This window comes from Semicossyphus pulcher, unplaced genomic scaffold (assembly GCF_022749685.1).
Source record: "Semicossyphus pulcher isolate SPU_LCO1_2020_fin unplaced genomic scaffold, fSemPul1.0.p SCAF_5, whole genome shotgun sequence".
NCBI classification, from domain to species: domain Eukaryota; kingdom Metazoa; phylum Chordata; class Actinopteri; order Labriformes; family Labridae; genus Semicossyphus; species Semicossyphus pulcher.
This window is the reverse complement of record NW_027211726.1, coordinates 24945574-25017662: the sequence shown is the minus strand read 5'-3', so window position 1 is coordinate 25017662 and position 72089 is coordinate 24945574.

The window sequence follows — 72089 nt, the reverse complement described above, 5'->3', positions numbered from 1 at the left end:
TTTTTTCAAAGTGTAGCCTTTTATCACAGTGTTGCCTTTTATCACAGTGTAGTTTTTATAATGGTGTAACCTTTTATCACAGTGTAGTCTTTCGTCACAGTGTAGCCTTTTTTCACAGTGTAACATTTTATCACAGTGTGGCCTTTTATAATGGTGTAACCTTTTATGACAGGGTAACCTTTTGTCACAGTGTAGCCTTTTATCATGTTGTAACCTTTTATCACAGTGTAACCTTTTTTCACAGTGTAACCTTTCATCACAGTGTGGCCTTTTATCAGAGTGTACTCTTTTATCAAAGTGTGGCTTTTTATCATGGTGTAGCCTATTATCACAGTGTAGCCTTTTATCATGTTGTTGCCTTTGATCATGTTGTTGCCTTTGATCACAGTATGGCCTTTTATCACAGTGTAACCTTTTTTCACAGTGTAACCTTTCATCACAGTGTGGGCTTTTATCACAGTGTACTCTTTTATCAAAGTATAGCCTTTCATCACGTTGTGGCCTTTTATCATGTTGAAACATTTAATCACATTGTAGTCTTTTATCACGTTGTAGCTTTTTATCACAGTGTAGCCTTTTATCATGTTGTAGCCTTTTATCACAGTGTAATCTTTTTTCACAGTGTAACCTTTCATCACAGTGTGGCCTTTTATCACAGTGTACTCTTTTATCAAAGTGTGGCTTTTTATCATGGTGTAGCCTATTATCACAGTGTAGCCTTTTATCATGTTGTAGCTTTTCATCACAGTGTAACCTTTTTTCACAGTGTAGCCTTTTATCATGTTGTAGCCTTTTATCACAGTGTAACCTTTTTTCACAGTGTAACCTTTCATCACAGTGTGGCCTTTTATCACAGTGTACTCTTTTATCAAAGTGTGGCTTTTTATCATGGTGTAGCCTATTATCACAGTGTAGCCTTTTATCACAGTGTAGCCTTTTATCATGTTGTTGCCTTTGATCATGTTGTTGCCTTTGATCACAGTGTAACCTTTTATCACAGTGTAACCTTTTATCATGTAGTATGTTTTTTTCAAAGTGTAGACTTTTATCACAGTGTGGCCTTTTATCACAGTGTAGTTTTTGTAATGGTGTAACCTTTTTTCACAGTGTAACCTTTCGTCACAGTGTTACCTTTTATCACAGTGTAGCCTTTTATCACTTTGTAGCCTTTTATCACAGTGTAACCTTTTGTCACAGTGTAGCCTTTTATCACAGTGTAACCTTTCATCACAGTGTGGCCTTTTATCACAGTGTAGTCTTTTATCAATGTGTAGCCTTTTATCACGGTTCAGCCTTTTATGACAGTCTACCTTTTATCACGGTGTGGCCTTTTATCACGTTGTAACATTTAATCACAGCATGGCCTTTTATCACAGTGTAACCTTTTATCACAGTGCAGTCTTTTATCAAAGTATAGCCTTTTATCACAGTGTAGCCTTTTATAATTTTGTTGCCTTTTATCACAGTGTAACCTTTTTTCACAGTGTAACCTTTCATCACAGTGTGGCCTTTGATCATGTTGTTGCCTTTGATCACAGTGTAACCTTTCGTCACAGTGCTGCCTTTTATCACAGTGTAACCTTTTATCACGTTGTAGCCTTTTATCACGGTTCAACCTTTTATCACAGTCTAACGTTTTATCACGGTGTGGCCTTTTATCACGTTCTAACATTTCATCATAGTGTAGTCTTTAATCACGTTGTAGCCTTTGATCACAGTGTAACCTTTCAACACAGTGTGGCCTTTTTTCACAGTGTAGTCTTTTATCAATGTGTAGCCTTTTATCATGGTTCAGCCTTTTATCACAGTGTAGCCTTTTATAATTTTGTAGCCTTTTATCACAGTGTAGTCATTTATCACAGTGTAGCCTTTTATGATGTTGTAGCCTTTTATCACAGTGTAATCTTTTTTCACAGTGTAATCTTTTATCATGTTGTTGCCTTTGATCACAGTATAACCTTTTATCACAGTGTAGCCTTTTATAATGTTGTAGCCTTTTATCACAGTGTAGTCATTCATCATTTGTAGCCTTTTATCACAGTTTAGCCTTTTATCATATTGTAGCCTTCATCACAGTGTAGCCTTTTATCACAGTGTAACCTTTCATCACTGTGTAACCTTTAATCACAGTGTAGCCTTTTTTCACAGTGTAACCTTTCATCACAGTGTGGCCTTTGATCATGTTGTTGCCTTTGATCACAGTATAACCTTTTATCACAGTGTAGCCTTTTATAATGTTGTAGCCTTTTATCACAGTGTAGCCTTTTATCATGTTGTAGCTTTTCATCACAGTGTAACCTTTTTTCACAGTGTAGCCTTTTATCATGTTGTAGCCTTTTATCACAGTGTAACCTTTTTTCACAGTGTAACCTTTCATCACAGTGTGGCCTTTTATCACAGTGTACTCTTTTATCAAAGTGTGGCTTTTTATCATGGTGTAGCCTATTATCACAGTGTAGCCTTTTATCACAGTGTAGCCTTTTATCATGTTGTTGCCTTTGATCATGTTGTTGCCTTTGATCACAGTGTAACCTTTTATCACAGTGTAACCTTTTATCATGTAGTATGTTTTTTTCAAAGTGTAGACTTTTATCACAGTGTGGCCTTTTATCACAGTGTAGTTTTTGTAATGGTGTAACCTTTTTTCACAGTGTAACCTTTCGTCACAGTGTTACCTTTTATCACAGTGTAGCCTTTTATCACTTTGTAGCCTTTTATCACAGTGTAACCTTTTGTCACAGTGTAGCCTTTTATCACAGTGTAACCTTTCATCACAGTGTGGCCTTTTATCACAGTGTAGTCTTTTATCAATGTGTAGCCTTTTATCACGGTTCAGCCTTTTATGACAGTCTACCTTTTATCACGGTGTGGCCTTTTATCACGTTGTAACATTTAATCACAGCATGGCCTTTTATCACAGTGTAACCTTTTATCACAGTGCAGTCTTTTATCAAAGTATAGCCTTTTATCACAGTGTAGCCTTTTATAATTTTGTTGCCTTTTATCACAGTGTAACCTTTTTTCACAGTGTAACCTTTCATCACAGTGTGGCCTTTGATCATGTTGTTGCCTTTGATCACAGTGTAACCTTTCGTCACAGTGCTGCCTTTTATCACAGTGTAACCTTTTATCACGTTGTAGCCTTTTATCACGGTTCAACCTTTTATCACAGTCTAACGTTTTATCACGGTGTGGCCTTTTATCACGTTCTAACATTTCATCATAGTGTAGTCTTTAATCACGTTGTAGCCTTTGATCACAGTGTAACCTTTCAACACAGTGTGGCCTTTTTTCACAGTGTAGTCTTTTATCAATGTGTAGCCTTTTATCATGGTTCAGCCTTTTATCACAGTGTAGCCTTTTATAATTTTGTAGCCTTTTATCACAGTGTAGTCATTTATCACAGTGTAGCCTTTTATGATGTTGTAGCCTTTTATCACAGTGTAATCTTTTTTCACAGTGTAATCTTTTATCATGTTGTTGCCTTTGATCACAGTATAACCTTTTATCACAGTGTAGCCTTTTATAATGTTGTAGCCTTTTATCACAGTGTAGTCATTCATCATTTGTAGCCTTTTATCACAGTTTAGCCTTTTATCATATTGTAGCCTTCATCACAGTGTAGCCTTTTATCACAGTGTAACCTTTCATCACTGTGAAACCTTTAATCACAGTGTAACCTTTCATCACTGTGTAACCTTTCATCACAGTGTAGCCTTTTTTCACAGTGTAACCTTTCATCACAGTGTGGCCTTTTATCACAGTGTACTCTTTTATCAAAGTGTGGCTTTTTATCATGGTGTAGCCTATTATCACAGTGTAGCCTTTTATCACAGTGTAGCCTTTTATCATGTTGTTGCCTTTGATCATGTTGTTGCCTTTGATCACAGTGTAACCTTTTATCACAGTGTAACCTTTTATCATGTAGTATGTTTTTTTCAAAGTGTAGACTTTTATCACAGTGTGGCCTTTTATCACAGTGTAGTTTTTGTAATGGTGTAACCTTTTTTCACAGTGTAACCTTTCGTCACAGTGTTACCTTTTATCACAGTGTAGCCTTTTATCACTTTGTAGCCTTTTATCACAGTGTAACCTTTTGTCACAGTGTAGCCTTTTATCACAGTGTAACCTTTCATCACAGTGTGGCCTTTTATCACAGTGTAGTCTTTTATCAATGTGTAGCCTTTTATCACGGTTCAGCCTTTTATGACAGTCTACCTTTTATCACGGTGTGGCCTTTTATCACGTTGTAACATTTAATCACAGCATGGCCTTTTATCACAGTGTAACCTTTTATCACAGTGCAGTCTTTTATCAAAGTATAGCCTTTTATCACAGTGTAGCCTTTTATAATTTTGTTGCCTTTTATCACAGTGTAACCTTTTTTCACAGTGTAACCTTTCATCACAGTGTGGCCTTTGATCATGTTGTTGCCTTTGATCACAGTGTAACCTTTCGTCACAGTGCTGCCTTTTATCACAGTGTAACCTTTTATCACGTTGTAGCCTTTTATCACGGTTCAACCTTTTATCACAGTCTAACGTTTTATCACGGTGTGGCCTTTTATCACGTTCTAACATTTCATCATAGTGTAGTCTTTAATCACGTTGTAGCCTTTGATCACAGTGTAACCTTTCAACACAGTGTGGCCTTTTTTCACAGTGTAGTCTTTTATCAATGTGTAGCCTTTTATCACGGTTCAGCCTTTTATCACAGTGTAGCCTTTTATAATTTTGTAGCCTTTTATCACAGTGTAGTCATTTATCACAGTGTAGCCTTTTATGATGTTGTAGCCTTTTATCACAGTGTAATCTTTTTTCACAGTGTAATCTTTTATCATGTTGTTGCCTTTGATCACAGTATAACCTTTTATCACAGTGTAGCCTTTTATAATGTTGTAGCCTTTTATCACAGTGTAGTCATTCATCATTTGTAGCCTTTTATCACAGTTTAGCCTTTTATCATATTGTAGCCTTCATCACAGTGTAGCCTTTTATCACAGTGTAACCTTTCATCACTGTGTAACCTTTAATCACAGTGTAGCCTTTTTTCACAGTGTAACCTTTCATCACAGTGTGGCCTTTGATCATGTTGTTGCCTTTGATCACAGTATAACCTTTTATCACAGTGTAGCCTTTTATAATGTTGTAGCCTTTTATCACAGTGTAGTCATTCATCATTTGTAGCCTTTTATCACAGTTTAGCCTTTTATCATATTGTAGCCTTCATCACAGTGTAGCCTTTTATCACAGTGTAACCTTTCATCACTGTGAAACCTTTAATCACAGTGTAACCTTTTATCACAGTGTAACCTTTTATCACGGTGAATTCTTTTATAAAAGTGTAGCCTTTTATCACAGTGTGGCCTTTTATCACAGTGTAGTTTTTATAATGGTGTAACCTTTTTTCACAGTCTAACCTTTTATCACAGTGTGGCCTTTTATAATGGTGTAACCTTTTATCACAGTGTAGCTTTTTATCATGTTGTAGCTTTTTATCACAGTGTAACCTTTTTTCACAGTGTAACCTTTCATCACAGTGTGGCCTTTTATCACAGTGTACTCTTTTATCAAAGTGTGGCTTTTTATCATGGTGTAGCCTATTATCACAGTGTAGCCTTTTATCACAGTGTAGCCTTTTATCATGTTGTTGCCTTTGACCATGTTGTTGCCTTTGATCACAGTGTAACCTTTTATCACAGTGTAACCTTTTATCATGTAGTATGTTTTTTTCAAAGTGTAGACTTTTATCACAGTGTGGCCTTTTATCAAAGTGTAGCCTTTTTTCACAGTCTAACCTTTTATCACAGTGTAACCTTTTATCACAGTGTAGCCTTTTATCATGTTGTAGCCTTGATGACAGTGTAGCCTTTTATCAGGTTGTAGCCTTTTATCACAGTGTATTCTTTTATCAAAGTGTGGCTTTTTATCACAGTGTAGCCTGTTATAATGTTGTTGCCTTTGATCACAGTGTAACTTTTTATCACAGTGTAGCCTTTTATCATGTTGTAGCCTTTTATCACAGTGTGGCCTTTTATCACAGTGTAGTCTGTTATCAAAGTGTAGCCTTTCATCACGGTTTAGCCTTTTATCACATTGTACCCTTTTATCAAAGTGTAACCTTTTATCACGGTGTGGCCTTTTATCACGTTGTAGCCTTTTATAATGTTGTAGCCTTTGTCACTGTGTAGCCTTTTATCACAGTGTAACCTTTTATCACAGTGGATTCTTTTATCAAAGTGTAGCCTTTTATCACAGTGTGGCCTTTTATCACCGTGTATTTTTTATAATGGTGTAACCTTTTATTACAGTGTAGTCTTTCGTCACAGTGTAACCTTTCATCACTGTGTAACCTTTCATCACAGTGTAACCTTTCATCACAGTGTGGCCTTTGATCATGTTGTTGCCTTTGATCACAGTGTAACCTTTTATCATGTATTAGGTTTTTATCACAGTGTAGCCGTTTATCATGTTGTAGCCTTTATCACAATGTAGCCTTTTATCATGTTGTTGCCTTTGATCATGTTGTTGCCTTTGATCACAGTGTAGCCTTTTATCATGTTGTAGCCTTTTATCACAGTGTAACCTTTTTTCACAGTGTAACCTTTCATCACAGTGTGGCCTTTTATCACAGTGTACTCTTTTATCAAAGTGTGGCTTTTTATCATGGTGTAGCCTATTATCACAGTGTAACCTTTTATCATGTTGTTGCCTTTGATCATGTTGTTGCCTTTGATCACAGTGTAACCTTTTATCACAGTGTAACCTTTTATCATGTAGTAGGTTTTTATCACAGTGTAGCCTTTTATCATGTTGTAGCCTTTATCACAGTGTAGCCTTTTATCACAGTGTAACCTTTCATCACGGTGTAGCCTTTTATATTGTTGTAGCCTTTTGTCACTGTGTAGCCTTTTCTCACAGTGTAGTCTTTTCTCACAGTGTAGTCTTTTATCAAAGTGTAACCTTTTTTCACAGTGTAACCTTTCATCACAGTGTGGCCTTTTATCACAGTGTAACCTTTTTTCACAGTGTAACCTTTTATCACAGTGTGGCCTTTTATCACAGTGTAGCCTTTTATCATGTTGTAGCCTTTTATCACAGTGTAACCTTTTTTCACAGTGTAACCTTTCATCACAGTGTGGCCTTTTATCACAGTGTACTCTTTTATCAAAGTGTGGCTTTTTATCATGGTGTAACCTTTTATCACAGTGTAGTCATTTATCACAGTGTAGCCTTTTATCATGTTGTTGCCTTTGATCATGTTGCCTTTGATCACAGTGTAACCTTTTATCACAGTGTAGCCTTTTATAATGTTGTAGCCTTTTATCACAGTGTAGTCATTCATCATGTTGTAGCCTTTTATCACAGTCTAACCTTTTATCACGGTGTGGCCTTTTATCACGTTGTAACATTTCATCACAGTGTAACCTTTCATCACAGTGTGGCCTTTTATCACAGTGTACTCTTTTATCAAAGTGTGGCTTTTTATCATGGTGTAGCCTTTTATCAAAGTGTAGCCTTTTATCACGGTGAATTCTTTTATCAAAGTGTAGCCTTTTATCACAGTGTGGCCTTTTATCACAGTGTAGTCTTTCGTCACAGTGTAGCCTTTTATCACAGTCTAACCTTTTATCACAGTGTGGCCTTTTATAATGGTGTAACCTTTTATCACAGTGTAACCTTTTATCACAGTGTAGCCTTTTGTCATGTTGTAGCCTTTTATCACAGTGTAGCCTTTTTTCACAGTCTAACCTTTGATCACAGTGTGGCCTTTTATAATGGTGTAACCTTTTATCACAGTGTAACCTTTTTTCACAGTGTAACCTTTCATCACAGTGTGGCCTTTGATCATGTTGTTGCCTTTGATCACAGTGTAACCTTTTATCACAGTGTAGCCTTTTATCATGTTGTAGCCTTTATCACAGTGTAGCCTTTTATCATGTTGTAGACTTTTATCACAGTGTAACCTTTCGTCACAGTGCTGCCTTTTATCACAGTGTAGCCTTTTATCACAGTGTAACCTTTCAACACAGTGTGGCCTTTATCACAGTGTAGTCTTTTATCAATGTGTAGCCTTTTATCACGGTTCAGCCTTTTATCACAGTGTAACCTTTCATCACAGTGTAGCCTGTTATCACAGTGTAGCCTTTTATAATGTTGTAGCCTTTTATAACAGTGTAGTCATTCATCATGTTGTAGCCTTTTATCACAGTGTAACCTTTTATCACGTTTCAGCCTTTTATCACAGTGTACCCTTTTATCACAGTGTAGCCTTTTATCACAGTGTGGCCTTTTATAATGGTGTAACCTTTTATCACAGTGTAACCTTTTATCACAGTGTAGCCTTTTATCATGTTGTAGCCTTTTATCACAGTGTAACCTTTTTTCACAGTGTAACCTTTCATCACAGTGTGGCCTTTTATCACAGTGTACTCTTTTATCAAAGTGTAGCATTTTATCACGTTGTGGCCTTTTATCATGTTGTAACATTTAATCACATTGTAGTCTTTTATCACGTTGTAGCTTTTTATCACAGTGTAGCCTTTTATCATGTTGTAGCCTTTTATCACAGTGTAATCTTTTTTCACAGTGTAACCTTTCATCACAGTGTGGCCTTTTATCACAGTGTACTCTTTTATCAAAGTGTGGCTTCTTATCATGGTGTAGCCTATTATCACAGTGTAGCCATTTATCAAAGTGTAGCCTTTTATCACGGTGAATTATTTTATCAAAGTGTAGCCTTTTATCACAGTGTAGCCTTTTATCACAGTGTAGCCTTTTATCATGTTGTTGCCTTTGATCATGTTGTTGCCTTTGATCACAGTGTAGACTTTTATCACAGTGTGGCCTTTTATCACAGTGTAGTTTTTGTAATGGTGTAACCTTTTATCACACTGTAGTCTTTCGTCACAGTGTAGCCTTTTTTCACAGTCTAACCTTTTATCACAGTGTGGCCTTTTATCATGTTGTAGCTTTTTATCACAGTGTAACCTTTCATCACAGTGTGGCCTTTTATCACAGTGTACTCTTTTATCAAAGTGTCGCTTTTTATCATGGTGTAGCCTATTATCACAGTGTAGCCTTTCATCACAGTGTAGCCTTTTATCATGTTGTTGCCTTTGATGATGTTGATGCCTTTTATCACAGTGTAACCTTTTTTCACATTGTAACCTTTCATCACAGTGAAGCCTTTTATCACAGTGTAACCTTTCATCACTGTGTAACCTTTCGTCACAGTGCTGCCTTTTATCACAGTGTAGCCTTTTATAATTTTGTAGCCTTTTATCACAGTGTAGTCATTTATCACAGTGTAGTCTTTTATCACAGTGTAGCCTTTTATCACAGTGTAACCTTTTATCACAGTGTAGCCTTTCATCACGTTGTAGCCTTTTATCACAGTCTAACCCATTGTCACAGTGTGGCCTTTTATAATGGTGTAACCTTTTATCACAGTGTAGTCATTTATCACAGTGTAGCCTTTTATCATGTTGTTGCCTTTGATCATGTTGCCTTTGATCACAGTGTAACCTTTTATCACAGTTTAGCCTTTTATAATGTTGTAGCCTTTTATCACAGTGTAGTCATTCATCATGTTGTAGACTTTTGTCACAGTTTAGCCTTTTTTAATGTTGTAGCCTTTATCACAGTGTAGCCTTTTATCACAGTGTAACCTTTCATCACTGTGTCACCTTTTATCACAGTGTAACCTTTTTTCACAATGTAACCTTTCATCACAGTGTGGCCTTTTATCACAGTGTACTCTTTTATCAAAGTGTCGCTTTTTATCACAGTTTGGCCTTTTAACACCGTGTATTTTTTATAATGGTGTAAGCTTTTATTACAGTGTAGTCTTTCGTCACAGTGTAGCCTTTTATCACAGTCTAATCTTTTATCACAGTGTAACCTTTTTTCACAGTGTAGCCTTTTATCATGTTGCAGCCTTTTATCACAGTGTAACCTTTTTTCACAATGTAACCTTTCATCACAGTGTGGCCTTTTATCACAGTGTACTCTTTTATCAAAGTGTGGCTTTTTATCATGGTGTAGCCTATTATCAAAGTGTAGTTTTTATAATGTTGTTGCCTTTGATCATGTTGTTGCCTTTGATCACAGTGTAACCTTTTATCACAGTGTAACCTTTTATCATGTAGTAGGTTTTTTTCAAAGTGTAGCCTTTTATCACAGTGTAGCCTTTTTTCACAGTCTAACCTTTTATCACAGTGTGGCCTTTTATAATGGTGTAACCTTTTATCACAGTGTAGCCTTTTATCATGTTGTAGCCTTGTATCACAGTGTAACCTTTTTTCACAGTGTAACCTTTCATCACAGTGTAGCCTTTTATCACAGTGTAGCCTTTTATAATTTTGTTGCCTTTTATCACAGTGTAACCTTTTTTAACAGTGTAACCTTTCATCACACTGTGGCCTTTGATCATGTTGTTGCCTTTGATCACAGTGTAGCCTTTTATAATTTTGTTGCCTTTTATCACAGTGTAACCTTTTTTAACAGTGTAACCTTTCATCACACTGTGGCCTTTGATCATGTTGTTGCCTTTGATCCCAGTGTAACCTTTTATCACAGTGTAGCCTTTTATCACGTTGTGGCCTTTTATCACGTTGTAACATTTAATCACATTGTAGTCTTTTATCCCGTTGTAGCTTTTTATCACAGTGTAGCCTTTTATCATGTTGTAGCCTTTTATCATGTTGTAGCCTTTTATCACAGTATAGCCTTTTATAATGTTGTAGCCTTTTATGACGGTGTAACTTTTTATCACAGTGTAACCTTTCATCACAGTGTGGCCTTTTATCACAGTGTACTCTTTTATCAAAGTGTGGCTTTTTATCATGGTGTAGCCTATTATCACAGTGTAGCCTTTTATCACAGTGTAGCCTTTTATCATGTTGTTGCCATTGATCATGTTGTTGCCTTTGATCACAGTGTAACCTTTTATCACAGTGTAACCTTTTATCATGTAGTAGGCTTTTTTCAAAGTGTAGCCTTTTATCACAGTGTAGTTTTTATAATGGTGTAACCTTTTATCACAGTGTAGTCTTTCGTCACAGTGTAGCCTTTTTTCACAGTCTAACCTTTTATCACAGTGTGGCCTTTTATAATGGTGTAACCTTTTATGACAGGGTAACCTTTTGTCACAGTGTAGCCTTTTATCATGTTGTAACCTTTTATCACAGTGTAACCTTTTTTCACAGTGTAACCTTTCATCACAGTGTGGCCTTTTATCACAGTGTACTCTTTTATCAAAGTGTGGCTTTTTATCATGGTGTAGCCTATTATCACAGTGTAGCCTTTTATCATGTTGTTGCCTTTGATCACAGTGTGGCCTTTTATCACAGTGTAGCCTTTTATGATGTTGTAGCCTTTTATCACAGTGTAACCTTTTTTCACAGTGTAACCTTTCATCACAGTGTGGCCTTTGATCATGTTGTTGCCTTTGATCACAGTATAACCTTTTATCACAGTGTAGCCTTTTATAATGTTGTAGCCTTTTATCACAATGTAGTCATTCATCATGTTGTAGCCTTTTATCACAGTTTAGCCTTTTTTCATGTTGTAGCCTTTATCACAGTGTAGCCTTTTATCACAGTGTAACCTGTCATCACTGTGTAACCTTTAATCACAGTGTAGCCTTTTATCACAGTGTGGCCTTTTATCACAGTGTAGTCTTTAATCAATGTGTAGCCTTTTATTACGGTTCAGCCTTTTATCACAGTCTAACCTTTTATCACGGTGTGGCCTTTTATCACGTAACATTTCATCACAGTGTAACCTTTCATCACAGTGTGGCCTTTTATCACAGTGTACTCTTTTATCAAAGTGTGGCTTTTTATCATAGTGTAGCCTTTATCACAGTGTGACCTTTTATCACAGTGTAACCTTTCATCACAGCGTAGCCTTTTATCACAGTGTAGCCTTTTATAATGTTGTAGCCTTTTATCACAGTGTAGGCTTTTATCATGTTGTTGCCTTTGATCATGTTGTTGCCTTTTATCACAGTGTAAACTTTTTTCACAGTGTAACCTTTCATCACAGTGTAGCCTTTTATCACAGTGTAACCTTTCATCACTGTGTAACCATTCATCACAGTGTGGCCTTTGATCATGTTGTAGCCTTTTATAACAGTGTAGTCATTCATCATGTTGTGGCCTTTTATCACAGTGTAACCTTTTATCACAGTGTTGCCTTTTATCAGAGAGTAGTCTGTTATCAAAGTGTAACCTTTTATCACGGTGTAACATTTTTTCACAGTGTAAACTTTCATCACAGTGTGGCCTTTTATCACAGTGTACTCTTTTATCAAAGTGTGGCTTTTTATCATGGTGTAGCCTATTATCACAATGTACCCTTTTATCACAGTGTAGCCATTTATCATGTTGTTGCCTTTTATAATGGTGTAACCTTTTATCACAGTGTAGTCATTTATCACAGTGTAGCCTTTTATCACGTTGTAGCCTTTTATCACAGTGTAACCTTTCAACACAGTGTGGCCTTTTATCACAGTGTAGTCTTTTATCAATGTGTAGCCTTTTATCACGGTTCAGCCTTTTATCACAGTGTAACCTTTTATCACAGTGTAGCCTTTCATCACGTTTTAGCCTTTTATCACAGTCTAACCCATTGTCACAGTGTGGCCTTTTATAATGGTGTAACCTTTTATCACAGTGTAGTCATTTATCACAGTGTAGCCTTTTATCATGTTGTAGCCTTTTATCAGAGTGTAACCTTCTTTCACAGTGTAGTCTTTTATCAAAGTGTAGCCTTTTATCACAGTGTAGCCTTTTCTCATGTTGTGGCCTTTGATCATGTTGCCTTTGATCACAGTGTAGCCTTTTATAATGTTGTAGCCTTTTATCACAGTCTAACCTTTCATCACGGTGTGGCCTTTTATCACAGTGTAGTCTTTTATCAATGTGTAGTCTTTTATCACGGTTCAGCCTTTTATCACAGTGTAACGTTTTATCACAGTGTAGCCTTTTATCACAGTCTAACCCATTGTCACAGTGTGGCCTTTTATCATGCAGTAGGTTTTTTTCAAAGTGTAGCCTTTTATCACAGTGTAGCCTTTTATCACAGTGTAGTTTTTATAATGGTGTAGCCTTTTATCACAGTGTAGTCTTTCGTCACAGTGTAGCCTTTTTTCAAAGTCTAACCTTTTATCACAGTGTGGCCTTTTATAATGGTGTAACCTTTTATCACAGTGTAGCCTTTTATCATGTTGTAGCCTTTTATCACAGTGTAACCTTTTTTCACAGTGTAACCTTTCATCACAGTGTGGCCTTTTATCACAGTGTTCTCTTTTATCAAAGTGTGGCTTTTTATCATGGTGTAGCCTATTATCACAGTGTACCCTTTTATCACAGTGTAGCCTTTTATCATGTTGTTGCCTTTGCTCATGTTGTTGCCTTTTATCACAGTGTAACCTTTTTTCACAGTGTAACCTTTCATCGCAGTGTAGCCTTTTATCACAGTGTAACCTTTCATCACTGTGTAACCTTTCATCACAGTGTAGCATTTTATCACAGTGTAGCCTTTTATAATTTTATTGCCTTTTATCACAGTTTAACCTTTTTTCACAGTGTAACCTTTCATCACAGTGTGGCTTTTGATCATGTTGTTGCCTTTGATCACAGTGTAACCTTTTATCATGTATTAGGTTTTTATCACAGTGTAACCTTTCATCACGGTGTAGCCTTTTATATTGTTGTAGCCTTTTGTCACTGTGTAGCCTTTTATCACAGTGTAGTCAATTATCACAGTGAAGCCTTTTATCATCTTGTAGCCTTATATCAGAGTGTAACCCTCTTTCACAGTGTAGTCTTTTATCACACTGAAGCCTTTTATAATGGTGTAACCTTTTATCACAGTGTAACCTTTTATCATGTTGTAGCCTGTTGTCACAGTGTAACCTTTTTTCACAGTGTAACCTTTCATCACAGTGTGGCCTTTTATCACAGTGTAGTTTTTATAATGGTGTAATCTTTAATCACAGTGTAACCTTTCATCACAGTGTGGCCTTTTATCACAGTGTACTCTTTTATCAAAGTGTGGCTTTTTATCATGGTGAATTCTTTTATCAAAGTGTAGCCTTTTATCACAGTGTGGCCTTTTATCACAGTGTAGTCTTTCGTCACAGTGTAGCCTTTTATCACAGTCTAACCTTTTATCACAGTGTGGCCTTTGATCACAGTGTAGCCTTTTATCACAGTGTAACCTTTTTTCACAGTGTAACCTTTCATCACAGTGAAGCATTTTATCACAGTGTAACCTTTCATCACTGTGTAACCTTTCATCACAGTGTAGCCTTTTATCACAGTGTAGCCTTTTATAATTTTGTTGCCTTTTATCACAGTGTAACCTTTTTTCACAGTGTTGCTTTTGATCATGTTGTTGCCTTTTATCACAGTGTAACCTTTTTTCACAGTGTAACCTTTTATCACAGTGTAACCTTTTATCATGTATTAGGTTTTTATCACAGTGTAGCCTTTTATCACGGTGAATTCTTTTATCAAAGTGTAGCCTTTTATCACAGTGTGGCCTTTTGTCACATTGTAGTCTTTCGTCACAGTGTAGCCTTTTATCACAATCTAACCTTTTATCACAGTGTGGCCTTTTATAATGGTGTAACCTTTTATCACAGTGTAACCTTTTATCACAGTGTAACCTTTCATCACAGTGTGGCCTTTTATCACAGTGTACTCTTTTATCAAAGTGTGGCTTTTTATCATGGTGTAGCCTATTATCACAGTGTAGCCTTTCATCACAGTGTAGCCTTTTATCATGTTGTTGCCTTTGATCATGTTGTTGCCTTTTATCACAGTGTAACCTTTTTCCACATTGTAACCTTTCATCACAGTGAAGCCTTTTATCACAGTGTAACCTTTCATCACTGTGTAACCTTTCATCACAGTGTAGCCTTTTATCACAGTGTAGCCTTTTATAATTTTGTTGCCTTTTATCACAGTGTAACCTTTTTTCACAGTGTAACCTTTCATCACAGTGTGGCCTTTGATCATGTTGTTGCCTTTGATCACAGTGTAACCTTTTATCACAGTGTAACCTTTTATCATGTATTAGGTTTTTATCACAGTGTAGACTTTTATCATGTTGTAGCCTTTATCACAGTGTAGCCTTTTATCATGTTGTAGACTTTTATCACAGTGTAGCCTTTTATCACAGTCTAACCCATTGTCACAGTGTGGCCTTTTATCATGTAGTAGGTTTTTTTCAAAGTGTAGCCTTTTATCACGGTGTGGCCTTTTATCACAGTGTAGTTTTTATAATGGTGTAACCTTTTATCACAGTGTAGCCTTTCATCACGTTGTAGCCTTTTATCACAGTCTAACCCATTGTCACAGTGTGGCCTTTTATAAAAGTGTAACCTTCTTCCACAGTGTAGTCTTTTATCACAGTGTAGCCTTTTATCACAGTGTGGCCTTTTATCACAGTGTAGCCTTTTATCATGTTGTTGCCTTTGATCACAGTGTAACCTTTTATCATGTATTAGGTTTTTATCACAGTGTAGCCTTTTATCATGTTGTAGCCTTTATCACAATGTAGCCTTTTATCATGTTGTTGCCTTTGATCATGTTGTTGCCTTTGATCACAGTGTAGCCTTTTATCATGTTGTAGCCTTTTTTCACAGTCTAACCTTTTTTCACAGTGTAACCTTTCATCACAGTGTGGCCTTTTATCACAGTGTACACTTTTATCAAAGTGTGGCTTTTTATCATGGTGTAGCCTATTATCACAGTGTAACCTTGTATCATGTTGTTGCCTTTGATCATGTTGTTGCCTTTGATCACAGTGTAACCTTTTATCACAGTGTAACCTTTGATCATGTAGTAGGTTTTTATCACAGTGTAGCCTTTTATCATATTGTAGCCTTTATCACAGTGTAGCCTTTTATCACAGTGTAACCTTTCATCACGGTGTAGCCTTTTATATTGTTGTAGCCTTTTGTCACTGTGTAGCCTTTTATCACAGCGTAGTCAATTATCACAGTGAAGCCTTTTATCATGTTGTAGCCTTTTATCAGAGTGTAACCTTCTTCCACAGTGTAGTCTTTTATCACAGTGTAGCCTTTTATCACAGTGTGGCCTTTTATCACAGTGTAGCCTTTTATCATGTTGTTGCCTTTGATCATGTTGCCTTTTATCACAGTGTAGTCTTTTATCAAAGTGTAGCCTATTATCACAGTGTAGCCTTTTATCACAGTGTAACCTTTCGTCACAGTGCTGCCTTTTATCACAGTGTAGCCTTTTATAATTTTGTAGCCTTTTATCACAGTGTAGTCATTTATCACAGTGTAGCCTTTTATCATGTTGTAGCCTTTTATCAGAATGTAATCTTCTTTCACAGTGTAGTCTTTTCTCACAGTGTAGGCTTTTATCACAGTGTGGCCTTTTATCACAGTGTACTCTTTTATCAAAGTGTGGCTTTTTATCATGGTGTAGCCTATTATCACAGTGTAGCCTTTTATCATGTTGTTGCCTTTGATCATGTTGTTGCCTTTGATCACAGTGTAACCTTTCATCACAGTGTAACCTTTCATCACGGTGTAACCTTTAATCACAGTGTAGCCTTTTATCACAGTGTAGCCTTTTATAATTTTGTAGCCTTTTATCACAGTGTAGTCATTTATCACAGTGTAGCCTTTTATGATGTTGTAGACTTTTATCACAGTGTAATCTTTTTTCACAGTGTAACCTTTCATCATGTTGTTGCCTTTGATCACAGTATAACCTTTTATCACAGTGCAGCCTTTTATAATGTTGTAGCCTTTTATCACAGTGTAGTCATTCATCATTTGTAGCCTTTTATCACAGTTTAGCCTTTTATCATATTGTAGCCTTCATCACAGTGTAGCCTTTTATCACAGTGTAACCTTTCATCACTGTGTAACCTTTAATCACAGTGTAGCCTTTTTTCACAGTGTAACCTTTCATCACAGTGTGGCCTTTGATCATGTTGTTGCCTTTGATCACAGTGTAACCTTTCAACACAGTGTGGCCTTTTATCACAGTGTAGTCTTTTATCAATGTGTAGCCTTTTATCACGGTTCAGCCTTTTATCACAGTGTAACCTTTTATCATGTATTAGGTTTTTATCACAGTGTAGCCTTTTATCATGTTGTAGCCTTTATCATAGTGTAGCCTTTTATCATGTTGTAGACTTTTATCACAGTGTAACCTTTCGTCACAGTGCTGCCTTTTATCACAGTGTAGCCTTTTATCACGTTGTAGCCTTTTATCACAGTGTAACCTTTCAACACAGTGTGGCCTTTTATCACAGTGTAGTCTTTTATCAATGTGTAGCCTTTTATCACGGTTCAGCCTTTTATCACAGTGTAACCTTTTATCACAGTGTAGTCTTTTATGAAAGTATAGCCTTTTATCACAGTGTAGCAATTTATCATGTTGTTGCCTTTTATCACAGTGTAGCCTTTTATCATGTTGTAGCCTTTATCACAGTGTAGCCTTTTATCACAGTGTAACCTTTCATCACGGTGTAGCCTTTTATAATGTTGTAGCCTTTTGTCACTGTGTAGCCTTTTATCACAGTGTAGCCTTTTATCACAGTGAAGTCATTTATCACAGTGTAGCCTTTTATCATGTTGTAGCCTTATATCAGAGTGTAACCCTCTTTCACAGTGTAGTCTTTTATCACAGTGTAGCCTTTTATCACAGTGTGGCCTTTTATCAGAGTGTACTCTTTTATCAAAGTGTGGCTTTTTATCATGGTGTAGCCTATTATCACAGTGTAGCCTTTTATCATGTTGTTGCCTTTGATCATGTTGTTGCCTTTGATCACAGTGTGGCCTTTTATCACAGTGTAACCTTTTATCATGTAGTAGGTTTTTATCACAGTGTAGCCTTTTATCATGTTGTTGCCTTTGATCATGTTGCCTTTGATCACAGTGTAACATTTTATCACAGTGTAGCCTTTTATAATGTTGTAGCCTTTTATCACAGTGTAGTCTTTTGTCACAGTGTAGCCTTTTATCACAGTCTAACCTTTTATCACAGTGTGGCCTTTTATAATGGTGTAACTTTTTATCACAGTGTAGCCTTTTATCATGTTGTAGCCTTTTATCACAGTGTAACCTTTTTTCACAGTGTAACCTTTCATCACAGTGTGGGCTTTTATCACAGTGTACTCTTTTATCAAAGTGTGGCTTTTTATCCTGGTGTAGCCTATTATCACAGTGTAGCCTTTTATCATGTTGTTGCCTTTTATCACAGTGTAACCTTTTTTCACAGTGTAAACTTTTATCACAGTGTAGCCTTTTATCACGTTGTAGCCTTTTATCACAGTGTAGCCTTTTATCACAGTGTAACCTTTAATCACAGTGTGGCCTTTTATCACGTTGTAGCCTTTTATCACAGTGTAACCTTTCAACACAGTGTGGCCTGTTATCACAGTGTAGTCTTTTATTAATGTGTAGCTTTTTATCACGGTTCAGCCTTTTATCACAGTGTAACCTTTTATCACAGTGTAGTCTTTTATCAAAGTATAGCCTTTTATCACAGTGTAGCAATTTATCATGTTGTTGCCTTTTATCACAGTGTAGCCTTTTATCATTTTGTAGCCTTTATCACAGTGTAGCCTTTTATCACAGTGTAACCTTTCATCACGGTGTAGCCTTTTATAATGTTGTAGCCTTTTGTCACTGTGTAGCCTTTTATCACAGTGTAGCCTTTTATCACAGTGTAGCCTTTTATCATGTTGTAGCCTTATATCAGAGTGTAACCCTCTTTCACAGTGTAGTCTTTTATCACAGTGTAGCCTTTTATCACAGTGTGGCCTTTTATCAGAGTGTACTCTTTTATCAAAGTGTGGCTTTTTATCACAGTGTAGCCTTTTATAATGTTGTAGCCTTTTATCACAGTTTAGCCTTTTATCATGTTGTAGCCTTTATCACATTGTAGCCTTTTATCACAGTGTACTCTTTTATCATGTTGTTGCCTTTGATCATGTTGTTGCCTTGGATCAAAGTGTAGCCTTTTTTCACAGTGTAACCTTTCATCACAGTGTGGCCTTTTATCACAGTGTACTCTTTTATCAAAGTGTGGCTTTTTATCATGGTGTAGCCTTTTATCACAGTGTGGCCTTTTATCACAGTGTACTCTTTTATCAAAGTGTGGCTTTTTCTCATGGTGTAGCCTATTATCACAGTGTAGCCTTTTATAATTTTGTAGCCTTTTATCACAGTGTAGTCATTTATCACAGTGTAGCCTTTTATGATGTTGTAGCCTTTTATCACAGTGTAACCTTTTTTCACAGTGTAACCTTTCATCACAGTGTGGCCTTTGATCATGTTGTTGCCTTTGATCACAGTATAACCTTTTATCACAGTGTAGCCTTTTATAATGTTGTAGCCTTTTATCACAGTGTAGTCATTCATCATTTGTAGACTTTTATCACAGTTTAGCCTTTTATCATATTGTAGCCTTCATCACAGTGTAGCCTTTTATCACAGTGTAACCTTTCATCACAGTGTAGCCTTTTATCACAGTGTGGCCTTTTATCACAGTGTAACCTTTCATCACGGTGTGGCCTTTTATCACGTTGTAACATTTCATCACAGTGTAGTCTTTTATCAAGTTGTAGCCTTTTATCACAGTATAACCTTTTATCACGGTGTGGCATTTTATCACATTGTAACATTTAATCACATTGTAGTCTTTTATCACGTTGTAGCTTTTTATCACAGTGTAGCCTTTTATCATGTTGTAGCCTTTATGACAGTGTAGCCTTTTATCATGTTGTAGCCTTTTATCACACTGTATTCTTTTATCAAAGTGTGGCTTTTTATCACAGTGTAGCCTTTTATAATGTTGTTGCCTTTGATCATGTTGTTGCCTTTGATCACAGTGTAACCTTTTATCACAGTGTAGCCTTTTATCATGTTGTAGCCTTTTATCGCAGTGCTGCCTTTTTTCACAGTGTGGCCTTTTATCACAGTGTAGTCTGTTATCAAAGTGTAGCCTTTCATCACGGTTTAGCCTTTTATCACAGTGTAACCTTTTTTCACAGTGTAACCTTTCATCACAGTGTAGCCTTTTATCACAGTGTAACCTTTCATCACTGTGTAACCTTTCATCACAGTGTAGCCTTTTATCACAGTGTAGCCTTTTATAATTTTGTTGCCTTTTATCACAGTGTAACCTTTTTTCACAGTGTAAACTTTCATCACAGTGTGGCCTTTGATCATGTTGTTGCCTTTGATCACAGTGTAGCCTGTTATCACAGTGTAGCCTTTTATAATGTTGTAGCCTTTTATAACAGTGTAGTCATTCATCATGTTGTAGCCTTTTATCACAGTGTAACCTTTTATCACAGTGTTGCCTTTTATCACAGTGTAGTCTGTTATCAAAGTGTAGCCTTTTATCACGGTTTAGCCTTTTATCACATTGTACCCTTTTATCACAGTGTAGCCTTTTATCACAGTGTAGCCTTTTATCATGTATTAGCCTTTTATCAGAATGTAATCTTCTTTCACAGTGTAGTCTTTTCTCACAGTGTAACCTTTCATCACAGTGTAGCCTTTTATCACACTGTAGCCTTTTATAATTTTGTAGCCTTTTATCACAGTGTAGTCATTTATCACAGTGTAGCCTTTTATGATGTTGTAGCCTTTTATCACAGTGTAACCTTTTATCACGGTGAATTCTTTTATCAAAGTGTAGCCTTTTATCACAGTGTGGCCTTTTATCACAGTGTAGTCTTTCGTCACAGTGTGGCTTTTTATCATGGTGTAGCCTATTATCACAGTGTAGCCTTTTATCATGTTGTTGCCTTTGACCATGTTGTAGCCTTTTTTCACAGTCTAACCTTTTATCACAGTGTAACCTTTCATCACTGTGTAACCTTTCATCACAGTGTAGCCTTTTATCACAGTGTATCCGTTTATAATTTTGTTGCCTTTTATCACAGTGTAACCTTTTTTCACAGTGTAGCCTTTTATCACAGTGTAGCCTTTTATCATGTTGTTGCCTTTGATCATGTTGTTGCCTTTTATCACAGTGTAACCTTTTTTCACAGTGTAACCTTTCATCACAGTGTAGCCTTTTATCACAGTGTAGCCTTTTATCACAGTGTAACCTTTCATCACTGTGTAACCTTTCATCACAGTGTAGCCTTTTATCATGTTTTTGCCTTTGATCATGTTGTTGCCTTTTATCACAGTGTAACCTTTTTTCACAGTGTAACCTTTCATCACAGTGTAGCCTTTTATCACAGTGTAACCTTTCATCACTGTGTAACCTTTTATCAAAGTGTAGCCTTTTATCACGGTGAATTCTTTTATCAAAGTGTAGCCTTTTATCACAGTGTGGCCTTTTATCACAGTGTAGTCTTTCGTCACAGTGTAGCCTTTTATCACAGTCTAACCTTTTATCACGGTGTGGCCTTTTATAATGGTGTAACCTTTTATCACAGTGTAACCTTTTATCACAGTGTAGCCTTTTATCATGTTGTAGCCTTTTATCACAGTGTAACCTTTTTTCACAGTGTAACCTTTCATCACAGTGTGGGCTTTTATCACAGTGTACTCTTTTATCAAAGTATAGCCTTTTATCACGTTGTGGCCTTTTATCATGTTGTAACATTTAATCACTTTGTAGTCTTTTATCACGTTGTAGCTTTTTATCACAGTGTAGCCTTTTATCATGTTGTAGCCTTTTATCACAGTGTAACCTTTTTTCACAGTGTAACCTATTATCACAGTGTAGCCTTTTATCATGTTGTTGCCTTTGATCATGTTGTTGCCTTTTATCACAGTGTAACCTTTTTTCACAGTGTAACCTTTCATCACAGTGTAGCCTTTTATCACAGTGTAGCCTTTTATAATTGTGTTGCCTTTTATCACAGTGTAACCTTTCATCACTGTGTAACCTTTCATCACAGTGTAGCCTTTTATCACAGTGTAGCCTTTTATAATTTTGTTGCCTTTTATCACAGTGTGGCCTTTTATAATTTTGTTGCCTTTTTTCACAGTGTAACCTTTCGTCACAGTGTAACCTTTTATCACAGTGTAGCCTTTTATCACTCTGTAGCCTTTTATCACAGTGTAACCTTTCAACACAGTGTGGCCTTTTATCACAGTGTAGTCTTTTATCAATGTGTAGCCTTTTATCACGGTTCAGCCTTTTATCACAGTGTAACCTTTTATCACAGTGTAGCCTTTCATCACGTTGTAGCCTTTTATCACAGTCTAACCCATTGTCACAGTGTGGCCTTTTATCACAGTGTAGCCTTTTATCACAGTGTAGTCAATTATCACAGTGAAGCCTTTTATCATGTTGTAGCCTTATATCAGAGTGTAACCCTCTTTCACAGTGTAGTCTTTTATCACACTGTAGCCTTTTATCATAGTGTGGCCTTTTATCAGAGTGTACTCTTTTATCAAAGTGTGGCTTTTTATCATGGTGTAGCCTATTATCACAGTGTAGCCTTTTATCACAGTGTAACCTTTCGTCACAGTGCTGCCTTTTATCACAGTGTAGCCTTTTATAATTTTGTAGCCTTTTATCACAGTGTGGTCATTTATCACAGTGTAGCCTTTTATAATTTTGTTGCCTTTTTTCACAGTGTAACCTTTTTTCACAGTGTTGCCTTTGATCATGTTGTTGCCTTTTATCACAGTGTAACCTTTTATCACAGTATAACCTTTTATCACGGTGTGGCATTTTATCACATTGTAACATTTAATCACATTGTAGTCTTTTATCACGTTGTAGCTTTTTATCACAGTGTAGCCTTTTATCATGTTGTAGCCTTTATGACAGTGTAGCCTTTTATCATGTTGTAGCCTTTTATCACACTGTATTCTTTTATCAAAGTGTGGCTTTTTATCACAGTGTAGCCTTTTATAATGTTGTTGCCTTTGATCATGTTGTTGCCTTTGATCACAGTGTAACCTTTTATCACAGTGTAGCCTTTTATCATGTTGTAGCCTTTTATCGCAGTGCTGCCTTTTTTCACAGTGTGGCCTTTTATCACAGTGTAGTCTGTTATCAAAGTGTAGCCTTTCATCACGGTTTAGCCTTTTATCACAGTGTAACCTTTTTTCACAGTGTAACCTTTCATCACAGTGTAGCCTTTTATCACAGTGTAACCTTTCATCACTGTGTAACCTTTCATCACAGTGTAGCCTTTTATCACAGTGTAGCCTTTTATAATTTTGTTGCCTTTTATCACAGTGTAACCTTTTTTCACAGTGTAAACTTTCATCACAGTGTGGCCTTTGATCATGTTGTTGCCTTTGATCACAGTGTAGCCTGTTATCACAGTGTAGCCTTTTATAATGTTGTAGCCTTTTATAACAGTGTAGTCATTCATCATGTTGTAGCCTTTTATCACAGTGTAACCTTTTATCACAGTGTTGCCTTTTATCACAGTGTAGTCTGTTATCAAAGTGTAGCCTTTTATCACGGTTTAGCCTTTTATCACATTGTACCCTTTTATCACAGTGTAGCCTTTTATCACAGTGTAGCCTTTTATCATGTATTAGCCTTTTATCAGAATGTAATCTTCTTTCACAGTGTAGTCTTTTCTCACAGTGTAACCTTTCATCACAGTGTAGCCTTTTATCACACTGTAGCCTTTTATAATTTTGTAGCCTTTTATCACAGTGTAGTCATTTATCACAGTGTAGCCTTTTATGATGTTGTAGCCTTTTATCACAGTGTAACCTTTTATCACGGTGAATTCTTTTATCAAAGTGTAGCCTTTTATCACAGTGTGGCCTTTTATCACAGTGTAGTCTTTCGTCACAGTGTGGCTTTTTATCATGGTGTAGCCTATTATCACAGTGTAGCCTTTTATCATGTTGTTGCCTTTGACCATGTTGTAGCCTTTTTTCACAGTCTAACCTTTTATCACAGTGTAACCTTTCATCACTGTGTAACCTTTCATCACAGTGTAGCCTTTTATCACAGTGTATCCGTTTATAATTTTGTTGCCTTTTATCACAGTGTAACCTTTTTTCACAGTGTAGCCTTTTATCACAGTGTAGCCTTTTATCATGTTGTTGCCTTTGATCATGTTGTTGCCTTTTATCACAGTGTAACCTTTTTTCACAGTGTAACCTTTCATCACAGTGTAGCCTTTTATCACAGTGTAGCCTTTTATCACAGTGTAACCTTTCATCACTGTGTAACCTTTCATCACAGTGTAGCCTTTTATCATGTTTTTGCCTTTGATCATGTTGTTGCCTTTTATCACAGTGTAACCTTTTTTCACAGTGTAACCTTTCATCACAGTGTAGCCTTTTATCACAGTGTAACCTTTCATCACTGTGTAACCTTTTATCAAAGTGTAGCCTTTTATCACGGTGAATTCTTTTATCAAAGTGTAGCCTTTTATCACAGTGTGGCCTTTTATCACAGTGTAGTCTTTCGTCACAGTGTAGCCTTTTATCACAGTCTAACCTTTTATCACGGTGTGGCCTTTTATAATGGTGTAACCTTTTATCACAGTGTAACCTTTTATCACAGTGTAGCCTTTTATCATGTTGTAGCCTTTTATCACAGTGTAACCTTTTTTCACAGTGTAACCTTTCATCACAGTGTGGGCTTTTATCACAGTGTACTCTTTTATCAAAGTATAGCCTTTTATCACGTTGTGGCCTTTTATCATGTTGTAACATTTAATCACTTTGTAGTCTTTTATCACGTTGTAGCTTTTTATCACAGTGTAGCCTTTTATCATGTTGTAGCCTTTTATCACAGTGTAACCTTTTTTCACAGTGTAACCTATTATCACAGTGTAGCCTTTTATCATGTTGTTGCCTTTGATCATGTTGTTGCCTTTTATCACAGTGTAACCTTTTTTCACAGTGTAACCTTTCATCACAGTGTAGCCTTTTATCACAGTGTAGCCTTTTATAATTGTGTTGCCTTTTATCACAGTGTAACCTTTCATCACTGTGTAACCTTTCATCACAGTGTAGCCTTTTATCACAGTGTAGCCTTTTATAATTTTGTTGCCTTTTATCACAGTGTGGCCTTTTATAATTTTGTTGCCTTTTTTCACAGTGTAACCTTTCGTCACAGTGTAACCTTTTATCACAGTGTAGCCTTTTATCACTCTGTAGCCTTTTATCACAGTGTAACCTTTCAACACAGTGTGGCCTTTTATCACAGTGTAGTCTTTTATCAATGTGTAGCCTTTTATCACGGTTCAGCCTTTTATCACAGTGTAACCTTTTATCACAGTGTAGCCTTTCATCACGTTGTAGCCTTTTATCACAGTCTAACCCATTGTCACAGTGTGGCCTTTTATCACAGTGTAGCCTTTTATCACAGTGTAGTCAATTATCACAGTGAAGCCTTTTATCATGTTGTAGCCTTATATCAGAGTGTAACCCTCTTTCACAGTGTAGTCTTTTATCACACTGTAGCCTTTTATCATAGTGTGGCCTTTTATCAGAGTGTACTCTTTTATCAAAGTGTGGCTTTTTATCATGGTGTAGCCTATTATCACAGTGTAGCCTTTTATCACAGTGTAACCTTTCGTCACAGTGCTGCCTTTTATCACAGTGTAGCCTTTTATAATTTTGTAGCCTTTTATCACAGTGTGGTCATTTATCACAGTGTAGCCTTTTATAATTTTGTTGCCTTTTTTCACAGTGTAACCTTTTTTCACAGTGTTGCCTTTGATCATGTTGTTGCCTTTTATCACAGTGTAACCTTTTTTCACAGTGTAACCTTTTATCATGTATTAGGTTTTTATCACAGTGTAGTCATTCATCATGTTGTAGCCTTTTATCACAGTTTAGCCTTTATCACAGTGTAGCCTTTTATAACGGTTCAGCCTTTTATCACAGTGTAGTCTTTTATCAAAGTGTAGCCTTTTATCACGGTGAATTCTTTTATCAAAGTGTAGCCTTTTATCAAAGTGTAGCCTTTTATCACAGTGAATTCTTTTATCAAATTGTAGCCTTTTATCACAGTGTGGCCTTTTATCACAGTGTAGTCTTTCGTCACAGTGTAGCCTTTCATCACGTTGTAGCCTTTTATCACAGTCTAACCCATTGTCACAGTGTGGCCTTTTATAATGTTGTAACCTTTTATCACAATGTAGTCATTTATCACAGTGTAGCCTTTTATCATGTTGTAGCCTTTTATCAGAGTGTAACCTTCTTTCACAGTGTAGTATTTTATCACAGTGTAGCCTTTTATCACAGTGTGACCTTTTATCACAGTGTAGCCTTTCATCACAGTGTAGCCTTTTATAATTTTGTTGCCTTTTATCACAGTGTAACCTTTTTTCACAGTGTAACCTTTCATCACAGTGTGGCCTTTGATCATGTTGTTTCCTTTGATCACAGTGTAACCTTTTATCATGTATTAGGTTTTTATCACAGTGTAACCTTTCAACACAGTGTGGCCTTTTATCACAATGTAGTCTTTTATCAATGTGTAGCCTTTTATCACGGTTCAGCCTTTTATCACAGTGTAACCTTTTATCATGTATTAGGTTTTTATCACAGTGTAGCCTTTTATCATGTTGTTGCCTTTGATCACGTTGCCTTTGATCACAGTGTAACCTTTTATCACAGTGTAGCATTTTATAATGTTGTAGCCTTTTATCACAGTGTAGTCATTCATCATGTTGTAGCCTTTTATCACAGTTTAGCCTTTTTTCATGTTGTAGCTTTTATCACAGTGTAGCCTTTTATCACAGTGTAACCTTTCATCACTGTGTAACCTTTCATCACAGTGTAGCCTTTTAACACCGTGTAGCCTTTTATAATTTTGTTGCCTTTTATCACAGTGTAACCTTTTTTCACAGTGTAACCTTTCATCACAGTGTGGCCTTTTATCACAGTGTGGCCTTTTATTACAGTGTAGCCTTTTATCATGTTGTTGCCTTTGATCATGTTGCCTTTGATCACAGTGTAACCTTTTATCACAGTGTAGCCTTTTATCACAGTGTAGCCTTTTATAATGTTGTAGCCTTTTATCACAGTGTAGTCATTCATCATGTTGTAGCCTTTTATCACAGTTTAGCCTTTATCACAGTGTAGCCTTTTATAACGGTTCAGCCTTTTATCACAGTGTAGTCTTTTATCAAAGTGTAGCCTTTTATCACGGTGAATTCTTTTATCAAAGTGTAGCCTTTTATCACAGTGTAGCCTTTTATCACAGTGTAGTCATTCATCATGTTGTAGGCTTTTATCACAGTTTAGCCTTTTTTCATGTTGTAGCCTTTATCACCGTGTAGCCTTTTATCACAGTGTAACCTTTTTTCACAGTGTAACCTTTCATCACAGTGTGGCTTTTTATCACAGTGTACTCTTTTATCAAAGTGTGGCTTTTTATCATGGTGTAGCCTTTTATCACAATGTAGCCTTTTATCATGTTGTTGCCTTTGATCATGTTGTTGCCTTTGATCACAGTGTAGCCTTTTATCATGTTGTAGCCTTTTATCACAGTGTAACCTTTTTTCACAGTGTAACCTTTCATCACAGTGTGGCCTTTTATCACAGTGTACTCTTTTATCAAAGTGTGGCTTTTTATCATGGTGTAGCCTATTATCACAGTGTAACCTTTTATCATGTTATTGCCTTTGATCATGTTGTTGCCTTTGATCATGTTGTTGCCTTTGATCACAGTGTAACCTTTTATCATGTATTAGGTTTTTTTCACAGTGTAGCCTTTTATCATGTTGTAGCCTTTATCACAATGTAGCCTTTTATCATGTTGTTGCCTTTGATCACAGTGTAGTCTTTTATCAGTGTGTAGCCTTTTATCACGGTTCAGCCTTTCATCACAGTGTAACCTTTTATCACAGTGTAGCCTTTCATCACGTTGTAGCCTTTTATCACAGTCTAACCCATTGTCACAGTGTGGCCTTTTATAATGGTGTAACCTTTTATCACAGTGTAGTCATTTATCACAGTGTAGCCTTTTATCATGTTGTAGCCTTTTATCAGAGTGTAACCTTCTTACACAGTGTAGTCTTTTATCACAGTGTAGCCTTTTATCACAGTGTGGCCTTTTATCACAGTGTAGCCTGTTATCATGTTGTTGCCTTTGATCATGTTGCCTTTGATCACAGTGTAACCTTTTATCACAGTGTAGCCTTTTATTATGTTGTAGCCTTTCATCACAGTGTGGCCTTTTATCACAGTGTAACCTTTCATCACAGTGTAGCCTTTTATCACAGTGTAGCCTTTTATCAAAGTGTGGCTTTTTATCATGGTGTAGCCTTTTATCACTGTGTAACCTTTCATCACAGTGTAGCCTTTTATCACAGTGTAGCCTTTTATCATGTTGTAGCCTTTATCACAGTGTAGCCTTTTATCATGTTGTAGACTTTTATCACAGTGTAACCTTTCGTCACAGTGCTGCCTTTTATCACAGTGTAGCCTTTTATCACGTTGTAGCCTTTTATCACAGTGTAACCTTTCAACACAGTGTGGCCTTTTATCACAGTGTAGTCTTTTGTTAATGTGTAGCCTTTTATCACGGTTCAGCCTTTTATCACAGTGTAGCCTTTTATCACAGTGTAGTCTTTTATCAAAGTGTAGCCTTTTATCACAGTGAATTCTTTTATCAAATTGTAGCCTTTTATCACAGTGTGGCCTTTTATCACAGTGTAGTCTTTCGTCACAGTGTAGCCTTTTATCACAGTCTAACCTTTTATCACAGTGTGGCCTTTTATAATGGTGTAACCTTTTATCACAGTGTAACCTTTTATCACAGTGTAGCCTTTTATCATGTTGTAGCCTTTTATCACAGTGTAACCTTTTTTCACAGTGTAACCTTTCATCACAGTGTGGCCTTTTATCACAGTGTACTCTTTTATCAAAGTGTGGCTTTTTATCATGGTGTAGCCTATTATCACAGTGTAGCCTTTTATCACAGTGTAGCCTTTTATCATGTTGTTGCCTTTGATCATGTTGTTGCCTTTGATCACAGTGTAACCTTTTATCACAGTGTAACCTTTTATCATGTAGTATGTTTTTTTCAAAGTGTAGACTTTTATCACAGTGTGGCCTTTTATCACAGTGTAGTTTTTATAATGGTGTAACCTTTTATCACAGTGTAGTCTTTTATCAAGTTGTAGCCTTTGATCACAGTATAACCTTTTATCACGGTGTGGCATTTTATCACATTGTAACATTTAATCACATTGTAGTCTTTTATCACGTTGTAGCTTTTTATCACAGTGTAGCCTTTTATCATGTTGTAGCCTTTATCACAGTGTAGCCTTTTATCATGTTGTAGCCTTTTATCACAGTGTATTCTTTTATCAAAGTGTGGCTTTTTATCACAGTGTAGCCTTTTATAATGTTGTTGCCTTTGATCATGTTGTTGCCTTTGATCACAGTGTAACCTTTTATCACAGTGCTGCCTTTTTTCACAGTGTGGCCTTTTATCACAGTGTAGTCTGTTATCAAAGTGTAGCCTTTCATCACGGTTTAGCCTTTTATCACATTGTACCCTTTTATCACAGTGTAGCCTTTTATCACAGTGTAGTCTTTTATCAAAGTGTAACCTTTTATCACGGTGTGGCCTTTTATCACGTTGTAGCCTTTTATAATGTTGTAGCCTTTGTCATTGTGTAGCCTTTTATCACAGTGTAACCTTTTATCACAGTGGATTCTTTTATCAAAGTGTAGCCTTTTATCACAGTGTGGCCTTTTATCACCGTGTATTTTTGATAATGGTGTAACCTTTTATTACAGTGTAGCCTTTCGTCACAGTGTAGCCTTTTATCACAGTCGAACCTTTTATCACAGTGTAACCTTTTTTCACAGTGTAGCCTTTTATCACAGTGTAACCTTTCATCACAGTGTAACCTTTCATCACGGTGTAACCTTTAATCACAGTGTAGCCTTTTATCACAGTGTAACCTTTTATCACAGTGTGGCCTTTCATCACAGTGTAGCCTTTTATCACAGTGTAGCCTTTTATAATGTTGTAGCCTTTTATAACAGTGTAGTCATTCATCATGTTGTAGCCTTTTATCACAGTGTAACCTTTTATCACAGTGTTGCCTTTTATCACAGTGTAGTCTGTTATCAAAGTGTAGCCTTTTATCACGGTTTAGCCTTTTATCACATTGTACCCTTTTATCACAGTGTAGCCTTTTATCACAGTGTAGTCTTTTATCAAAGTGTAGCCTTTTATCACGGTGAATTCTTTTATCAAAGTGTAGCCTTTTATCACAGTGTAGCCTTTTATCACAGTGTAGTCATTCATCATGTTGTAGCCTTTTATCACAGTTCAGCCTTTTTTCATGTTGTAGCCTTTATCACAGTGTAGCCTTTTATCACAGTGTAACCTTTTTTCACAGTGTAACCTTTCATCACAGTGTGGCTTTTTATCACAGTGTACTCTTTTATCAAAGTGTGGCTTTTTATCATGGTGTAGCCTTTTATCACAATGTAGCCTTTTATCATGTTGTTGCCTTTGATCATGTTGTTGCCTTTGATCACAGTGTAGCCTTTTATCATGGTGTAGCCTATTATCACAGTGTAACCTTTTATCATGTTGTTGCCTTTGATCATGTTGTTGCCTTTGATCATGTTGCCTTTGATCACAGTGTAGTCATTCATCATGTTGTAGCCTTTTATCACAGTTTAGCCTTTTTTCATGTTGTAGCCTTTATCACAGTGTAGCCTTTTATCACAGTGTAACCTTTCATCACTGTGTAACCTTTCATCACAGTGTAGCCTTTTATCACAGTGTAGCCTTTTATAATTTTGTTGCCTTTGATCACAGTGTAACCTTTTATCATGTATTAGGTTTTTATCACAGTGTAGCCTTTTATCATGTTGTAGCCTTTATCACAATGTAGCCTTTTTTCACAGTGTAACCTTTTTTCACAGTGTAACCTTTCATCACAGTGTGGCTTTTTATCACAGTGTACTCTTTTATCAAAGTGTGGCTTTTTATCATGGTGTAGCCTTTTATCACAATGTAGCCTTTTATCATGTTGTTGCCTTTGATCATGTTGTTGCCTTTGATCACAGTGTAGCCTTTTATCATGTTGTAGCCTTTTATCACAGTGTAACCTTTTTTCACAGTGTAACCTTTCATCACAGTGTGGCCTTTTATCACAGTGTACTCTTTTATCAAAGTGTGGCTTTTTATCATGGTGTAGCCTATTATCACAGTGTAACCTTTTATCATGTTGTTGCCTTTGATCATGTTGTTGCCTTTGATCACAGTGAAACCTTTTATCACAGTGTAACCTTTTATCATGTAGTAGGTTTTTATCACAGTGTAGCCTTTTATCATGTTGTAGCCTTTATCACAGTGTAGCCTTTTATCACAGTGTAACCTTTCATCACGGTGTAGCCTTTTATATTGTTGTAGCGTTTTGTCACTGTGTAGCCTTTTATCACAGTGTAGTCAATTATCACAGTGAAGCCTTTTATCATGTTGTAGCCTTATATCAGAGTGTAACCCTCTTTCACAGTGTAGTCATTTATCACAGTGTAGCCTTTAATCATGTTGTAGCCTTTTATCAGAGTGTAATCTTCTTTCACAGTGTAGTCTTTTCTCACAGTGTAGTCTTTTCTCACAGTGTAGTCTTTTATCAAAGTGTAACCTTTTATCACAGTGTAACCTTTTTTCACAGTGTAACCTTTCATCACAGTGTGGCCTTTTATCACAGTGTACTCTTTCATCAAAGTGTGGCTTTTTATCATGGTGTAGCCTATTATCACAGTGTAGCCTTTTATCACAGTGTAGCCTTTTATCATGTTGTTGCCTTTGATCATGTTGTTGCCTTTTATCAAAGTGTAACCTTTTTTCACATTGTAACCTTTTATCACAGTGTAGCCTTTTATCACAGTGTAACCTTTCATCACAGTGTAACCTTTCATCACAGTGTGGCCTTTTATCACAGTGTACTCTTTTATCAAAGTGTTGCTTTTTATCATGGTGTAGCCTATTATCACAGTGTAACCTTTTATCATGTTGTTGCCTTTGATCATGTTGTTGCCTTTGATCACAGTGTAGTCATTCATCATGTTGTAGCCTTTTATCACAGTTTAGCCTTTTTTCATGTTGTAGCCTTTATCACAGTGTAGCCTTTTATCACAGTGTAACCTTTCATCACTGTGTAACCTTTCATCACAGTGTAGCCTTTTATCACAGTGTAGCCTTTTATAATTTTGTTGCCTTTGATCACAGTGTAACCTTTTATCATGTATTAGGTTTTTATCACAGTGTAGCCTTTTATCATGTTGTAGCCTTTATCACAATGTAGCCTTTTTTCACAGTGTAACCTTTTTTCACAGTGTAACCTTTCATCACAGTGTGGCTTTTTATCACAGTGTACTCTTTTATCAAAGTGTGGCTTTTTATCATGGTGTAGCCTTTTATCACAATGTAGCCTTTTATCATGTTGTTGCCTTTGATCATGTTGTTGCCTTTGATCACAGTGTAGCCTTTTATCATGTTGTAGCCTTTTATCACAGTGTAACCTTTTTTCACAGTGTAACCTTTCATCACAGTGTGGCCTTTTATCACAGTGTACTCTTTTATCAAAGTGTGGCTTTTTATCATGGTGTAGCCTATTATCACAGTGTAACCTTTTATCATGTTGTTGCCTTTGATCATGTTGTTGCCTTTGATCACAGTGAAACCTTTTATCACAGTGTAACCTTTTATCATGTAGTAGGTTTTTATCACAGTGTAGCCTTTTATCATGTTGTAGCCTTTATCACAGTGTAGCCTTTTATCACAGTGTAACCTTTCATCACGGTGTAGCCTTTTATATTGTTGTAGCCTTTTGTCACTGTGTAGCCTTTTATCACAGTGTAGTCAATTATCACAGTGAAGCCTTTTATCATGTTGTAGCCTTATATCAGAGTGTAACCCTCTTTCACAGTGTAGTCATTTATCACAGTGTAGCCTTTAATCATGTTGTAGCCTTTTATCAGAGTGTAATCTTCTTTCACAGTGTAGTCTTTTCTCACAGTGTAGTCTTTTCTCACAGTGTAGTCTTTTATCAAAGTGTAACCTTTTATCACAGTGTAACCTTTTTTCACAGTGTAACCTTTCATCACAGTGTGGCCTTTTATCACAGTGTACTCTTTCATCAAAGTGTGGCTTTTTATCATGGTGTAGCCTATTATCACAGTGTAGCCTTTTATCACAGTGTAGCCTTTTATCATGTTGTTGCCTTTGATCATGTTGTTGCCTTTTATCAAAGTGTAACCTTTTTTCACATTGTAACCTTTTATCACAGTGTAGCCTTTTATCACAGTGTAACCTTTCATCACTGTGTAGCCTTTTATCACAGTCTAACCTTTTATCACAGTGTGGCCTTTTATAATGGTGTAACCTTTTATCACAGTGTAACCTTTTATATCAGTGTAGCCTTTTATCATGTTGTAGCCTTTTATCACAGTGTAACCTTTTTTCACAGTGTAACCTTTCATCACAGTGTGGCCTTTTATCACAGTGTACTCTTTTATCAAAGTGTAGCATTTTATCACGTTGTGGCGTTTTATCATGTTGTAACATTTAATCACATTGTAGTCTTTTATCACGTTGTAGCTTTTTATCACAGTGTAGCCTTTTATCATGTTGTAGCCTTTTATCACAGTGTAATCTTTTTTCACAGTGTAACCTTTCATCACAGTGTGGCCTTTTATCACAGTGTACTCTTTTATCAAAGTGTGGCTTTTTATCATGGTGTAGCCTATTATCACAGTGTAGCCTTTTATCAAAGTGTAGCCTTTTATCACAGTGAATTCTTTTATCAAAGTGTAGCCTTTTATCACAGTGTGGCCTTTTATCACAGTGTAGTCTTTCGTCACAGTGTAGCCTTTTATCACAGTGTAACCTTTCATCACTGTGTAACCTTTCATCACAGTGTAGCCTTTTATCACAGTGTAGCCTTTTATAATTTTGTTGCCTTTTATCATAGTGTAACCTTTTTTCACAGTGTAACCTTTCATCACAGTGTGGCCTTTGATCATGTTGTTGCCTTTGATCACAGTGTAACCTTTTGTCACAGTGTAATCTTTCATCACAGTGTGGCCTTTTATCACAGTGTAGCCTTTTATAATGTTGTAGCCTTTTGTCACTGTGTAGCCTTTTATCACAGTGTAACCTTTTATCACAGTGGATTCTTTTATCAAAGTGTAGCCTTTTATCACAGTGTGGCCTTTTATCACCGTGTATTTTTTATAATGGTGTAATCTTTTATTACAGTGTAGTCTTTCGTCACAGTGTAGCCTTTTATCACAGTCTAACCTTTTATCACAGTGTGGCCTTTTATAATGGTGTAACCTTTTATCACAGTGTAACCTTTTATCACAGTGTGTCTTTTTATCATGGTGTAGCCTATTATCACAGTGTAGCCTTTTATCATGTTGTTGCCTTTGATCATGTTGCCTTTGATCACAGTGTAGTCATTCATCATGTTGTAGCCTTTTATCACAGTTTAGCCTTTTTTCATGTTGTAGCCTTTATCACAGTGTAGCCTTTTATCACAGTGTAACCTTTTTTCACAGTGTAACCTTTTATCACGTAGTAGGTTTTTTTCAAAGTGTAGCCTTTTATCACAGTGTGGCCTTTTATCACAGTGTAGTTTTTATAATGGTGTAACCTTTTATCACAGTGTAGTCTTTTATAATGGTGTAACCTTTTATCACAGTGTAGTCATTCATCATGTTGTAGCCTTTTATCACAGTCTAACCTTTTATCACGGTGTGGCCTTTTATCACGTTGTAACATTTCATCACAGTGTAACCTTTCATCACAGTGTGGCCTTTTATCACAGTGTACTCTTTTATCAAAGTGTGGCTTTTTATCACAGTGTAGCCTTTTATCATGTTGTTGCATTTGATCATGTTGTTGCCTTTGATCACAGTGTAACCTTTTATCACAGTGTAGCCTTTTATAATGTTGTAGCCTTTTATCACAGTGTAGTCATTCATCATGTTGTAGCCTTTTATCACAGTTTAGCCTTTTATCATGTTGTAGCCTTTTATCACAGTGTAACCTTTTATCACAGTGTGGCCTTTTATCACAGTGTAGTCTGTTATCAAAGTGTAACCTTTCATCATGGTTTAGCCTTTTATCACATTGTACCCTTTTATCACAGTGTAGCCTTTTATCACAGTGTACTCTTTTATCAAAGTTTGGCTTTTTATCATGGTGTAGCCTATAATCACAGTGTAGCCTTTTATCATGTTGTTGCCTTTGATCATGTTGTTGCCTTTGATCACAGTGTAACCTTTTATCACAGTGTAACCTTTTATCATGTAGTAGGTTTTTTTCAAAGTGTAGCCTTTTATCATGTAGTAGGTTTTTTTCAAAGTGTAGCCTTTTATCACAGTGTGACCTTTTATCACAGTGTAGTTTTTATAATGGTGTAACCTTTTATGACAGTGTAGTCTTTCGTCACAGTGTAGCCTTTTTTCACAGTCTAACCTTTTATCACAGTGTGGCCTTTTATCATGTTGTTGCCTTTGATCATGTTGCCTTTGATCACAGTGTAACCTTTTATCACAGTGTAGCCTTTTTTCACAGTCTAACCTTTTATCACAGTGTGGCCTTTTATAATGGTGTAACCTTTTATCACAGTGTGGCCTTTTATCACAGTGTACTCTTTTATCAAAGTGTGGCTTTTTATCATGTTGTAGCCTTTTATCACAGTGTAACCTTTTTTCACAGTGTAACCTTTCATCACAGTGTGGCCTTTTATCACAGCGTAACCTTTCATCACGGTGTAGCCTTTTATATTGTTGTAGCCTTTGATCATGTTGTTGCCTTTTATCACAGTGTAACCTTTTTTCACAGTGTAACCTTTCATCACAGTGTAGCCTTTTATCACAGTGTAACCTTTCATCACTGTGTAACCTTTCATCACAGTGTAGCCTTTTATCACAGTGTAGCCTTTTATAATTTTGTTGCCTTTTATCATGTTGTAGCCTTTTATCAGAGTGTAACCTTCTTCCACAGTGTAGTCTTTTATCACAGTGTGGCCTTTTATCACAGTGTAGCCTTTTATCATGTTGTTGCCTTTCATCATGTTGCCTTTGATCACAGTGTAACCTTTTATCACAGTGTAGCCTTTTATAATGTTGTAGCCTTTTATCACAGTCTAACCTTTTATCACGGTGTGGCCTTTTATCACGTTGTAACATTTCATCACAGTGTAACCTTTCATCACAGTGTGGCCTTTTATCACAGTGTACTCTTTTATCAAAGTGTGGCTTTTTATCATGGTGTAGCCTTTATCACAGTGTGACCTTTTATTACAGTGTAACCTTTCATCACAGTGTAGCCTTTTATCACAGTGTAGCCTTTTATAATGTTGTAGCCTTTTATAACAGTGTAGTCATTCATCATGTCGTAGCCTTTTATCACAGTGTAACCTTTTATGACAGTGTTGCCTTTTATCACAGTGTAGTCTGTTATCAAAGTGTAGCCTTTTATCACGGTTTAGCCTTTTATCACATTGTACCCTTTTATCACAGTGTAGTCTTTTATCAAAGTGTAGCCTTTTATCACGGTGAATTCTTTTATCAAAGTGTAGCCTTTTATCACAGTGTGGCCTTTTATCACAGTGTAGCCTTTTATCATGTTGTAGCCTTTATCACAGTGTAGCCTTTTATCATGTTTTAGCCTTTTATCACAGTGTACTCTTTTATCAAAGTGTGGCTTTTTATCACAGTGTAGCCTTTTATCATGTTGTTGCATTTGATCATGTTGTTGCCTTTGATCACAGTGTAACCTTTTATCACAGTGTAGCCTTTTATAATGTTGTAGCCTTTTATCACAGTGTAGTCATTCATCATGTTGTAGCCTTTTATCACAGTTTAGCCTTTTATCATGTTGTAGCCTTTTATCACAGTGTAACCTTTTATCACAGTGTGGCCTTTTATCACAGTGTGGCCTTTTATCACAGTGTAGTCTTTTATCAATGTGTAGCCATTTATCACGGTTCAGCCTTTTATCATAGTGTAACCTTTCATCACAGTGTAACCTTTTTTCACAGTGTAACCTTTTATCATGTTGTAGCCTTTATCACAGTGTAGCCTTTTATCATGTTTTAGCCTTTTATCACAGTGTACTCTTTTATCAAAGTGTGGCTTTTTATCACAGTGTAACCTTTCATCACAGTGTGGCCTTTGATCATGTTGTTGCCTTTGATCACAGTGTAACCTTTTATCACAGTGTAGCCTTTTATCATGTTGTAGCCTTTATCACAGTGTAGCCTTTTATCATGTTTTAGCCTTTTATCACAGTGTACTCTTTTATCAAAGTGTGGCTTTTTATCACAGTGTAACCTTTCATCACAGTGTGGCCTTTGATCATGTTGTTGCCTTTGATCACAGTGTAACCTTTTATCACAGTGTAACCTTTTATCATGTATTAGGTTTTTATCACAGTGTAGACTTTTATCATGTTGTAGCCTTTATCACAGTGTAGCCTTTTATCATGTTGTAGACTTTTATCACAGTGTAACCTTTCGTCACAGTGCTGCCTTTTATGACAGTGTAGCCTTTTATCACGTTGTAGCTTTTTATCACAGTGTAACCTTTCAACACAGTGTGGCCTTTTATCACAGTGTAGTCTTTTATCAATGTGTAGCCTTTTATCACGGTTCAGCCTTTTATCACAGTGTAACCTTTTATCACAGTGTAGCCTTTCATCACGTTGTAGCCTTTTATCACAGTCTAACCCATTGTCACAGTGTGGCCTTTTATCACAGTGTAGCCTTTTATCACAGTGTAGTCAATTATCACAGTGAAGCCTTTTATCATGTTGTAGCCTTATATCAGAGTGTAACCCTCTTTCACAGTGTAGTCTTTTATCACAGTGTAGCCTTTTATCACAGTGTGGCCTTTTATCAGAGTGTACTCTTTTATCAAAGTGTGGCTTTTTATCATGGTGTAGCCTATTATCACAATGTAGCCTTTTATCACAGTGTAACCTTTCGTCACAGTGCTGCCTTTAATCACAGTGTAGCCTTTTATAATTTTGTAGCCTTTTATCACAGTGTGGTCATTTATCACAGTGTAGCCTTTTATCTTGTTGTAGCCTTTTATCAGAGTGTGGCCTTTAATCACAGTGTACTCTTTTATCAAAGTTTGGCTTTTTATCATGGTGTAGCCTATTATCACAGTGTAGCCTTTTATCATGTTGTTGCCTTTGATCATGTTGTTGCCTTTGATCACAGTGTAACCTTTTATCACAGTGTAACCTTTTATCACAGTCTAACCTTTCATCACTGTGTAACCTTTTATCACAGTGTGGCCTTTTATCACAGTGTGGCCTTTTATCACAGTGTAGTCTTTTATCAATGTGTAGCCATTTATCACGGTTCAGACTTTTATCATAGTGTAACCTTTCATCACAGTGTAACCTTTTTTCACAGTGTAACCTTTTATCATGTTGTAGCCTTTATCACAGTGTAGCCTTTTATCATGTTTTAGCCTTTTATCACAGTGTACTCTTTTATCAAAGTGTGGCTTTTTATCACAGTGTAACCTTTCATCACAGTGTGGCCTTTGATCATGTTGTTGCCTTTGATCACAGTGTAACCTTTTATCACAGTGTAGCCTTTTATCATGTTGTAGCCTTTATCACAGTGTAGCCTTTTATCATGTTTTAGCCTTTTATCACAGTGTACTCTTTTATCAAAGTGTGGCTTTTTATCACAGTGTAACCTTTCATCACAGTGTGGCCTTTGATCATGTTGTTGCCTTTGATCACAGTGTAACCTTTTATCACAGTGTAACCTTTTATCATGTATTAGGTTTTTATCACAGTGTAGACTTTTATCATGTTGTAGCCTTTATCACAGTGTAGCCTTTTATCATGTTGTAGACTTTTATCACAGTGTAACCTTTCGTCACAGTGCTGCCTTTTATGACAGTGTAGCCTTTTATCACGTTGTAGCTTTTTATCACAGTGTAACCTTTCAACACAGTGTGGCCTTTTATCACAGTGTAGTCTTTTATCAATGTGTAGCCTTTTATCACGGTTCAGCCTTTTATCACAGTGTAACCTTTTATCACAGTGTAGCCTTTCATCACGTTGTAGCCTTTTATCACAGTCTAACCCATTGTCACAGTGTGGCCTTTTATCACAGTGTAGCCTTTTATCACAGTGTAGTCAATTATCACAGTGAAGCCTTTTATCATGTTGTAGCCTTATATCAGAGTGTAACCCTCTTTCACAGTGTAGTCTTTTATCACAGTGTAGCCTTTTATCACAGTGTGGCCTTTTATCAGAGTGTACTCTTTTATCAAAGTGTGGCTTTTTATCATGGTGTAGCCTATTATCACAATGTAGCCTTTTATCACAGTGTAACCTTTCGTCACAGTGCTGCCTTTTATCACAGTGTAGCCTTTTATAATTTTGTAGCCTTTTATCACAGTGTGGTCATTTATCACAGTGTAGCCTTTTATCAGAGTGTGGCCTTTAATCACAGTGTACTCTTTTATCAAAGTTTGGCTTTTTATCATGGTGTAGCCTATTATCACAGTGTAGCCTTTTATCATGTTGTTGCCTTTGATCATGTTGTTGCCTTTGATCACAGTGTAACCTTTTATCACAGTGTAACCTTTCATCACAGTGTAACCTTTCATCACGGTGTAACCTTTAATCACAGTGTAGCATTTTATCACAGTGTAGCCTTTTATCACAGTGTAGTCATTTATCACAGTGTAGCCTTTTATGATGTTGTAGCCTTTTATCACAGTGTAACCTTTTTTCACAGTGTAACCTTTCATCACAGTGTGGCCTTTGATCATGTTGTTGCCTTTCATCACAGTATAACCTTTTATCACAGTGTGGCCTTTTATAATGGTGTAACCTTTTATCACAGTGTAGTCTTTCATCAAAGTGTAGCCTTTTATCACAGTGTGGCCTTTTATCACAGTGTAGTTTTTATAATGGTGTAACCTTTCATCACAGTGTAACCTTTCATCACAGTCTAACCTTTTATCACAGAGTGGCCTTTTATAATGGTGTAACCTTTTATCACAGTGTAACCTTTTATCACAGTGTGGCTTTTTATCATGGTGTAGCCTATTATCACAGTGTAGCCTTTTATCATGTTGTTGCCTTTGATCATGTTGTTGCCTTTGATCACAGTGTAACCTTTTATCACAGTGTAACCTTTTATCATGTAGTAGGTTTTTTTCAAAGTGTAGCCTTTTATCACAGTGTGGCCTTTTATCACAGTGTAGTTTTTATAATGGTGTAGCCTTTTATCACAGTGTAGTCTTTCGTCACAGTGTAGCCTTTTTTCACAGTCTAACCTTTTATCACAGTGTGGCCTTTTATAATGGTGTAACCTTTTATCACAGTGTAGCCTTTTATCATGTTGTAGCCTTTTATCACAGTGCCACCTTTTTTCACAGTGTAACCTTTCATCACAGTGTGGCCTTTTATCACAGTGTACTCTTTTATCACAGTGTAGCCTTTTATCATGTTGTTGCCTTTGATCATGTTGCCTTTGATCATGTTGCCTTTGATCACAGTGTAACCTTTTATCACAGTGTAGCCTTTTATCACAGTGTAGCCTTTTATAATGTTGTAGCCTTTTATCACAGTGTAGTCATTCATCATGTTGTAGCCTTTTATCACAGTTTAGCCTTTATCACAGTGTAGCCTTTTATCACAGTGTAACCTTTCATCACTGTGTAACCTTTAATCACAGTGTAGCCTTTTATCACAGTGTTGCCTTTTATCACAGTGTAGTCTTTTATCAATGTGTAGCCTTTTATCACGGTTCAGCCTTTTATCACAGTGTAACATTTCATCACAGTGTAACCTTTCATCACAGTGTGGCCTTTTATCACAGTGTACTCTTTTATCAAAGTGTGGCTTTTTATCACAGTGTAGCCTTTTATCATGTTGTTGCATTTGATCATGTTGTTGCCGTTGATCACAGTGTAACCTTTTATCACAGTGTAGCCTTTTATAATGTTGTAGCCTTTTATCACAGTGTAGTCATTCATCATGTTGTAGCCTTTTATCACAGTTAAGCCTTTTATCATGTTGTAGCCTTTTATCACAGTGCTGCCTTTTATCACAGTGTGGCCTTTTATCACAGTGTAGTCTGTTATCAAAGTGTAGCCTTTCATCACGGTTTAGCCTTTTATCACATTGTACCCTTTTATCACAGTGTAGCCTTTTATCACAGTGTAGTCTTTTATCAAAGTGTAACCTTTTATCACGGTGTGGCCTTTTATCATGTTGTAGCCTTTTATAATGTTGTAGCCTTTTGTCACTGTGTAGCCTTTTATCACAGTGTAACCTTTTATCACAGTGGATTCTTTTATCAAAGTGTAGCCTTTTATCACAGTGTGGCCTTTTATCACTGTGTATTTTTTATAATGGTGTAACCTTTTATTACAGTGTAGTCTTTCGTCACAGTGTAGCCTATTATCACAGTCTAACCTTTTATCACAGTGTAACCTTTTTTCACAGTGTAGCCTTTTATCATGTTGCAGCCTTTTATCACAGTGTAACCTTTTTTCACAATGTAACCTTTCATCACAGTGTGGCCTTTTATAATGGTGTAACCTTTTATCACAGTGTAGCATTTTATCATGTTGTAGCCTTTTATCACAGTGTAACCTTTTTTCACAGTGTAACCTTTCATCACAGTGTAGCCTTTTATCACAGTGTAACCTTTCATCACTGTGTAACCTTTCATCACAGTGGAGCCTTTTATCACAGTGTAGCCTTTTATAATTGTGTTGCCTTTTATCACAGTGTAACCTTTTTTCACAGTGTAACCTTTCATCACAGTGTGGCCTTTGATCATGTTGTTGCCTTTGATCACAGTGTAACCTTTTATCACAGTGTAACCTTTGATCATGTAGTAGGTTTTTATCACAGTGTAGCCTTTTATCATGTTGTAGCCTTTATCACAGTGTAGCCTTTTATCACAGTGTATCCTTTCATCACGGTGTAGCCTTTTATATTGTTGTAGCCTTTTGTCACTGTGTAGCCTTTTATCACAGCGTAGTCAATTATCACAGTGAAGCCTTTTATCATGTTGTAGCCTTTTATCAGAGTGTAACCTTCTTCCACAGTGTAGTCTTTTATCACAGTGTAGCCTTTTATCACAGTGTGGCCTTTTATCATGGTGTAGCCTATTATCATGTTGTTGCCTTTTATCAAAGTGTAACCTTTTTTCACATTGTAACCTTTCATCACAGTGTAGCCTTTTATCACAGTGTAACCTTTCATCACTGTGTAACCTTTCATCACAGTGTAGCCTTTTATCACAGTGTAGCCTTTTATAATTTTGTTGCCTTTTATCACAGTGTAACCTTTTTTCACAGTGTAACCTTTCATCACAGTGTGGCCTTTGATCATGTTGTTGCCTTTGATCACAGTGTAACCTTTTATCACAGTGTAGCCTTTTAACATGTTGTAGCCTTTATCACAGTGTAGCCTTTTATCATGTTGTTGCCTTTGATCATGTTGTTGCCTTTGATCACAGTGTAACCTTTTATCACAGTGTAACCGTTTATCATGTAGTAGGCTTTTTTCAAAGTGTAGCCTTTTATCACAGTGTGGCCTTTTATCACAGTGTAGTCTTTTATCAATGTGTAGCCTTTTATCACGGTTCAGCCTTTTATCACAGTGTAACCTTTCATCACAGTGTAGCCTGTTATCACAGTGTAGCCTTTTATAATGTTGTAGCCTTTTATAACAGTGTAACCTTTTATCATGTTGTTGCCTTTGATCATGTTGTTGCCATGTGTAGACATGATAAAAGGCTACACCCTTTTATCATGTTGTTGCCTTTGATCATGTTGCCTTTTATCACAGTGTAGTCTTTTATCAAAGTGTAACCTTTTATCACGGTGAATTCTTTTATCAAAGTGTAACCTTTTATCACAGTGTAGCCTTTTATCACAGTGTAGTCATTCATCATGTTGTAGCCTTTTCTCACAGTGTAGTCTTTTATCAAAGTGTAACCTTTTTTCACAGTGTAACCTTTCATCATAGTGTAACCTTTTTTCACAGTGTAACCTTTCATCACAGTGTGGCCTTTTATCACAGTGTACTCTTTTATCAAAGTGTGGCTTTTTATCATGGTGTAGCCTATTATCACAGTGTAACCTTTTATCATGTTGTTGCCTTTGATCATGTTGTTGCCTTTGATCATGTTGCCTTTGATCACAGTGTAACCTTTTATCACAGTGTAGCCTTTTATAATGTTGTAGCCTTTTATCACAGTGTAGTCATTCATCATGTTGTAGCCTTTTATCACAGTTTAGCCTTTTTTCATGTTGTAGCCTTTATCACAGTGTAGCCTTTTATCATGTTGTAGCCTTTTATCACAGTGTAACCTTTTTTCACAGTGTAACCTTTCATCACAGTGTGGCCTTTTATCACAGTGTACTCTTTTATCAAAGTGTGGCTTTTTATCATGGTGTAACCTTTTATCACAGTGTAGTCATTTATCACAGTGTAGCCTTTTATCATGTTGTTGCCTTTGATCATGTTGCCTTTGATCACAGTGTAACCTTTTATCACAGTGTAGCCTTTTATAATGTTGTAGCCTTTTATCACAGTGTAGTCATTCATCATGTTGTAGCCTTTTATCACAGTCTAACCTTTTATCACGTTGTGGCCTTTTATCACGTTGTAACATTTCATCACAGTGTAACCTTTCATCACAGTGTGGCCTTTTATCACAGTGTACTCTTTTATCAAAGTGTGGCTTTTTATCATGGTGTAGCCTATTATCACAGTGTAGCCTTTTATCAAAGTGTAGCCTTTTATCACGGTGAATTCTTTTATCAAAGTGTAGCCTTTTATCACAGTGTGGCCTTTTATCACAGTGTAGTCTTTCGTCACAGTGTAGCCTTTTATCACAGTGTAGCCTATTGTCACAGTGTAGCCTTTTATGATGTTGTTGCCTTTGATCATGTTGTTGCCTTTGATCACAGTATAACCTTTTATCACAGTGTAATCTTTCATCACAGTGTAACCTTTCATCACGGTGTAACCTTTAATCACAGTGTAGCCTTTTATCACAGTGTGGCTTTTTATCACAGTGTAGCCTTTTATCATGTTGTAGCCTTTATCACAGTGTAGCCTTTTATCACAGTGTAACCTTTCATCACGGTGTAGCCTTTGATATTGTTGCAGCCTTTTGTCACTGTGTAGCCTTTTATCACAGTGTAGTCAATTATCACAGTGAAGCCTTTTATAATGTTGTAGCCTTTTATCACAGTGTAGCCTTTTATCACAGTGTAACCTTTCATCACAGTGTAGCCTTTTATCACAGTGTAACCTTTCATCACTGTGTAACCTTTCAGCACAGTGTAGCCTTTTATCACAGTGTAGCCTTTTATAATTGTGTTGCCTTTTATCACAGTGTAACCTTTTTTCACAGTGTAACCTTACATCACAGTGTGGCCTTTGATCATGTTGTTGCCTTTGATCACAGTGTAACCTTTTATCACAGTGTAACCTTTTATCATGTATTAAGTTTTTATCACAGTGTAGACTTTTATCATGTTGTAGCCTTTATCACAGTGTAGCCTTTTATCATGTTGTAGACTTTTATCACAGTGTAACCTTTCGTCACAGTGCTGCCTTTTATGACAGTGTAGCCTTTTATCACGTTGTAGCTTTTTATCACAGTGTAACCTTTCAACACAGTGTGGCCTTTTATCACAGTGTAGTCTTTTATCAATGTGTAGCCTTTTATCACGGTTCAGCCTTTTATCACAGTGTAACCTTTTATCACAGTGTAGCCTTTCATCACGTTGTAGCCTTTTATCACAGTCTAACCCATTGTCACAGTGTGGCCTTTTATAATGGTGTAACCTTTTATCACAGTGTAGTCTTTTATCACAGTGTAGCCTTTTATCACAGTGTGGCCTTTTATCACAGTGTAGCCTGTTATCATGTTGTTGCCTTTGATCATGTTGCCTTTGATCACAGTGTAACCTTTTATCACAGTGTAGCCTTTTATTATGTTGTAGCCTTTCATCACAGTGTGGCCTTTTATCACAGTGTACTCTTTTATCAAAGTGTGGCTTTTTATCATGGTGTAGCCTTTATCACAGTGTTACCTTTTATCACAGTGTAACCTTTCATCACAGTGTAGCCTTTTATCACAGTTTAGCCTTTTTTCATGTTGTAGCCTTTATCACAGTGTAGCCTTTTATCACAGTGTAACCTTTCATCACTGTGTGGCCTTTTATCACAGTGTAGCCTTTTATCATGTTGTAGCCTTTTATCACAGTGTAACCTTTTTTCACAGTGTAACCTTTCATCACAGTGTGGCCTTTTATCACAGTGTACTCTTTTATCAAAGTGTGGCTTTTTATCATGGTGTAACCTTTTATCACAGTGTAGTTATTTATCACAGTGTAGCCTTTTATCATGTTGTTGCCTTTGATCATGTTGCCTTTGATCACAGTGTAACCTTTTATCACAGTGTAGCCTTTTATAATGTTGTAGCCTTTTATCACAGTGTAGTCATTCATCATGTTGTAGCCTTTTATCACAGTCTAACCTTTTATCACGGTGTGGCCTTTTATCACGTTGTAACATTTCATCACAGTGTAACCTTTCATCACAGTGTGGCCTTTTATCACAGTGTACTCTTTTATCAAAGTGTGACTTTTTCTCATGGTGTAGCCTATTATCACAGTGTAGCCTTTTATCAAAGTGTAGCCTTTTATCACGGTGAATTATTTTATCAAAGTGTAGCCTTTTATCACAGTGTGGCCTTTTATCACAGTGTAGTCTTTCGTCACAGTGTATCCTTTTATCACAGTCTAACCTTTTATCACAGTGTGGCCTTTTATAATGGTGTAACCTTTTATCACAGTGTAACCTTTTGTCATGTTGTAGCCTTTTATCACAGTGTAGCCTTTTTTCACAGTCTAACCTTTTATCACAGTGTCGGCTTTTATAATGGTGTAACCTTTTATCACAGTGTAACCTTTTTTCACAGTGTAACCTTTCATCACAGTGTGGCCTTTTATCACAGTGTACTCTTTTATCAAAGTGTGGCTTTTTATCATGGTGTAGCCTTTATCACAGTTTAGCCTTTTATCACAGTGTAACCTTTCATCACGGTGTAGCCTTTTATATTGTTGTAGCCTTTTGTCACTGTGTAGCCTTTTATCACAGTGTAGTCAATTATCACAGTGAAGCCTTTTATCATGTTGTAGCCTTATATCAGAGTGTAACCCTCTTTCACAGTGTAGTCATTTATCACAGTGTAGCCTTGTATCATGTTGTAGCCTTTTATCAGAGTGTAATCTTCTTTCACAGTGTAGTCTTTTCTCACAGTGTAGTCTTTTCTCACAGTGTAGTCTTTTATCAAAGTGTAACCTTTTTTCACAGTGTAACCTTTCATCACAGTGTGGCCTTTTATCACAGTGTAACCTTTTTTCACAGTGTAACCTTTTATCACAGTGTGGCCTTTTATCACAGTGTAGCCTTTTATCATGTTGTAGCCTTTTATCACAGTGTAACCTTTTTTCACAGTGTAACCTTTCATCACAGTGTGGCCTTTTATAACAGTGTACTCTTTTATCAAAGTGTGGCTTTTTATCATGGTGTAACCTTTTATCACAGTGTAGTCATTTATCACAGTGTAGCCTTTTATCATGTTGTTGCCTTTGATCATGTTGCCTTTGATCACAGTGTAACCTTTTATCACAGTGTAGCCTTTTATAATGTTGTAGCCTTTTATCACAGTGTAACCTTTCATCACAGTGTGGCCTTTTATCACAGTGTACTCTTTTATCAAAGTGTGGATTTTTCTCATGGTGTATCCTATTATCACAGTGTAGCCTTTTATCAAAGTGTAGCCTTTTATCACGGTGAATTCTTTTATCAAAGTGTAGCCTTTTATCACAGTGTGGCCTTTTATCACAGTGTAGTCTTTCGTCACAGTGTAGACTTTTATCACAGTCTAACCTTTTATCACAGTGTGGCCTTTTATAATGGTGTAACCTTTTATCACAGTGTAACCTTTTATCACAGTGTAGCCTTTTGTCATGTTGTAGTCTTTTATCACAGTGTAGCCTTTTTTCACAGTCTAACCTTTTATCACAGTGTGGCCTTTTATAATGGTGTAACCTTTTATCACAGTGTAACCTTTTTTCACAGTGTAACCTTTCATCACAGTGTGGCCTTTTATCACAGTGTACTCTTTTATCAAAGTGTGGCTTTTTATCATGGTGTAGCCTATTATCACAGTGTAGCCTTTTTTCACAGTCTAACCTTTTATCACAGTGTGGCCTTTTATAATGGTGTAACCTTTTATCACAGTGTAACCTTTTTTCACAGTGTAACCTTTCATCACAGTGTGGCCTTTTATCACAGTGTACTCTTTTATCAAAGTGTGGCTTTTTATCATGGTGTAGCCTATTATCACAGTGTAGCCTTTTATCACAGTGTAGCCTTTTATCATGTTGTTGCCTTTGATCATGTTGTTGCCTTTTATCAAAGTGTAACCTTTTTTCACATTGTAACCTTTCATCACAGTGTGGCCTTTTATCACAGTGTAACCTTTCATCACTGTGTAACCTTTCATCACAGTGTAGCCTTTTATCACAGTGTAGCCTTTTATAATTTTGTTGCCTTTTATCACAGTGTAACCTTTTTTCACAGTGTAACCTTTCATCACAGTGTGGCCTTTGATCATGTTGTTGCCTTTGATCACAGTGTAACCTTTTATCACAGTGCAGCCTTTTAACATGTTGTAGCCTTTATCACAGTGTAGCCTTTTATCATGTTGTTGCCTTTGATCATGTTGTTGCCTTTGATCACAGTGTAACCTTTTATCACAGTGTAACCGTTTATCATGTAGTAGGCTTTTTTCAAAGTGTAGCCTTTTATCACAGTGTGGCCTTTTATCACAGTGTAGTCTTTTATCAATGTGTAGCCTTTTATCACGGTTCAGCCTTTTATCACAGTGTAACCTTTCATCACAGTGTAGCCTGTTATCACAGTGTAGCCTTTTATAATGTTGTAGCCTTTTATAACAGTGTAGTCATTCATCATGTTGTAGCCTTTTATCGCAGTGTAACCTTTTATCACAGTGTTGCCTTTTTTCACAGTGTAGTCTGTTATCAAAGTGTAGCCTTTTATCACGGTTTAGCCTTTTATCACATTGTACCCTTTTATCACAGTGTAGCCTTTTATCACAGTGTAGTCTTTTATCAAAGTGTAGCCTTTTATCACGGTGAATTCTTTTATCAAAGTGTAGCCTTTTATCACAGTGTGGCCTTTTTTCACAGTGTAGTCTTTCGTCACAGTGTAGCCTTTTATCACAGTCTAACCTTTTATCACAGTGTGGCCTTTTATAATGGTGTAACCTTTTATCACAGTGTAACCTTTTATCACAGTGTAGCCTTTTATCATGTTGTAGCCTTTTATCACAGTGTGGCCTTTTATCACAGTGTAGTCTTTCGTCACAGTGTAGACTTTTATCACAGTCTAACCTTTTATCACAGTGTGGCCTTTTATAATGGTGTAACCTTTTATCACAGTGTAACCTTTTATCACAGTGTAGCCTTTTGTCATGTTGTAGTCTTTTATCACAGTGTAGCCTTTTTTCACAGTCTAACCTTTTATCACAGTGTGGCCTTTTATAATGGTGTAACCTTTTATCACAGTGTAACCTTTTTTCACAGTGTAACCTTTCATCACAGTGTGGCCTTTTATCACAGTGTACTCTTTTATCAAAGTGTGGCTTTTTATCATGGTGTAGCCTATTATCACAGTGTAGCCTTTTTTCACAGTCTAACCTTTTATCACAGTGTGGCCTTTTATAATGGTGTAACCTTTTATCACAGTGTAACCTTTTTTCACAGTGTAACCTTTCATCACAGTGTGGCCTTTTATCACAGTGTACTCTTTTATCAAAGTGTGGCTTTTTATCATGGTGTAGCCTATTATCACAGTGTAGCCTTTTATCACAGTGTAGCCTTTTATCATGTTGTTGCCTTTGATCATGTTGTTGCCTTTTATCAAAGTGTAACCTTTTTTCACATTGTAACCTTTCATCACAGTGTGGCCTTTTATCACAGTGTAACCTTTCATCACTGTGTAACCTTTCATCACAGTGTAGCCTTTTATCACAGTGTAGCCTTTTATAATTTTGTTGCCTTTTATCACAGTGTAACCTTTTTTCACAGTGTAACCTTTCATCACAGTGTGGCCTTTGATCATGTTGTTGCCTTTGATCACAGTGTAACCTTTTATCACAGTGTAGCCTTTTAACATGTTGTAGCCTTTATCACAGTGTAGCCTTTTATCATGTTGTTGCCTTTGATCATGTTGTTGCCTTTGATCACAGTGTAACCTTTTATCACAGTGTAACCGTTTATCATGTAGTAGGCTTTTTTCAAAGTGTAGCCTTTTATCACAGTGTGGCCTTTTATCACAGTGTAGTCTTTTATCAATGTGTAGCCTTTTATCACGGTTCAGCCTTTTATCACAGTGTAACCTTTCATCACAGTGTAGCCTGTTATCACAGTGTAGCCTTTTATAATGTTGTAGCCTTTTATAACAGTGTAGTCATTCATCATGTTGTAGCCTTTTATCGCAGTGTAACCTTTTATCACAGTGTTGCCTTTTTTCACAGTGTAGTCTGTTATCAAAGTGTAGCCTTTTATCACGGTTTAGCCTTTTATCACATTGTACCCTTTTATCACAGTGTAGCCTTTTATCACAGTGTAGTCTTTTATCAAAGTGTAGCCTTTTATCACGGTGAATTCTTTTATCAAAGTGTAGCCTTTTATCACAGTGTGGCCTTTTTTCACAGTGTAGTCTTTCGTCACAGTGTAGCCTTTTATCACAGTCTAACCTTTTATCACAGTGTGGCCTTTTATAATGGTGTAACCTTTTATCACAGTGTAACCTTTTATCACAGTGTAGCCTTTTATCATGTTGTAGCCTTTTATCACAGTGTAACCTTTTTTCACAGTGTAACCTTTCATCACAGTGTGGCCTTTTATCACAGTGTACTCTTTTATCAAAGTGTGGCTTTTTATCATGGTGTAGCCTATTATCACAGTGTAGCCTTTTATCACAGTGTAGCCTTTTATCATGTTGTTGCCTTTGATCATGTTGTTGCCTTTGATCACAGTGTAACCTTTTATCACAGTGTAACCTTTTATCATGTAGTATGTTTTTTTCAAAGTGTAGACTTTTATCACAGTGTGGCCTTTTATCACAGTGTAGTTTTTGTAATGGTGTAACCTTTTATCACACTGTAGTCTTTCGTCACAGTGTAGCCTTTTTTCTCAGTCTAACCTTTTATCACAGTGTGGCCTTTTATAATGGTGTAACCTTTTATCACAGTGTAGCCTTTTATCATGTTGTAGCCTTTTATCACAGTGTAACCTTTTTTCACAGTGTAACCTTTCATCACAGTGTGGGCTTTTATCACAGTGTACTCTTTTATCAAAGTATAGCCTTTTATCACGTTGTGGCCTTTTATCATGTTGTAACATTTAATCACATTGTAGTCTTTTATCACGTTGTAGCTTTTTATCACAGTGTAGCCTTTTATCATGTTGTAGCCTTTTATCACAGTGTAATCTTTTTTCACAGTGTAACCTTTCATCACAGTGTGGCCTTTTATCACAGTGTACTCTTTTATCAAAGTGTGGCTTTTTATCATGGTGTAGCCTATTATCACAGTGTAGCCTTTTATCACAGTGTAGCCTTTTATCATGTTGTTGCCTTTGATCATGTTGTTGCCTTTGATCACAGTGTAACCTTTTATCACAGTGTAACCTTTTATCATGTAGTATGTTTTTTTCAAAGTGTAGACTTTTATCACAGTGTGGCCTTTTATCACAGTGTACTCTTTTATCAAAGTGTGGCTTTTTATCATGGTGTAGCCTATTATCACAGTGTAGCCTTTTATCACAGTGTAGCCTTTTATCATGTTGTTGCCTTTGATCATGTTGTTGCCTTTTATCAAAGTGTAACCTTTTTTCACATTGTAACCTTTCATCACAGTGTGGCCTTTTATCACAGTGTAACCTTTCATCACAGTCTAACCTTTTATCACAGTGTGGCCTTTTATAATGGTGTAACCTTTTATCACAGTGTAACCTTTTTTCACAGTGTAACCTTTCATCACAGTGTGGCCTTTTATCACAGTGTACTCTTTTATCAAAGTGTGGCTTTTTATCATGGTGTAGCCTATTATCACAGTGTAGCCTTTTATCATGTTGTAGCTTTTTATCACAGTGTAACCTTTTTTCACAGTGTAACCTTTTATCACAGTGTAACCTTTTATCACAGTGTAGCCTTTTATCATGTTGTAGCCTTTTATCACAGTGAAACCTTTTTTCACAGTGTAACCTTTCATCACAGTGTGGCCTTTTATCACAGTGTACTCTTTTATCAAAGTGTGGCTTTTTATCATGGTGTAGCCTATTATCACAGTGTAGCCTTTTATCACAGTGTAGCCTTTTATCATGTTGTTGCCTTTGATCATGTTGTTGCCTTTGATCACAGTGTAACCTTTTATCACAGTGTAACCTTTTATCATGTAGTATGTTTTTTTCAAAGTGTAGACTTTTATCACAGTGTGGCCTTTTATCACAGTGTAGTTTTTGTAATGGTGTAACCTTTTTTCACAGTGTAACCTTTCGTCACAGTGTTACCTTTTATCACAGTGTAGCCTTTTATCACTTTGTAGCCTTTTATCACAGTGTAACCTTTTGTCACAGTGTAGCCTTTTATCACAGTGTAACCTTTCATCACAGTGTGGCCTTTTATCACAGTGTAGTCTTTTATCAATGTGTAGCCTTTTATCACAGTGTGGCCTTTTATCACAGTGTAACCTTTTATCACAGTGCAGTCTTTTATCAAAGTATAGCCTTTTATCACAGTGTAGCCTTTTATAATTTTGTTGCCTTTTATCACAGTGTAACCTTTTTTCACAGTGTAACCTTTCATCACAGTGTGGCCTTTGATCATGTTGTTGCCTTTGATCACAGTGTAACCTTTCGTCACAGTGCTGCCTTTTATCACAGTGTAACCTTTTATCACGTTGTAGCCTTTTATCACGGTTCAACCTTTTATCACAGTCTAACGTTTTATCACGGTGTGGCCTTTTATCACGTTCTAACATTTCATCATAGTGTAGTCTTTAATCACGTTGTAGCCTTTGATCACAGTGTAACCTTTCAACACAGTGTGGCCTTTTATCACAGTGTAGTCTTTTATCAATGTGTAGCCTTTTATCACGGTTCAGCCTTTTATCACAGTGTAGCCTTTTATCATGTTGTAGCCTTTTATCAGAGTCTAACCTTCTTTCACAGTGTAGTATTTTATCACAGTGTAGCCTTTTATCACAGTGCTGCCTTTTATCAAAGTGTGGCTTTTTATCATGGTGTAGCCTATTATCACAGTGTAGCCTTTTATCACAGTGTAGTCTTTTATCAAAGTGTAACCTTTTATCACGGTGTAACCTTTAATCACAGTGTAGCCTTTTATCATGTTGTTGCCTTTGATCATGTTGTTGCCTTTGATCACAGTGTAACCTTTCATCACAGTGTAACCTTTCATCACGGTGTAACCTTTAATCACAGTGTAGCCTTTTATCACAGTGTAGCCTTTTATAATTTTGTAGCCTTTTTTCACAGTGTAGTCATTTATCACAGTGTAGCCTTTTATGATGTTGTAGCCTTTTATCACAGTGTAATCTTTTTTCACAGTGTAACCTTTCATCATGTTGTTGCCTTTGATCACAGTATAACCTTTTATCACAGTGTAGCCTTTTATAATGTTGTAGCCTTTTATCACAGTGTAGTCATTCATCATTTGTAGCCTTTTATCACAGTTTAGCCTTTTATCATATTGTAGCCTTCATCACAGTGTAGCCTTTTATCACAGTGTAACCTTTCATCACTGTGTAACCTTTAATCACAGTGTAGCCTTTTTTCACAGTGTAACCTTTCATCACAGTGTGGCCTTTGATCATGTTGTTGCCTTTGATCACAGTATAACCTTTTATCACAGTGTAGCCTTTTATAATGTTGTAGCCTTTTATCACAGTGTAGTCATTCATCAGTTGTAGCCTTTTATCACAGTTTAGCCTTTTATCATATTGTAGCCTTCATCACAGTGTAGCCTTTTATCACAGTGTAACCTTTCATCACTGTGAAACCTTTAATCACAGTGTAGCCTTTTATCACAGTGTAACCTTTTATCACGGTGAATTCTTTTATCAAAGTGTAGCCTTTTATCACAGTGTGGCCTTTTATCACAGTGTAGTTTTTATAATGGTGTAACCTTTTTTCACAGTCTAACCTTTTATCACAGTGTGGCCTTTTATAATGGTGTAACCTTTTATCACAGTGTAGCCTTTTATCATGTTGTAGCCTTTTATCACAGTGTAACCTTTTTTCACAGTGTAACCTTTCATCACAGTGTGGCCTTTTATCACAGTGTACTCTTTTATCAAAGTGTGGCTTTTTATCATGGTGTAGCCTATTATCACAGTGTAACCTTTTATCACAGTGTAGCCTTTTATCACAGTCTAACCCATTGTCACAGTGTGGCCTTTTATAATGGTGTAACCTTTTATCACAGTGTAGCCTTTTATCGCAGTGTAGCCTTTTATACTTTTGTTGCCTTTATCACAGTGTAACCTTTTATCATGTATTAGGTTTTTATCACAGTGTAGCCTTTTATCATGTTGTAGCCTTTATCACAGTGTAGCCTTTTATCATGTTGTAGACTTTTATCACAGTGTAACCTTTCGTCACAGTGCTGCCTTTTATCACAGTGTAGCCTTTTATCACGTTGTAGCCTTTTATCACAGTGTAACCTTTCAACACAGTGTGGCCTTTTATCACAGTGTAGTCTTTTATCAATGTGTAGCCTTTTATCACGGTTCAGCCTTTTATCACACTGTAACCTTTTATCACAGTGTAGCCTTTCATCACGTTGTAGCCTTTTATCACAGTCTAACCCATTGTCACAGTGTGGCCTTTTATAATGGTGTAACCTTTTATCACAGTGTAGTCTTTTATCACAGTGTAGCCTTTTATCACAGTGTGGCCTTTTATCACAGTGTAGCCTTTTATCACAGTGTGGCCTTTTATCACAGTGTAGCCTGTTATCATGTTGTTGCCTTTGATCATGTTGCCTTTGATCACAGTGTAACCTTTTATCACAGTGTAGCCTTTTATTATGTTGTAGCCTTTCATCACAGTGTGGCCTTTTATCACAGTGTACTCTTTTATCAAAGTGTGGCTTTTTATCATGGTGTAGCCTATTATCACAGTGTAGCCTTGTATCACAGTGTAGCCTTTTATCATGTTGTTGCCTTCGATCATGTTGTAGCCTTTTATCACAGTGTAACCTTTTTTCACAGTGTAACCTTTCATCACAGTGTGGCCTTTTATCACAGTGTACTCTTTTATCAAAGTGTGGCTTTTTATCATGGTGTAGCCTATTATCACAGTGTAACCTTTTATCAAAGTGTAACCTTTTTTCACAGTGTAACCTTTCATCACAGTGTGGCCTTTTATCACAGTGTAACCTTTTTTCACAGTGTAACCTTTTATCACAGTGTGGCCTTTTATCACAGTGTAGCCTTTCATCACAGTGTAGCCTTTTATCACAGTTTAGCCTTTTTTCATGTTGTAGCCTTTATCACAGTGTAGCCTTTTATCACAGTGTAACCTTTCATCACTGTGTAACCTTTCATCACAGTGTAGCCTTTTATCACAGTGTATCCTTTTATAATTTTGTTGCCTTTGATCACAGTGTAACCTTTTATCATGTATTAGCTTTTTATCACAGTGTAGCCTTTTATCATGTTGTAGCCTTTATCACAATGTAGCCTTTTATCATGTTGTTGCCTTTGATCATGTTGTTGCCTTTGATCACAGTGTAGCCTTTTATCATGTTGTAGCCTTTTATCACAGTGTAACCTTTTATCACAGTGTAACCTTTCATCACTGTGTAACCTTTCATCACAGTGTAGCCTTTTAACACAGTGTAGCCTTTTATAATTTTGTTGCCTTTGATCACAGTGTAACCTTTTATCATGAATTCGGTTTTTATCACAGTGTAGCCTTTTATCATGTTGTAGCCTTTATCACAATGTAGCCTTTTATCATGTTGTTGCCTTTGATCATGTTGTTGCCTTTGATCACAGTGTAGCCTTATATCATGTTGTAGCCTTTTATCACAGTGTAACCTTTTTTCACAGTGTAACCTTTCATCACAGTGTGGCCTTTTATCACAGAGTACTCTTTTATCAAAGTGTGGCTTTTTATCATGGTGTAGCCTATTATCACAGTGTAACCATTTATCATGTTGTTGCCTTTGATCATGTTGTTGCCTTTGATCACAGTGTAACCTTTCATCACAGTGTGGCCTTTTATCACAGTGTACTCTTTTATCAAAGTGTGGCTTTTTATCATGGTGTAGCCTTTATCACAGTTTAGCCTTTTATCACAGTGTAACCTTTCATCACGGTGTAGCCTTTTATATTGTTGTAGCCTTTTGTCACTGTGTAGCCTTTTATCACAGTGTAGTCAATTATCACAGTGAAGCCTTTTATCATGTTGTAGCCTTATATCAGAGTGTAACCCTCTTTCACAGTGTAGTCATTTATCACAGTGTAGCCTTGTATCATCTTGTAGCCTTTTATCAGAGTGTAATCTTCTTTCACAGTGTAGTCTTTTCTCACAGTGTAGTCTTTTCTCACAGTGTAGTCTTTTATCAAAGTGTAACCTTTTTTCACAGTGTAACCTTTCATCACAGTGTGGCCTTTTATCACAGTGTAACCTTTTTTCACAGTGTAACCTTTTATCACAGTGTGGCCTTTTATCACAGTGTAGCCTTTTATCATGTTGTAGCCTTTTATCACAGTGTAACCTTTTTTCACAGTGTAACCTTTCATCACAGTGTGGCCTTTTATCACAGTGTACTCTTTTATCAAAGTGTGGCTTTTTATCATGGTGTAACCTTTTATCACAGTGTAGTCATTTATCACAGTGTAGCCTTTTATCATGTTGTTGCCTTTGATCATGTTGCCTTTGATCACAGTGTAACCTTTTATCACAGTGTAGCCTTTTATAATGTTGTAGCCTTTTATCACAGTGTAGTCATTCATCATGTTGTAGCCTTTTATCACAATCTAACCTTTTATCACGGTGTGGCCTTTTATCACGTTGTAACATTTCATCACAGTGTAACCTTTCATCACAGTGTGGCCTTTTATCACAGTGTACTCTTTTATCAAAGTGTGGCTTTTTCTCATGGTGTAGCCTATTATCACAGTGTAGCCTTTTATCAAAGTGTAGCCTTTTATCACGGTGAATTCTTTTATCAAAGTGTAGCCTTTTATCACAGTGTGGCCTTTTATCACAGTGTAGTCTTTCGTCACAGTGTAGACTTTTATCACAGTCTAACCTTTTATCACAGTGTGGCCTTTTATAATGGTGTAACCTTTTATCACAGTGTAACCTTTTATCACAGTGTAGCCTTTTGTCATGTTGTAGTCTTTTATCACAGTGTAGCCTTTTTTCACAGTCTAACCTTTTATCACAGTGTGGCCTTTTATAATGGTGTAACCTTTTATCACAGTGTAACCTTTTTTCACAGTGTAACCTTTCATCACAGTGTGGCCTTTTATCACAGTGTACTCTTTTATCAAAGTGTGGCTTTTTATCATGGTGTAGCCTATTATCACAGTGTAGCCTTTTTTCACAGTCTAACCTTTTATCACAGTGTGGCCTTTTATAATGGTGTAACCTTTTATCACAGTGTAACCTTTTTTCACAGTGTAACCTTTCATCACAGTGTGGCCTTTTATCACAGTGTACTCTTTTATCAAAGTGTGGCTTTTTATCATGGTGTAGCCTATTATCACAGTGTAGCCTTTTATCACAGTGTAGCCTTTTATCATGTTGTTGCCTTTGATCATGTTGTTGCCTTTTATCAAAGTGTAACCTTTTTTCACATTGTAACCTTTCATCACAGTGTAGCCTTTTATCACAGTGTAACCTTTCATCACTGTGTAACCTTTCATCACAGTGTAGCCTTTTATCACAGTGTAGCCTTTTATAATTTTGTTGCCTTTTATCACAGTGTAACCTTTTTTCACAGTGTAACCTTTCATCACAGTGTGGCCTTTGATCATGTTGTTGCCTTTGATCACAGTGTAACCTTTTATCACAGTGTAGCCTTTTAACATGTTGTAGCCTTTATCACAGTGTAGCCTTTTATCATGTTGTTGCCTTTGATCATGTTGTTGCCTTTGATCACAGTGTAACCTTTTATCACAGTGTAACCGTTTATCATGTAGTAGGCTTTTTTCAAAGTGTAGCCTTTTATCACAGTGTGGCCTTTTATCACAGTGTAGTCTTTTATCAATGTGTAGCCTTTTATCACGGTTCAGCCTTTTATCACAGTGTAACCTTTCATCACAGTGTAGCCTGTTATCACAGTGTAGCCTTTTATAATGTTGTAGCCTTTTATAACAGTGTAGTCATTCATCATGTTGTAGCCTTTTATCGCAGTGTAACCTTTTATCACAGTGTTGCCTTTTTTCACAGTGTAGTCTGTTATCAAAGTGTAGCCTTTTATCACGGTTTAGCCTTTTATCACATTGTACCCTTTTATCACAGTGTAGCCTTTTATCACAGTGTAGTCTTTTATCAAAGTGTAGCCTTTTATCACGGTGAATTCTTTTATCAAAGTGTAGCCTTTTATCACAGTGTGGCCTTTTTTCACAGTGTAGTCTTTCGTCACAGTGTAGCCTTTTATCACAGTCTAACCTTTTATCACAGTGTGGCCTTTTATAATGGTGTAACCTTTTATCACAGTGTAACCTTTTATCACAGTGTAGCCTTTTATCATGTTGTAGCCTTTTATCACAGTGTAACCTTTTTTCACAGTGTAACCTTTCATCACAGTGTGGCCTTTTATCACAGTGTACTCTTTTATCAAAGTGTGGCTTTTTATCATGGTGTAGCCTATTATCACAGTGTAGCCTTTTATCACAGTGTAGCCTTTTATCATGTTGTTGCCTTTGATCATGTTGTTGCCTTTGATCACAGTGTAACCTTTTATCACAGTGTAACCTTTTATCATGTAGTATGTTTTTTTCAAAGTGTAGACTTTTATCACAGTGTGGCCTTTTATCACAGTGTAGTTTTTGTAATGGTGTAACCTTTTATCACACTGTAGTCTTTCGTCACAGTGTAGCCTTTTTTCTCAGTCTAACCTTTTATCACAGTGTGGCCTTTTATAATGGTGTAACCTTTTATCACAGTGTAGCCTTTTATCATGTTGTAGCCTTTTATCACAGTGTAACCTTTTTTCACAGTGTAACCTTTCATCACAGTGTGGGCTTTTATCACAGTGTACTCTTTTATCAAAGTATAGCCTTTTATCACGTTGTGGCCTTTTATCATGTTGTAACATTTAATCACATTGTAGTCTTTTATCACGTTGTAGCTTTTTATCACAGTGTAGCCTTTTATCATGTTGTAGCCTTTTATCACAGTGTAATCTTTTTTCACAGTGTAACCTTTCATCACAGTGTGGCCTTTTATCACAGTGTACTCTTTTATCAAAGTGTGGCTTTTTATCATGGTGTAGCCTATTATCACAGTGTAGCCTTTTATCACAGTGTAGCCTTTTATCATGTTGTTGCCTTTGATCATGTTGTTGCCTTTGATCACAGTGTAACCTTTTATCACAGTGTAACCTTTTATCATGTAGTATGTTTTTTTCAAAGTGTAGACTTTTATCACAGTGTGGCCTTTTATCACAGTGTAGTTTTTGTAATGGTGTAACCTTTTTTCACAGTGTAACCTTTCGTCACAGTGTTACCTTTTATCACAGTGTAGCCTTTTATCACTTTGTAGCCTTTTATCACAGTGTAACCTTTTGTCACAGTGTAGCCTTTTATCACAGTGTAACCTTTCATCACAGTGTGGCCTTTTATCACAGTGTAGTCTTTTATCAATGTGTAGCCTTTTATCACAGTGTGGCCTTTTATCACAGTGTAACCTTTTATCACAGTGCAGTCTTTTATCAAAGTATAGCCTTTTATCACAGTGTAGCCTTTTATAATTTTGTTGCCTTTTATCACAGTGTAACCTTTTTTCACAGTGTAACCTTTCATCACAGTGTGGCCTTTGATCATGTTGTTGCCTTTGATCACAGTGTAACCTTTCGTCACAGTGCTGCCTTTTATCACAGTGTAACCTTTTATCACGTTGTAGCCTTTTATCACGGTTCAACCTTTTATCACAGTCTAACGTTTTATCACGGTGTGGCCTTTTATCACGTTCTAACATTTCATCATAGTGTAGTCTTTAATCACGTTGTAGCCTTTGATCACAGTGTAACCTTTCAACACAGTGTGGCCTTTTATCACAGTGTAGTCTTTTATCAATGTGTAGCCTTTTATCACGGTTCAGCCTTTTATCACAGTGTAGCCTTTCATCACGTTGTAGCCTTTTATCACAGTCTAACCCATTGTCACAGTGTGGCCTTTTATAATGGTGTAACCTTTTATCACAGTGTAGTCATTTATCACAGTGTAGCCTTTTATCATGTTGTAGCCTTTTATCAGAGTCTAACCTTCTTTCACAGTGTAGTCTTTTATCACAGTGTAGCCTTTTATCACAGTGCTGCCTTTTATCAAAGTGTGGCTTTTTATCATGGTGTAGCCTATTATCACAGTGTAGCCTTTTTTCACAGTGTAGTCTTTTATCAAAGTGTAACCTTTTATCACGGTGTAACCTTTAATCACAGTGTAGCCTTTTATCATGTTGTTGCCTTTGATCATGTTGTTGCCTTTGATCACAGTGTAACCTTTCATCACAGTGTAACCTTTCATCACGGTGTAACCTTTAATCACAGTGTAGCCTTTTATCAAAGTGTAGCCTTTTATAATTTTGTAGCCTTTTTTCACAGTGTAGTCATTTATCACAGTGTAGCCTTTTATGATGTTGTAGCCTTTTATCACAGTGTAATCTTTTTTCACAGTGTAACCTTTCATCATGTTGTTGCCTTTGATCACAGTATAACCTTTTATCACAGTGTAGCCTTTTATAATGTTGTAGCCTTTTATCACAGTGTAGTCATTCATCATTTGTAGCCTTTTATCACAGTTTAGCCTTTTATCATATTGTAGCCTTCATCACAGTGTAGCCTTTTATCACAGTGTAACCTTTCATCACTGTGTAACCTTTAATCACAGTGTAGCCTTTTTTCACAGTGTAACCTTTCATCACAGTGTGGCCTTTGATCACAGTGTAACCTTTTTTCACAGTGCAACCTTTTATCACAGTGTGGCCTTTTATCACAGTGTAGCCTTTTATCATGTTGTAGCCTTTTATCACAGTGTAACCTTTTTTCACAGTGTAACCTTTCATCACAGTGTGGCCTTTTATCACAGTGTACTCTTTTATCAAAGTGTGGCTTTTTATCATGGTGTAACCTTTTATCACAGTGTAGTCATTTATCACAGTGTAGCCTTTTATCATGTTGTTGCCTTTGATCATGTTGCCTTTGATCACAGTGTAACCTTTTATCACAGTGTAGCCTTTTTTTATGTTGTAGCCTTTTATCACAGTGTAGTCATTCATCATGTTGTAGCCTTTCATCACAATCTAACCTTTTATCACGGTGTGGCCTTTTATCACGTTGTAACATTTCATCACAGTGTAACCTTTCATCACAGTGTGGCCTTTTATCACAGTGTACTCTTTTATCAAAGTGTGGCTTTTTCTCATGGTGTAGCCTATTATCACAGTGTAGCCTTTTATCAAAGTGTAGCCTTTTATCACGGTGAATTCTTTTATCAAAGTGTAGCCTTTTATCACAGTGTGGCCTTTTATCACAGTGTAGTCTTTCGTCACAGTGTAGACTTTTATCACAGTCTAACCTTTTATCACAGTGTGGCCTTTTATAATGGTGTAACCTTTTATCACAGTGTAACCTTTTATCACAGTGTAGCCTTTTGTCATGTTGTAGTCTTTTATCACAGTGTAGCCTTTTTTCACAGTCTAACCTTTTATCACAGTGTGGCCTTTTATAATGGTGTAACCTTTTATCACAGTGTAACCTTTTTTCACAGTGTAACCTTTCATCACAGTGTGGCCTTTTATCACAGTGTACTCTTTTATCAAAGTGTGGCTTTTTATCATGGTGTAGCCTATTATCACAGTGTAGCCTTTTTTCACAGTCTAACCTTTTATCACAGTGTGGCCTTTTATAATGGTGTAACCTTTTATCACAGTGTAACCTTTTTTCACAGTGTAACCTTTCATCACAGTGTGGCCTTTTATCACAGTGTACTCTTTTATCAAAGTGTGGCTTTTTATCATGGTGTAGCCTATTATCACAGTGTAGCCTTTTATCACAGTGTAGCCTTTTATCATGTTGTTGCCTTTGATCATGTTGTTGCCTTTTATCAAAGTGTAACCTTTTTTCACATTGTAACCTTTCATCACAGTGTAGCCTTTTATCACAGTGTAACCTTTCATCACTGTGTAACCTTTCATCACAGTGTAGCCTTTTATCACAGTGTAGCCTTTTATAATTTTGTTGCCTTTTATCACAGTGTAACCTTTTTTCACAGTGTAACCTTTCATCACAGTGTGGCCTTTGATCATGTTGTTGCCTTTGATCACAGTGTAACCTTTTATCACAGTGTAGCCTTTTAACATGTTGTAGCCTTTATCACAGTGTAGCCTTTTATCATGTTGTTGCCTTTGATCATGTTGTTGCCTTTGATCACAGTGTAACCTTTTATCACAGTGTAACCGTTTATCATGTAGTAGGCTTTTTTCAAAGTGTAGCCTTTTATCACAGTGTGGCCTTTTATCACAGTGTAGTCTTTTATCAATGTGTAGCCTTTTATCACGGTTCAGCCTTTTATCACAGTGTAACCTTTCATCACAGTGTAGCCTGTTATCACAGTGTAGCCTTTTATAATGTTGTAGCCTTTTATAACAGTGTAGTCATTCATCATGTTGTAGCCTTTTATCGCAGTGTAACCTTTTATCACAGTGTTGCCTTTTTTCACAGTGTAGTCTGTTATCAAAGTGTAGCCTTTTATCACGGTTTAGCCTTTTATCACATTGTACCCTTTTATCACAGTGTAGCCTTTTATCACAGTGTAGTCTTTTATCAAAGTGTAGCCTTTTATCACGGTGAATTCTTTTATCAAAGTGTAGCCTTTTATCACAGTGTGGCCTTTTTTCACAGTGTAGTCTTTCGTCACAGTGTAGCCTTTTATCACAGTCTAACCTTTTATCACAGTGTGGCCTTTTATAATGGTGTAACCTTTTATCACAGTGTAACCTTTTATCACAGTGTAGCCTTTTATCATGTTGTAGCCTTTTATCACAGTGTAACCTTTTTTCACAGTGTAACCTTTCATCACAGTGTGGCCTTTTATCACAGTGTACTCTTTTATCAAAGTGTGGCTTTTTATCATGGTGTAGCCTATTATCACAGTGTAGCCTTTTATCACAGTGTAGCCTTTTATCATGTTGTTGCCTTTGATCATGTTGTTGCCTTTGATCACAGTGTAACCTTTTATCACAGTGTAACCTTTTATCATGTAGTATGTTTTTTTCAAAGTGTAGACTTTTATCACAGTGTGGCCTTTTATCACAGTGTAGTTTTTGTAATGGTGTAACCTTTTATCACACTGTAGTCTTTCGTCACAGTGTAGCCTTTTTTCTCAGTCTAACCTTTTATCACAGTGTGGCCTTTTATAATGGTGTAACCTTTTATCACAGTGTAGCCTTTTATCATGTTGTAGCCTTTTATCACAGTGTAACCTTTTTTCACAGTGTAACCTTTCATCACAGTGTGGGCTTTTATCACAGTGTACTCTTTTATCAAAGTATAGCCTTTTATCACGTTGTGGCCTTTTATCATGTTGTAACATTTAATCACATTGTAGTCTTTTATCACGTTGTAGCTTTTTATCACAGTGTAGCCTTTTATCATGTTGTAGCCTTTTATCACAGTGTAATCTTTTTTCACAGTGTAACCTTTCATCACAGTGTGGCCTTTTATCACAGTGTACTCTTTTATCAAAGTGTGGCTTTTTATCATGGTGTAGCCTATTATCACAGTGTAGCCTTTTATCACAGTGTAGCCTTTTATCATGTTGTTGCCTTTGATCATGTTGTTGCCTTTGATCACAGTGTAACCTTTTATCACAGTGTAACCTTTTATCATGTAGTATGTTTTTTTCAAAGTGTAGACTTTTATCACAGTGTGGCCTTTTATCACAGTGTAGTTTTTGTAATGGTGTAACCTTTTTTCACAGTGTAACCTTTCGTCACAGTGTTACCTTTTATCACAGTGTAGCCTTTTATCACTTTGTAGCCTTTTATCACAGTGTAACCTTTTGTCACAGTGTAGCCTTTTATCACAGTGTAACCTTTCATCACAGTGTGGCCTTTTATCACAGTGTAGTCTTTTATCAATGTGTAGCCTTTTATCACAGTGTGGCCTTTTATCACAGTGTAACCTTTTATCACAGTGCAGTCTTTTATCAAAGTATAGCCTTTTATCACAGTGTAGCCTTTTATAATTTTGTTGCCTTTTATCACAGTGTAACCTTTTTTCACAGTGTAACCTTTCATCACAGTGTGGCCTTTGATCATGTTGTTGCCTTTGATCACAGTGTAACCTTTCGTCACAGTGCTGCCTTTTATCACAGTGTAACCTTTTATCACGTTGTAGCCTTTTATCACGGTTCAACCTTTTATCACAGTCTAACGTTTTATCACGGTGTGGCCTTTTATCACGTTCTAACATTTCATCATAGTGTAGTCTTTAATCACGTTGTAGCCTTTGATCACAGTGTAACCTTTCAACACAGTGTGGCCTTTTATCACAGTGTAGTCTTTTATCAATGTGTAGCCTTTTATCACGGTTCAGCCTTTTATCACAGTGTAGCCTTTCATCACGTTGTAGCCTTTTATCACAGTCTAACCCATTGTCACAGTGTGGCCTTTTATAATGGTGTAACCTTTTATCACAGTGTAGTCATTTATCACAGTGTAGCCTTTTATCATGTTGTAGCCTTTTATCAGAGTCTAACCTTCTTTCACAGTGTAGTCTTTTATCACAGTGTAGCCTTTTATCACAGTGCTGCCTTTTATCAAAGTGTGGCTTTTTATCATGGTGTAGCCTATTATCACAGTGTAGCCTTTTATCACAGTGTAGTCTTTTATCAAAGTGTAACCTTTTATCACGGTGTAACCTTTAATCACAGTGTAGCCTTTTATCATGTTGTTGCCTTTGATCATGTTGTTGCCTTTGATCACAGTGTAACCTTTCATCACAGTGTAACCTTTCATCACGGTGTAACCTTTAATCACAGTGTAGCCTTTTATCACAGTGTAGCCTTTTATAATTTTGTAGCCTTTTTTCACAGTGTAGTCATTTATCACAGTGTAGCCTTTTATGATGTTGTAGCCTTTTATCACAGTGTAATCTTTTTTCACAGTGTAACCTTTCATCATGTTGTTGCCTTTGATCACAGTATAACCTTTTATCACAGTGTAGCCTTTTATAATGTTGTAGCCTTTTATCACAGTGTAGTCATTCATCATTTGTAGCCTTTTATCACAGTTTAGCCTTTTATCATATTGTAGCCTTCATCACAGTGTAGCCTTTTATCACAGTGTAACCTTTCATCACTGTGTAACCTTTAATCACAGTGTAGCCTTTTTTCACAGTGTAACCTTTCATCACAGTGTGGCCTTTGATCATGTTGTTGCCTTTGATCACAGTATAACCTTTTATCACAGTGTAGCCTTTTATAATGTTGTAGCCTTTTATCACAGTGTAGTCATTCATCATTTGTAGCCTTTTATCACAGTTTAGCCTTTTATCATATTGTAGCCTTCATCACAGTGTAGCCTTTTATCACAGTGTAACCTTTCATCACTGTGAAACCTTTAATCACAGTGTAGCCTTTTATCACAGTGTAACCTTTTATCACGGTGAATTCTTTTATCAAAGTGTAGCCTTTTATCACAGTGTGGCCTTTTATCACAGTGTAGTTTTTATAATGGTGTAACCTTTTTTCACAGTCTAACCTTTTATCACAGTGTGGCCTTTTATAATGGTGTAACCTTTTATCACAGTGTAGCCTTTTATCATGTTGTAGCCTTTTATCACAGTGTAACCTTTTTTCACAGTGTAACCTTTCATCACAGTGTGGCCTTTTATCACAGTGTACTCTTTTATCAAAGTGTGGCTTTTTATCATGGTGTAGCCTATTATCACAGTGTAGCCTTTTATAATTTTGTTGCCTTTTATCACAGTGTAACCTTTTTTCACAGTGTAACCTTTCATCACAGTGTGGCCTTTGATCATGTTGTTGCTTTTGATCACAGTGTAACCTTTTATCACAGTGTAGCCTTTTATCATGTTGTAGCCTTTATCACAGTGTAGCCTTTTATCATGTTGTAGCCTTTATCACAGTGTAGCCTTTTATCACAGTGTACTCTTTTATCATGTTGTTGCCTTTGATCATGTTGTTGCCTTTGATCACAGTGTAGCCTTTTTTCACAGTGTAACCTTTCATCACAGTGTGGCCTTTTATCACAGTGTACTCTTTTATCAAAGTGTGGCTTTTTATCATGGTGTAGCCTTTTATCACAGTGTGGCCTTTTATCACAGTGTGCTCTTTTATCAAAGTGTGGCTTTTTCTCATGGTGTAGCCTATTATCACAGTGTAGCCTTTTATCATGTTGTTGCCTTTGATCATGTTGTTGCCTTTGATCACAGTCTAACCTTTTATCACAGTGTAACCTTTCATCACAGTGTAACCTTTCATCACGGTGTAACCTTTAATCACAGTGTAGCCTTTTATCACATTGTAGTCATTTATCACAGTGTAGCCTTTTACGATGTTGTAGCCTTTTATCACAGTATAACCTTTTTTCACAGTGTAACCTTTCATCACAGTGTGGCCTTTGATCATGTTGTTGCCTTTGATCACAGTATAACCTTTTATCACAGTGTAGCCTTTTATAATGTTGTAGCCTTTTATCACAGTCTAGTCATTCATCATTTGTAGACTTTTATCACAGTTTAGCCTTTTATCATATTGTAGCCTTCATCACAGTGTAGCCTTTTATCACAGTGTAACCTTTCATCACTGTGTAACCTTTAATCACAGTGTAGCCTTTTATCACAGTGTGGCCTTTTATCACAGTGTAACCTTTCATCACGGTGTGGCCTTTTATCACGTTGTAACATTTCATCACAGTGTAGTCTTTTATCAAGTTGTAGCCTTTTATCACAGTATAACCTTTTATCACGGTGTGGCATTTTATCACAATGTAACATTTAATCACATTGTAGTCTTTTATCACGTTGTAGCTTTTTATCACAGTGTAGCCTTTTATCATGTTGTAGCCTTTATCACAGTGTAGCCTTTTATCATGTTGTTGCCTTTGATCATGTTGTTGCCTTTGATCACAGTGTAACCTTTAATCACAGTGTAGCCTTTTATCACAGTGTGGCCTTTTATCACAGTGTAACCTTTCATCACGGTGTGGCCTTTTATCACGTTGTAACATTTCATCACAGTGTAGCCATTTATCATGTTGTAGCCTTTATCACAGTGTAGCCTTTTATCATGTTGTAGCCTTTTATCACAGTGTATTCTTTTATCAAAGTGTGGCTTTTTATCATGGTGTAACCTTTCATCACAGTGTGGCCTTTTATCACAGTGTAGCCTTTTATCATGTTGTAGCCTTTTATCACAGTGTAACCTTTTTTCACAGTGTAACCTTTCATCACAGTGTGGCCTTTTATCACAGTGTACTCTTTTATCAAAGTGTGGCTTTTTATCATGGTGTAACCTTTTATCACAGTGTAGTCATTTATCACAGTGTAGCCTTTTATCACAGTGTAGTCTGTTATCAAAGTGTAGCCTTTTATCACGGTTTAGCCTTTTATCACATTGTACCCTTTTATCACAGTGTAGCCTTTTATCACAGTGTAACCTTTCATCACAGTGTAGCCTTTTATCACAGTGTAACCTTTCTTCCCTGTGTAACCTTTCATCACAGTGTAGCCTTTGATCACAGTGTAACCTTTTATCATATATTAGGTTTTTATCACAGTGTAGACTTTTATCATGTTGTAGCCTTTATCACAGTGTAGCCTTTTATCATGTTGTAGACTTTTATCACAGTGTAACCTTTCGTCACAGTGCTGCCTTTTATGACAGTGTAGCCTTTTATCACGTTGTAGCCTTTTATCACAGTGTAGTCTTTTATCAAAGTGTAGCCTTTTATCACGGTGAATTCTTTTATCAAAGTGTAGCCTTTTATCACAGTGTAGCCTTTTATCACAGTGTAGCCTTTTATTATGTTGTAGCCTTTCATCACAGTGTGGCCTTTTATCACAGTGTACTCTTTTATCAAAGTGTGGCTTTTTATCATGGTGTTGCCTTTATCACAGTGTGACCTTTTATCACAGTGTAACCTTTCATCACAGTGTAGCCTTTTATCACAGTGTAGCCTTTTATAATGTTGTAGCCTTTTATAACAGTGTAGTCATTCATCATGTTGTAGCCTTTTATCACAGTGTAGTCTATTATCAAAGTGTAGCCTTTTATCACGGTTTAGCCTTTTATCACATTGTACCCTTTTATCACAGTGTAGCCTTTTATCACAGTGTAGTCTTTTATCAAAGTGTAGCCTTTTATCACGGTGAATTCTTTTATCAAAGTGTAGCCTTTTATCACAGTGTAGCCTTTTATCACAGTGTAGTCATTCATCATGTTGTAGCCTTTTATCACAGTTTAGCCTTTTTTCATGTTGTAGCCTTTATCACAGTGTAGCCTTTTATCATGTTGAAGACTTTGATCACAGTGTAACCTTTTATCATGTATTAGGTTTTTATCACAGTGTAGCCTTTTATCATGTTGTAGCCTTCATCACAGTGTGGCTTTTTATAATGGTGTGGCCTTTTATCACAGTGTACTCTTTTATCAAAGTGTGGCTTTTTATCCTGGTGTAGCCTATTATCACAGTGTAGCCTTTTATCATGTATTAGGTTTTTATCACAGTGTAACCTTTCAACACAGTGTGGCCTTTTATCACAGTGTAGTCTTTTATCAATGTGTAGCCTTTAATCACGGTTCAGCCTTTTATCACAGTGTAACCTTTTATCATGTATTAGGTTTTTATCACAGTGTAGCCTTTTATCATGTTGTTGCCTTTGATCACGTTGCCTTTGATCACAGTGTAACCTTTTATCACAGTGTAGCCTTTTATAATGTTGTAGCCTTTTATCACAGTGTAGTCATTCATCATGTTGTAGCCTTTTATCACAGTTTAGCCTTTTTTCATGTTGTAGCTTTTATCACAGTGTAGCCTTTTATCACAGTGTAACCTTTCATCACTGTCTAACCTTTCATCACAGTGTAGCCTTTTATCACCGTGTAGTCTTTTATAATTTTGTTGCCTTTTATCACAGTGTAACCTTTTTTCACAGTGTAACCTTTCATCACAGTGTGGCCTTTTATCACAGTGTGGCCTTTTATTACAGTGTAGCCTTTTATCATGTTGTTGCCTTTGATCATGTTGCCTTTGATCACAGTGTAACCTTTTATCACAGTGTAGCCTTTTATCACAGTGTAGCCTTTTATAATGTTGTAGCCTTTTATCACAGTTTAGCCTTTTATCATGTTGTAGCCTTTTATCACAGTGTAACCTTTTATCATGTATTAGGTTTTTATCACAGTGTAGCCTTTTATCATGTTGTAGCCTTTTATCACGGTTCAGCCTTTTATCACAGTCTAACCTTTTATCACGGTGGAGCCTTTTATAACAGTGTAGTCATTCATCATGTTGTAGCCTTTTATCACAGTGTAACCTTTTATCACAGTGTTGCCTTTTATCACAGTGTAGTCTGTTATCAAAGTGTAGCCTTTTATCACGGTTTAGCCTTTTATCACATTGTACCCTTTTATCACAGTGTAGCCTTTTATCACAGTGTAGTCTTTTATCAAAGTGTAGCCTTTTATCACGGTGAATTCTTTTATCAAAGTGTAGCCTTTTATCACAGTGTGGCCTTTTATCACAGTGTAGTCTTTCGTCACAGTGTAGCCTTTTATCACAGTCTAACCTTTTATCACAGTGTGGCCTTTTATAATGGTGTAACCTTTTATCACAGTGTAACCTTTTATCACAGTGTAGCCTTTTATCATGTTGTAGCCTTTTATCACAGTGTAACCTTTTTTCACAGTGTAACCTTTCATCACAGTGTGGCCTTTTATCACAGTGTACTCTTTTATCAAAGTGTAGCATTTTATCACGTTGTGGCCTTTTATCATGTTGTAACATTTAATCACATTGTAGTCTTTTATCACGTTGTAGCTTTTTATCACAGTGTAGCCTTTTATCATGTTGTAGCCTTTTATCACAGTGTAATCTTTTTTCACAGTGTAACCTTTCATCCCAGTGTGGCCTTTTATCACAGTGTACTCTTTTATCAAAGTGTGGCTTTTTATCATGGTGTAGCCTATTATCACAGTGTAGCCTTTTATCATGTTGTTGCCTTTGATCATGTTGTTGCCTTTGATCACAGTGTAACCTTTTATCATGTAGTAGGTTTTTATCACAGTGTAGCCTTTTATCATGTTGTAGCCTTTATCACAGTGTAGCCTTTTATCACAGTGTAACCTTTCATCACGGTGTAGCCTTTTATATTGTTGTAGCCTTTTGTCACTGTGTAGCCTTTTATCACAGTGTAGTCAATTATCACAGTGAAGCCTTTTATCATGTTGTAGCCTTATATCAGAGTGTAACCCTCTTTCACAGTGTAGTCTTTTCTCACAGTGTAGCCTTTTATCACAGTGTGGCCTTTAATCACAGTGTACTCTTTTATCAAAGTTTGGCTTTTTATCATGGTGTAGCCTATTATCACAGTGTAGCTTTTTATCATGTTGTTGCCTTTGATCATGTTGTTGCCTTTGATCACAGTGTAACCTTTTATCACAGTGTAACCTTTCATCACAGTGTAACCTTTCATCACGGTGTAACCTTTAATCACCGTGTAGCCTTTTATCACAGTGTAGCCTTTTATAATTTTGTAGCCTTTTATCACAGTGTAGTCATTTATCACAGTGTAGCCTTTTATGATGTTGTAGCCTTTTATCACAGTGTAACCATTTTTCACAGTGTAACCTTTCATCACAGTGTGGCCTTTGATCATGTTGTTGCCTTTCATCACAGTCTAACCTTTTATCACAGTGTAGCCTTTTATAATGTTGTAGCCTTTCATCACAGTGTAGTCATTCATCATTTGTAGCCTTTTATCACAGTTTAGCCTTTTATCATATTGTAGCCTTCATCACAGTGTAGCGTTTTATCACAGTGTAACCTTTCATCACTGTGCAACCTTTAATCACAGTGTAGACTTTTATCACAGTGTGGCCTTTTATCACAGTGTAACCTTTCATCACGGTGTGGCCTTTTATCACGTTGTAACATTTCATCACAGTGTAGTCTTTTATCAAGTTGTAGCCTTTTATCACAGTGTAACCTTTTATCACGGTGTGGCCTTTTGTCACGTTGTAACATTTAATCACATTGTAGTCTTTTATCACGTTGTAGCTTTTTATCACAGTGTAGCCTTTTATCATGTTGTAGCCTTTATCACAGTGTAGCCTTTTATCATGTTGTAGCCTTTTATCACAGTGTAACTTTTTATCACAGTGTAACCTTTCATCACAGTGTACTCTTTTATCAAAGTGTGGCTTTTTATCACAGTGTAGCCTTTTATCATGTTGTTGCCTTTCATCATGTTTTTGCATTTGATCACAGTGTAACCTTTTATCACAGTGTAGCCTTTTATAATGTTGTAGCCTTTTATCACAGTGTAGTCATTCATCATGTTGTAGCCTTTTATCACAGTTTAGCCTTTTATCATGTTGTAGCCTTTTATCAAAGTGTAGCCTTTTATCACGGTTTAGCCTTTTATCACATTGTACCCTTTTATCAAAGTGTAGCCTTTTATCACAGTGTAGTCTTTTATCAAATTGTAACCTTTTATCACGGTGTGGCCTTTTATCACGTTGTAGCCTTTTATAATGTTGTAGCCTTTTGTCACTGTGTAGCCTTTTATCACAGTGTAACCTTTTATCACAGTGGATTCTTTTATCAAAGTGTAGCCTTTTATCACAGTGTGGCCTTTTATCACCGTGTATTTTTTATAATGGTGTAATCTTTTATTACAGTGTAGTCTTTCGTCACAGTGTAACCTTTTATCACAGTCTAACCTTTTATCACAGTGTGGCCTTTTATAATGGTGTAACCTTTTATCACAGTGTAACCTTTTATCACAGTGTGGCTTTTTATCATGGTGTAGCCTATTATCACAGTGTAGCCTTTTATCACAGTGTAGCCTTTTATAATGTTGTAGCCTTTTATCAAAGTGTAGTCATTCATCATGTTGTAGCCTTTTATCACAGTTTAGCCTTTTATCATGTTGTAGCCTTTTATCACAGTGTGACCTTTTATCACAGTGTAGTTTTTATAGTGGTGTAACCTTTTATCACAGTGTAGTCTTTCGTCACAGTGTAGCCTTTTTTCACAGTCTAACCTTTTATCACGGTGTGGCCTTTTATCACGTTGTAACATTTCATCACAGTGTAACCTTTCATCACAGTGTGGCCTTTTATCACAGTGTACTCTTTTATCAAAGTGTGGCTTTTTCTCATGGTGTAGCCTATTATCACAGTGTAGCCTTTTATCAAAGTGTAGCCTTTTATCACGGTGAATTCTTTTATCAAAGTGTAGCCTTTTATCACAGTGTGGCCTTTTATCACAGTGTAGTCTTTCGTCACAGTGTAGACTTTTATCACAGTCTAACCTTTTATCACAGTGTGGCCTTTTATAATGGTGTAACCTTTTATCACAGTGTAACCTTTTATCACAGTGTAGCCTTTTGTCATGTTGTAGTCTTTTATCACAGTGTAGCCTTTTTTCACAGTCTAACCTTTTATCACAGTGTGGCCTTTTATAATGGTGTAACCTTTTATCACAGTGTAACCTTTTTTCACAGTGTAACC